Raw genomic sequence first — 60,112 nt, 5'->3', positions numbered from 1 at the left:
ATAATTTGCAAATAAATTCATTAAAAATCCTACAATGTGATTTTCTGGATTTTTTTTCTCTCAATTTGTCTGTCATAGTTGACGTGTACCTATGATGAAAATGACAGGCCTCTCTCATCTTTTTAAGTGGGAGAACTTGCACAATTGGTGGCTGACTAAATACTTTTTTTCCCCACTGTATAGACAGGCGTGTGTCTGAATACTTATGTAAATAAGGTATTTCTGTTTTTAATTTTTAATAAATTTGCAAACACTTCTAAAAACCTGTTTACGTTTCATTATTATGGGGTATTGTGTGTAGATTGCTGAGAATTTTTATTTATTTAATCAATTTTAGAATAAGGCTGTAACGTAACAAAATGTGGAAAAAGTCAAGGGGTCTGAATACTTTCCGAAGGCACTGTTTAACACAACCACTCAATGACTGAAAGAATACCATAGGCTACACCAAGACAGAAACAAGAGTTATAGAAACATTTACAATGTTTATTAAAGTACAACACAGGGGCATCTGAATGTCCTCAAATAAAGAGGATTGTAATTAGCACTGGGCTCTCACAGCAAGCAGTGAAATATCTCTCATTAGCTAGGTTTCCATCCAATTGGTGGCAGATTTTCATGCGAATATTAAAAAATCCACAAAAACAATATGCGCATTTTCCCACCAGAGAATTGACTTGTTGCAGATAAAAGGCTGTGCGTGATGACGTAGTACACATAATACCTTTTGCGGTTAAATTCCCACGTACCGAATAAAAATACAAGTTAAATGGGTTTCCATTACATTTTCAACTCTACTGATGGTTTTCTCACAAAAAATGTTGCGTTATATAGTGAGTGTGTCCACTTTATGCACGCTGTTGGCTAGAGCTCACATATAGCCTACATGATGACATTTTTATTTGTCAAATGGCAGCCAAGCATCTGATCACGTCACCAGAATAAGAGCCTCTATATTTATTGGAAAGGAGCATCAAGCACATCACCTTGCACTTTCACCACCCTGTGAAGTTCATCATAATTTATTTAATGTGTAGCCTAATAAACTACATGCTTTCCCGATGAGTCGTTGTGGGAGGACCACACAACATGTAATCGTGTGACTCCCAAGTTTACTTCGATATGATGGTTATTATATCAATATTTGAGCATAAAAACGTTTTCACCGACATTTCTCGCATAATTAATTTTACATACACAAAAAGATCCAACCTTGTCTAGCGTATTTTGTTTTGTTGACATTTGGAACGTTTACAGAAACATTTCCGTTTCCGTCAGGCATGTCATGACATGTTTTATCCAACATGTACTTTACTCGCATGAAAAGGTTGGATGGACACCTGGTTTATGAGTGAATGTGAATGATTCTCGGTTGATTTAGTCTGCTAAATGGCATATATTATTATTATTATATTATTGATTTAATAAAATTGAATGACACACCAAATGCTCCGTCCCTACATGGTTAGCCCAAACAAGAACGTTTCAGGATCGTTAGCGAGTTGTAAGCCTGTGGAAGATTGTAGTATGTGGATCATGAAAAGAGTGCTGGGATTCAATCTAGAAAGATGCTGTTTCACATTTCCATCTTGATATGCTGTATACACAGTTGTTTCTGCTCGACATGATTCGCCGTGGCTTTATGGTGTTTCATTTGAAAGCTTTAAAACAGAAAATTTATATTATAAGGGGATTGAAAAAACTGAACTATTATCAAGTATGATGACATTTGGCCAAAAAGGCTGAATACGTACGATTCTTTACATTATCAGTATTGAACAGGTAATTCTTAAATTAGAACAACTATTACTCACCAATTGAAAGTCATCAACATAAGAATATTTCTGTTCGTTATAGATATTTTTTTTCGTCATGCATGTCAGCACAATCCAATCACAAACAACAGTCACCTTCAAAGAGTAGAAACTTGCAATTAATATAAATAAACAATCGTATGCAACTGACCATGTTCTAGTGATACCATATATAAACCCTTTATAAAGGATAACATTTTACCCATTAAACATACATATACAGTTACCGTAACGACAACACCTACAGCATGCGATAGAAGTACTATACTTACCAAGCCAAGGAGGGCAAGACCAGCACCAAGATTCAGCAGTGTTGGCACTATGTTAAATTTTCCAGCCTGAAGCAGAGACATTTAACCAGTTTAACTAGAACACCAGGATTTTATAACTATAAGGCCATTTCATTCATTATTTTATGACATTAAAATAACCATATCATAGTTCAAAAGGGCTTAGATTGTTTCTGTGAGAGCTCACCTGACCAAAAACCATTACATCGAAGCGTATTCCGAATCCTTTGATTAATGTTCTTGTCTCTTCATTGTTACCGTTTTTGTAATATTTGGCAAATCTGTGGGAAAAGAAAAGCAAAGAGTGTTGCCAAAAATCGTCTTAAAAAACAAATGAACATCAATATTTTCTATTTACACTACCTATGGTTGTAATAATTTGGGGTCCAACAAATGTGTTACTCAGAGATAAATCGATCTATCGATGTGGTTGTAGTCTAAAAACAAAAGTTCAACACCTATACCTGAAGTTGTATCCAGGCGCCACATTGTTCACTGGGTCCTTGTTGTCCAGGCGACGGAAGGTGTACCTAGGCACACACCAGCTGCTTGGCATGTCCAGATCACATTCCCAACGGATTTGGACACCCATAACCCCACCCTAGACAAAGACAATCAACGTAGATACGGAGTACACAGTTTACATGGATTTTACAAATGAAAACCAGCTGAGACATAAGATGCTATGATGCATGTTAGATTACTCTACATGCATCATAATGCCACAAGACATATCATGACATTTTGACTAATATAAACTGAGTATACCAAACATTAGGTACACCTTCCTAATACTGAGTTGCAACCCCCCCCTTTTGCCCTCAGAACATTTTACATTTTAGTCATTTAGCAGACGCTCTTATCCAGAGCGACTTACAGGAGCAATTAGGGTTAAGTGCCTTGCTCAAGGGCACGTCGACAGATGTTTCACCTAGTCGGCTTGGGGATTAGAACCAGCGACTTTTCGGTTACTGGCACAACGCTCTTAACCACCAAGCTACCTGCCGCCTCAATTCGTCAGGGCATGGACTCTACAAGGTGTCGAAAGCGTTCCACAGGGATGTTGGCCCATGTTGACTCCAATGCTTCCCACAGTTGTGCCAAGTTGGCTGGATGTCCTTTGGGTGGTGGACCATTCTTGATACACATGGGAAACTGTTGAGTGTATAAAACCCAGCAGTGTTGCAGGTTTTTATACAAACTGGTGCGCCTGGCACCTACCACCATACCCCATTCAAAGGCACTTAAATATTTTGTTCACCCTATGAAATGGCACACATATACAATCCATGTATCAATTGTCTCAAGGCTTAAAAATCCTTCTTTAACCTGTCTCCTTCCCTTCATCTACACTGACTGAAGTGGATTTAACAAGTGACATCAAATAAGGGATCATAACTTTCAACTGGATTCACCTGGTCAAACCTACCCTAACCAGAAACCGTGGATAGATGGCAGCATTCGCGCAAATCTGAAAGCGCGAACCACCGCATTCAACCATGGGAAGGTGACTGGGAATATGGCAGAATACAAACAGTGTAGCTACTCACTCCGCAAGGCTATTAAACTGGCAAAACATCAGTATAGAGACAAAGTGGAGTCGAAATTCAACGGCTCAGACACGAGACGTATGTGGCAGGGTCTACAGACAATCACGGACTACAAAAGGAAAACCAGCCACGTCGCCGACACCGACGTCTCGCTTCCAGACAAGCTAAACACTTTCTTCGGCCGCTTTGAGGATAACACAGTGCCACTGACGAGGCCCACTACCAAGGACTGTGGCCTCTCCTTCTCCATGGCCGACATGATTAAGACATTTAAGCATGTTAACCCCCACAAGGCTGCCGGCCCAGACGGCATCCCTAGCCTCGTCCTCAGCTGGCTGGTGTGTTTATGGACATATTCAATCTCTCCCTTTCCCAGTCTGCTGTTCCCACATGGTTCAAGATGGCCACCATTGTTCCTGTACCCAAGAAAGCAAAGGTAACTGAACTAAATGACTATCGCCCTGTAGCACTCACCTCTGTCATCATGAAGTGCTTTGAGAGACTAGTCAAGGATCATATCACCTCTACCTTACCTGTCACCCTAGACCCACTTCAATTTGCTTACCGCCCCAATAGATCCACAGACGATGCAATCGCCATCACACTGCACACTGCCCTATCCCATCTGGACAAGAGAAATACCTACAGTTGAAGTCAGAGGTTTACATACACTTAGGTTGGAGTCATTAAAACTTGTTTTTCAACCACTCCACAAATGTCTTGTTAACAAACTATAGTTTTGGCAAGTCGGTTAGGACATCTACTTTGTGCATGACACAAGTAATCTTTCCAACAATTGTTTACAGACAGATTGTTTCACTTATAATTCACTGTATCACAATTCCAGTGGGTCAGAAGTTTACATACACTAAGTTGACTGTGCCTTTAAACAGCTTGGAGAATTCCAGAAAATGATGTCATGGCTTTATAAGCTTCTGATAGGCTAATTGACATATTTTGAGTCAATTGGAGATGTACCTGTGGATGTATTTCAAGGCTTACTTTCAAACTCAGTGCCTCTTTGCTTGACATCATGGGGTAAATCAAAAGAAATCAGCCAAGACCTCAGAAAAATAATTGTAGACCTCCACAAGTCTGGTTCATCCTTGGGAGCAATTTCCAAACGCCTGAAGGTACCACGTTCATCTGTACAAACAATAGCACGCAAGTATAAACACCATGGGACCATGCAGCCGTCATACCGCTCAGGAAGGAGACGTGTTCTGTCTCTTAGAGATTAACGTACTTTGGTGCGAAAAGTGCAAATCAATCCCAGAAAAACAGCAAAGGACCTTGTGAAGATGCTGGAGGAAACAGGTACAATAGTATCTATATCCACAGTAAAACGAGTCCTATATCGACATAACCTGAAAGGCCACTCAGCAAGGAAGAAGCCACTGCTCCAAAACCGCCATAAAAAAGCCAGACTACGGTTTGCAACTGCACATGGGGAAAAATATCGTACTTTTTGGAGAAATGTCCTCTGGTCTGATGAAACAAAAATAGAACTGTTTGGCCATAATGACCATCGTTATGTTTGGAGGAAAAAGGGGGACGCTTGCAAGCTGAAGAACACCATCCCAGCCGTGAAGCACGGGGGTGGCAGCATCATGCTGTGGGGGTGCTTTGCTGCAGGAGGGACTGGTACACTTCACAAAATAGATGGCATCATGAGGAAGGAAAATTATGTGGATATATTGAAGCAACATCAAGACATCAGTCAGGAAGTTAAAGCTTGGTCGCAAATGGGTCTTCCAAATGGACAATGACCCCAAGCATACTTCCAAAGTTGTGGCAAAATGCCTTAAGGACAACAAAGTCAAGGTATTGGAGTGGCCATCACAAAGCCCTGACCTCAATCCTACAGAAAATGTGTGGGCAGAACTGAAAAAGCGTGTGAGAGCAAGAAGACCTACAAACCTGACTCAGTTACACCAGCTCTGTCAGGAGGAATGGGCCAAAATTCACCCAACTTATTGTGGGAAGCTTGTGGTTAAACAATTTAAAGGCAATGCTACCAAATACTAATTGAGTGTATGTAAACTTCTGACCCACTGGGAATGTGATGAAAGAAATAAAAGCTGAAATAAATCATTCTCCCTAGTATTATTCTGACATTTCACATTCTTAAAATAAAGTGGTGATCCTAACTGACATAAGACAGGGAATCTTTACTAGGATTAAATGTCAGGAATTGCAGAAAAACTGAGTTTAAATGTATTTGGTTAAGGTGTATGTAAACTTCCGAATTCAACTGTATGTAAGAATGCTGTTCATTGACTATAGCTCAGCATTCAACACCATAGTACCCTCCAAGCTCATCATTAAGCTCGAGGCCCTGGGTCTGAACCCCGCCCTGTGCAACTGGGTCCTGGACTTCCTGACGGGCCACCCCCAGGTGGTGAAGGTAGGAAACAACATCTCCACTTTGCTGATCCTCAACACTGGGGCCCCACAAGGGTGCATTCTCAGCCCCATCCTGTACTCCCTGTTCACCCATGACTGCGTGGCCAAGCACACCTCAAACTCAATCATCAAGTTTGCAGACAACACAACAGTAGTAGGCTTGATTACCAACAATGAAGAGACCGCCTACAAGCAGGAGGTGAGGGCTCTGGGAGTGTGGTGCCAGGAAAATAACCTCTCACTCAACATCAACAAAACAAAGGAGATGATTGTGGACTTCAGGAAACAGCAGAGGGTGCACCCCCCTATCCACAACGACAGGACCGCAGTGGAGAAGGTGGAAAGCTTCATGTTCCTTGGCGTACACATCACCGACAAACTGAAATGGTCCACCCACGCAGACAGTGTGGTGAAGAAGGCGCAACAGAGCCTCTTCAACCTCAGGAGGCTGAAGAAAGTCGGCTTAGCACCTAAAAACCTCACAAACCTTTCCAGATGCACAATTGAGAGCATCCTGTCAGGCTGCTGTATCACCGCCTGGTACGGCAACTGCACCGCCCGCAACCGCAGGGCTCTCCAGAGGGTGTTGCGGTCTGCCGAACGCATTACCGGGGGCAAACTACCCGCCCTCCAGGACAACTACAGCACCCGATGTCACAGGAAGGCCAAAAATATCATCAAGGACATCAACCACCCGAGCCACTGCCTGTTCACCCCGCTATCATCCAGAAGGCGAGGTCCGTACAGGTGCATCAAAGCTGGGACCGAGAGAATGAAAAACAGCTTCTATCTCAAGGCCATCAGACTGTTAAATAGCCATCACTAGCACATTAGAGGCTGCTGCTGCCTATTGAAATCACTGGCCACTTTAAGAAATGGAACACTAGTCACTTTAATAATGTTTACATATCTTGCACTACTCATCTCATATGTATATACTGCATTCTATTCTATAATATTCTACTGTATTTTAGTCCATGCCACTCTGTCATTGCTTGTCCATATATGTATATATTCTTAAATCCCATTCCTTACTAGTTTTGTGTGTATTGGGTATATGTTGTGAAATTGTTAGATATTACTTGTTAGATATTACTGCACTGTCGGAGCTAGAAGCACAAGCATTTCGCTACATCCGCTATAACATCTACTAAACACGTGTATGTGACAAATACAATTTGATTTGATTATATTTGATCATGGAAAGAGCAGGTGTTCTTAATGTTTTGTATACTCAGTGTAGCCTTTAGGGTAGTTCGCAGAAAAATATTCTGGTTAACCCTCATCCAATCAAGAGAATAAGGTCATGACATATCAGTATCTAAATCGACATATGACCTGATAGGTGTGGGTGTAAGCTAACACTTGTACTGTACATGTTATGGGAAGCAATTTTTTAGGCTGGAAGACAGTAAGTAACAATGTTCTTAATGTTTTGTATACTCAGTGTACATCCCCAACTTACCAAATGCTAAGTAATTATGGAGTTTTAAAAAAAACACGCAGGCACTTACATGGACAGTAATTTGGGAGTTTTTAAAAACATGCAGGCACTTACATGGACAGCCATGGTCTGAAAGTCCTCATTGGCCTCTGTGACCATGTCTTTGAGTCTGAAGATCGGACAGTCTGGGTCAGTGATGCGATTGAATACACATTGTTCCAAGTAGGTCTTGTTGACATAGGGCAAGATATTCCTTCTGTAGAACAGACAAAAATATCATAGTTATAGTGTTACATGCAGTCGCTCTGACTGCAATTCCATTGTTTATCACTGGATGGCCCAATGCAGCAAATCTTGGTATCGCTTTATTTGGATAGTCCATCTGTAGATCCTCTACAGACTCAGTAACATTTCAACTACACTATATACAGTGGGGGAAAAAAGTATTTAGCCAGCCACCAATTGTGCAAGTTCTCCCACTTAAAAAGATGAGAGAGGCCTGTAATTTTCAACATAGGTACACGTCAACTATGACAGACAAATTTTGGAAAAAAAATCCAGAAAATCACATTGTAGGATTTTTTATGGCTCCTCTGTCCTCCACTCGTTACCTGTATTAATGGCACCTGTTTGAACTTGTTATCAGTATAAAAGACACCTGTCCACAACCTCAAACAGTCACACTCCAAACTCCACTATGGCCAAGACCAAAGAGCTGTCAAAGGACACCAGAAACAAAATTGTAGACCTGCACCAGGCTAGGAAGACTGAATCTGCAATAGGTAAGCAGCTTGGTTTGAAGAAATCAACTGTGGGAGCAATTATTAGGAAATGGAAGACATACAAGACCACTAATAATCTCCCTCGATCTGGGGCTCCACGCAAGATCTCACCCCGTGGGGTCAAAATTATCACAAAAAAATCCCAGAACCACACGGTGGGACCTAGTGAATGACCTGCAGAGAGCTGGGACCAAAGTAACAAAGCCTACCATCAGTAACACACTACGCCGCCAGGGACTCAAATCCTGCAGTGACAGACGTGTCCCCCTGCTTAAGCCAGTACATGTCCAGGCCCGTCTGAAGTTTGCTAGAGTGCATTTGGATGATCCAGAAGAGGATTGGGAGAATGTCATATGGTCAGATGAAACCAAAATATAACTTTTTGGTAAAAACTCAACTCGTCGTGTTTGGAGGACAAAGAATGCTGAGTTGCATCCAAAGAACACCATACCTACTGTGAAGCATGGGGGTGGAAACATAATGCTTTGGGCTGTTTTTCTGCAAAGGGACCAGGACGACTGATCCGTGTAAAGCAGGGTTCTTCAATCCTGGTCCTGGAGGGCCGAAACACTTCTGTTTTTTATTTCTACCTGGTAGTTAATTGCACTCACCTGGTTTTCCCAGGTCTGAATTAGCCCCTGATTAGAAGGAGAGGATGAAAAACAGAGGTGTTTCGGCCCTCCAGGACCAGGATTGAAGAACCCTGGTGTAAAGGAAAGAATGAATGGGGCCATGTATCGTGAGATTTTGAGTGAAAACCTCCTTCCATCAGCAAGGGCATTGAAGATGAAACGTGGCTGGGTCTTTCAGCATGACAATGATCCCAAACACACCGCCCGGGCAACGAAGGAGTGGCTTCGTAAGAAGCATTTCAAGGTCCTGGAGTGGCCTAGCCAGTTTCCAGATCTCAACCCCATAGAACATCTTTGGAGGCAGTTGAAAGTCTGTGTTGCCCAGCGACAGCCCCAAAACATCACTGCTCTAGAGGAGATCTGCATGGAGGAATGGGCCAAAATACCAGCAACAGTGTGTGAAAACCTTGTGAAGACTTACAGAAAACGTTTGACCTGTGTCATTGCCAACAAAGGGTATATAACAAAGTATTGAGAAACTTTTGTTATTGACCAAATACTTATTTTCCACCATAATTTGCAAATAAATTCATTAAAAATCCTACAATGTGATTTTCTGGATTTCTTTCTTCTCATTTTGTCTGTCATAGTTGACGTGTACCTATGATGAAAATTACAGGCCTCTCTCATCTTTTTAAGTGGGAGAACTTGCACAATTGGTGGCTGACTAAATACTTTTTTCCCCACTGTATACACAAAAGTATGTGGACACCCCTTCAAATTAGTGGATTCAGCTATTTCAGCCACACCCGTTGCTGACAGGTGTATAAAATCGAGCACACAGCCATGCAATCTCCAATGACAAACATTGGCATTAGAATGGCCTTACTGAAGAGCTCAGTGACTTTCAACGTGGCACAGTCATAGGATGCCACCTTTCCAACAAGTCAGTTCGTCAAATGTCTGCCCTGCTAGAGCTGCCCCGGTCAACTGGAAGTGCTGTTATTGTGAAGTGGAAACGTCTAGGAGCAACAACGGCTCAGCCGCGATGTGGTAGGCCACACAAGCTCACAGAATGGGACCACCGAGTGCTGTCTGTCTGTTCTCGGTTGCAACACTCACTACCAAACTGCCTCTGGAAGTTCCAAGCTGCCTCTGGAAGAACTGTTCGTAGGGAGCTTCATAAAATAGGCTTCCATGGCCGAACAGCCACACACAAGCGCAAAGCCAAGCATCGGCTGGAGTAAAGCTCGCCGCCATTGGACTCTGGAGCAGTGGAAACACGTTCTCTGGAGTGATGAATCACGCTTCACCATCTGGCAGTCCGACGGACTAATCTGGGTTTGGAGGATGCCAGGAGAACGCTACCTGCCCCAATGCATAGTGCCAACTGTACAGTTTGGTGGAGGAGGAATAATGGTCTGGGGTTTTTCATGGTTCGGGCTAGGCCCCTTAGATCCAGTGAAGAGAAATCTCAACGCTACAGCATACAATGACATTCTAGACGATTCTGTGCTTCCAACTTTGTGGCAACAGTTTGGGGAAGGCACTTTCCTGTTTCAGCATGACAATGCCCCCGTGCACATAGCGAGGTCCATATAGAAATGGTTTGTCGAGATCGGTGTGGAAGAACTTGACTGGCCTGCGCAGAGCCCTGACCTCAACCCCTTCGAACACCTTTAGGATGAATTGGAACGACTGTGAGCCAGGCCTAATCACCCAACATCAGTGCCCGACCTCACTAATGCTCTTGTGGCTGAATGGAAGCAAGTCCCCGCAGCAATGTTCCAACATCTAGTGGAAAGCCTTCCCAGAAGAGTGGAGGCTGTTATAGCAGCAAAGGGGGGAGCAACTCTATATTAATGCCCATGATTTTGGAATGAGATGTTCGACAAGCAGGTGTCCACATACTTTTGGTCATGTAGTGTATCTACTAAAGCTAATCCTAACCCTTATCCTAACCCTAAACTTAACCCTCGCCCTTATTCTAAACCTAACCCTAACCTTAGCAAGCAGTTGCTTATCAACATATAGTATGATGGATTATCAAATCTTAAATATAATTTAGCTCCTAACATATTTATCAAGTCACAGAAATGTTAAAACTTGACTTACTTATTGAAGTTGAATTTGGGGTATCGGATGCTGTTCTTTATAAGCACTGTGAAGTTCTCAGCATCTGCCAACATTGGAGGACTAAAGAAAATTATATTGTGAAATTATTAAAACATTCTAGATGGATTATGTAAAATTAAAGCAAATGCAACCTTTTCCACCTTGGTACTCAATAGTTCTTACTTGGGAGGTTCCTTATCTAACTCCAGTGGGCACCAAGCCAGAACCTCACATGTCTTCTCCGCAGCTGAGTACTTCACACATTTCCCAGTCTGAACACCTGAGGGGAGATGGACACTTTTAAAGGAGAACGTTAGTGAAAAACAATCATGTGCCTCTCATTCTACAAGTAAGTGGCAGACTGTCTTTAAATATAATTGACACATTGAGAGCTTGGGACTATAAGGTTCTATCTGCAAAAATATGATTCTGAGATAATTGGCTTTACATTTTCAATGAGGTTTGAATCGTGTCAGCAATTTTTATATTGTATTCTTTTGAATTTAAAAACATGAATTGGGGTATTTAGAGTACTATATAGGTAGAGAACATTGAACAGAACAAGGCTATGTCAATATTTATTTTGTGAAAAAAATGCAGCTAGAACCTTCTACAGTGCCTTCAGAAAGTATTCACACCGCTTGACTTTTTCCACATTTTGTTGTGTTACAGACTGAATTTTAAATGGATTAAATTGAGATTTTGTGTCACAAGCCTACACACAATACCCCATAATGGCAAAGTGGAATTATGTTTTTAGAAATGTAATACAAAATGAAAAGCTGAAATGTCTTGAGTCAATAAGTATTCAACCCCTTTGTTATGGCAAGTCTAAGTAAGTTCAGGAGTAAAATTTGCTTAAAAAGTCATAATAAGTTGCAATAATAATATTTCACATGATTTTTGAAATACTTCCTCATCTCTGTACCCCACACATACAATTATCTGTAAGGTCTCTGAGTCGAGCAGTGAATTTCAAACACAGATTCAACCACAAAGACCAAGGAGGTTTTCCAATGCCTCCCAAAGAAGGGCATTGGAAGGTATTAATTACCCTTTGGATGGTGTATCAATAAAAAGATACAGGCATCCTTCCTAACTCAGTTGCCGGAGAGGATGGAAACCGCTCAGGGATTTCACCATGAGGCTAATGGTAAAACAGTTACAGAGTTTAATGGCTGTGATAGAAGAGAACTGCCACTAAAGTAAAACTGCAAAACATGTGGCAAAGAAATGAACTTTATGTCCTGAATACAAAGCATTATGTTTGGGGCAAATCCAACAACACATCACTTCACTGAGTACCACTCTTCATATTTTCAAGCATGGTGGTGGCTGCATCATGTTATGGGTATGCTTGTCATCGGCAAGGACTAGGGTTTTTTTAGGATTAAAAAGAAACGGAATAGAGCTTACTAAGCACAGGCAAAATCCTAGAGGAAAACCTGGTTCTGTCTGCTTTCTAACAGACACCGGGAGGCAAATTCACCTTCTGCAGGACAATAACCTAAAACAGTGTTTCCCAACCCTGGTCCTCGAGTACCCCCAACAGTACACATTTTTATTGTAACCCTGGACAAGCACACCTGATTCAACTTGTCAACTAATCATCAAGCCCTCAATGAGTTGAATGAGGTGTGTTTGTCAAGAGCTACAACGAAACTATGTACTGTTGGGGGTACTCGAGGACCAAGGTTGGGAGACACTGACCTAAAACACAAGACCAAATATACACTGGAGTTGCTTACCAAGACTACATTGAATGTCCCTGAGTGGCCTAGTTACAGTTAACTTAAATTGGCTTGAAAATCTATGGCAAGACTTGAAAATGGCTGTCTAGCAATGATCAACAACCAACTTGACAGAGTTTAAAGAATGTGTGCAAAGCTCTTAGAGAGACTTACCCAGAAAGACTCACAGTTGTAATCATTGCCAAAGGTGATTGTAACATGTATTGACTCAGAGGTGTGAATACTTATGTAAATTAGATATTTCTGTATCTAATTTTCAATAAATTGAAAAAAACTACTAAAACATGTTTTCACTTTGTCATTATTGTGTGTAGATGGGTGATCTTTTTTTTTATTTAATCAATTTTTAATTCAAGCTGTAACACAACAAAATGTGGAATAAGTCAAGGGGTATGAATACTTTCTGAAGGCGCAAGCTCTCGACATATGACATGGTACTGTAATGATTATGGAATGGTAATGCTCAGTTGGTAGAGCATGGTGCTTGCAATGCCAGGGTTGTGGGTTTGATTCCCACGGGGGACCAGTATGAAAAAAGTATGAAAATGTATGCACTCACTACTGTAAGTCGCTCTAGATAAGAGCGTCTGCTAAATGACTAAAATGTAATGCTACCATCCAGTGACAATACAATGCATTTTTATTTTACAGAAAGCATGATAATCTACATCTCAAACGTAGAACAAGGATTAGATCATAATGCATGATAACTCAGTTATAGAAATGATCAATGACGATTTCCTCAATGTCAAAATCTTAATATCCTTACCATTGCCTCGGGTATCACGTGAGCCAGCCTTGCAGTCCCTGTCTGAGGTGCAGTCAAAACCAGTTTTTGGGACCTGAACGCATCACAGCATGAGTGTAATTCTTTAAAGCTTAAAAATATATCAGACTTATATGCTATACAGAACTTCAGCCTCTGGGAGTGCCAAAAACGGGTCCCCTAAAAAGCATGTTTGCCTAAAACAGGTTTGTGTGATTTAATGAGATAAACAATATAATGCTAATAATACATTGCTTATGTATATAAATCATACAGCCAATTTTCAAAGCAAAATTTGACATAAACAATTAGCAACTACATTCTTATAGTGCATCTTTAACTTATCTATCATGCACATGACTCGAGGGCTGGACTTCATCCAATAGAAAGCAATAGTAATGGCGTCTCTTTGTAGGCACTAATGGAGGCTTACTCGTTGGCCAAAACCTATAGATTCTGACCGGTCAGATAGCGAACAACAATGACAATAAGCTGCTATGTGGGGAATCGTAGGTGGCTCGTTTCAGCTCGTTGTATCTTGTTATTAATACCATGTTTTGGTTTGAGGTGTTTTGACTTATGTCCAGACCCGGTGCCAGAACAAATCAGTTGGACGGGCATTTGATTTCCATAGGCAGGCCCGTTTTTTTCCCTCCTATGTGTGTAATAGTAAAGAGCGTAGGCAGCTCATGAGTTTTGGGAAGGTGGCGGAAGTGGTTGATGAGTTCGAATTAAGCAGCGCGTCGAGTAAATTTGGTGAAGACGAATGTTCTGAATGGACAACAGTAATATCGAAAACTAGAACAAAAAGGAAATTGTCTAAAATTGGAGTGGAGGATACGTGTGTAAATGATAATGAATCAGTTCTTGTTGGGATGCGGTTGTTGAGTAAGGATGTATATGTGGGAAACCCGTTTGAGGTGTCAAATGGTGAAGTATGCTCTTGGAAAAGTGGAGTCTGTCAGAGTGACCAGGAGCGGTCTTATTTTGATTCATTGTATTTCTGACGAGCAGAGGAAGATTGCAGTGGACCTCAAAAGAACCCGGACAACATAATTTTTGTGTTTTGAACTTCGGAGTAGAGCACCCGTCAAAGGAGTCATCTCAGGGGTGACGACGGATGTTCAGATTGAGTACCTGAAGAGAATTCCTGGTGTGGTTGGTGCCCGGCGTCTGACCCGCTGGGTGAATGAAAAAAAAAAAAAGAAAGTCTGTCGGTCCTGTTGTTTTTTGATAAAGAGCAAATACCTACGCATGTGAAGCTTGGTTATGTAAGATACGCCGTAAGAGTTTTTGTCCCCAAACCACTGCAGTGTAAGAATTGTAAAGGATTTGGCCATGTTTCAAGTGTGTGCAGACAAACATTATACTGAAGAACGGTGTGTAGAAGGACGCGGTGTTGCAATTGTGGTGGGGATCATGATCCTGAGTTCCTGGAGTGCCCTGTAAGGGTGAAGGAAATTGAGGTGGCAAAAGTTAGAGCCGTCAATCGAATCTCCTATGCGGAGGCGATCAAAATAATTGAGGAAATAAGTGATTCCAGTGAAGAGATGGTAGTGGATACACCACAGCCTGTAGTAAATGTTTGCTGCCAGAAAAAATATACCCTGTGTGTTAAAAAGGTGGATTTTGTTGCGTTCATTGCCACAGTTATAAACTGTACAGCACAAGTCTCAAAGAAGTCTAAGAAACTAGACATTATTGTGGCTGCGGCAGAAAGGTTTTTGGGACTCAAGGATTTTACATCGGAAGACTTGCAAGTAGTACTGGCACCAGACAACCCGCTGTTATGATGGCTTTTCATGGTGGTGGGAACAGGTTAAATTTAGTAGATAAGTGATTCTGGGCGCCGCACAGTCTGAATACCAAGGATTCCATTATGTCGAGGGAGATTACTGAGGTTTATCTTAGAATTATTGATGGACATGATATACTGACTTGGGGTACAAGGTAATAACATCAAAGAAGGGAGTGCCCACTGAGGGTTAACAGATGTTGTTGAAGAAACGTGTAACAGAAGGTATATAAACTGAGATATTTTCTTTGTTCAGTAGTTCGGAATGGCAAGAGGCAGAGCATGCTCCTTTTGTTAACGAACCACGGTACCTATTAAATATTTGAATGAACTCTCCATCTAAGTGTTAAATATCTTCTTGCATCATGAATTACTTGATACCCTAGAAACTCATAACACCCGCTCTCCCAGGTTCCCCTTGAGCCTGTGTAGGGATCAGATCTGTTTTATTAATAAATTTTTAACAGACAAGTTGTTTGATTTTGTATTTATTTATTTGTTTTTTGGTAGTTGAGTTTTTTGGGGAAATCCTGTTTCCATCCCGCATAGTAGGTGGCGGGATGCACATTAAATTGTGTAATCGCCATTATAAACTGGGTGGTTCGAGCCCTGAATGCTGATTGGCTGACCGCCGTGGTATATCAGACCGTATACCACAGGTATGACAAAACATGTATTTTTACTGCTCTAATTACTTTGGTAACCAGTTTATAATAGCAATAAGGCACCTCAGGGGTTTGTGGTATATTGGCCATATACCACACCGCCTCATGCCTTATTGCTATTATAAACTGGAAGAAGAAGAAGCTCATGAGTTTCAAGTTTGGGGAAGCTTACAATTTATCCTACCATTTCTACCGATCTGTTTTCCAGTTATGAATATTTATATAAGCATTTATATATTTCTGTGGAACAGTTTCATTTAAATAATAACGTTTTTGTTTCTCAAAATCATTGTCACGTGGTTAATCATAAAAATCGGAAATAAAATTATAAAAATCTAAAAGTTAAAATTCAACTAAGGTGAGAGCACTAGCCTCTGCAATATGGACACATTGATCCACTGTGATCCATTGGGGGCTAAAGAAATGATAGCCTATAGGCCAATGCAGCATTAGGCCTATAACTTCCAACATCAACTAAGTAAAATACATAGGCCAAAAGCCTACAAATAAAAATAGTAGAACATATCCTGATTAAAATTCAGGTTCTTTCGATCACATTCATCTCTCTACTCCGCCTGTCTGCCTCCCTTTCTATCTGTCTTGACTTGAGCTATTGCTAGTGAAGTTCAACATTGTATCAAATTATCACAGGGTCTGGCCAGAAGCTGTCGCTAACGAACTTGCAACATTGTATCACTAGCCTATTCCGGGCCCTCAAAAGCTTCCTGCGCCAGTGAGCTCAGGACAGAAATATGTTTTTTTAATGACGTTTCCACTGGATATATGGGATCATCTGATCACAATGTTTTGCTCTTTCACACCGAGGCTTGGTGATTATCGAGGCCAGGAGTGTTGGAAATATTTTTAAAATACTGAGGAACTACAGTATCATTCGCAATGGATGTTAAAAAACAGACTTTGTTGACTTGTGTGAGGCGAAGACAAAATGCGCGGTATAAGTGGTGAGTTAAGACAATCAGAAATAAGACATTCCCAAATGGGCACTTTCCTACATATGCAATGCATTCTGGAGACTCACCATGTATTTGCCACACCCCCCTACCCTTCTTCTTGATGCAACATTTTAAATTATACTCAAGACACATTATCTTCACACATATTTTAAACGCTTTTCATTGACAGCCACAACTCAAATCAGCTAGACCTATTGCTACGCACACTACCCAAATAGCGGGCTTCCCAAACATACTTCCCAAACGATCCACAGCTATTTTTTTTTTAAATAAGCTAATGATACTCTGTGGCCAAGTCATGCTCCCTGGTGAAGTATTTTGGATGATTTTATTTAGACAGGAGTAATTATATATGTTTGGCAAAACATCAATTTACTTTAGGGCTATCCAGCATCCTGACAGTGCAATGTGCACCTGCCAACTTTCCTTTCCAATTTGCAAGAGGCTGAAATCAGAGATCTGTATATAATGACGACAAGCTCATGTCTCCACGGTTTGTCCCAAAGGAGGGAAGGAAGGCGACAAGCTTAGGTCTGCATATTATTTCCATAGAAACGCATTGAGCTTATTATGGACCGACTTTGGCGAGATTGAGCCCTCTCACTTTGTCTCTTCCTCTCTGCTGAAACTATATTACCGGAGAACGCATCCGAGCCAGTGAAACAGCGCCCCCCCTATATTTAGCCCATGTATTTGATGCTGTCTGGCCAGAAATAGTATGACATGCCATACTCTTTTGGTCCAGACAGCATCAGATACATGTTCTACACATACTAAGACAGAGAGGCGCTGTTTTCCTCGCTCGGGTGCTTTAATTGAGATTGATGCGTCTTTCTGTCAGCGCACGTCTTGGCCATCATCGACTCAGTGGGTTTTGTCCAACATGTCTCCGGACCTACTCATTGCCACAGTCATACCCTGGATGTAGTTTTGTCCCGTGGAATAAATCTTGTGGATCTAAAAGTTTTCCCTCATAATCCTGGACTATCGGACCACCATTTTATTACGTTTGCAATCGCAACAAATAATCTGCTCAGACCCCAACCAAGGATCATCAAAAGACGTGCTATAAATTCTCGGAAAACCCAAAGATTACTAGATGCCCTTTCAGACTCCCTCCACCTACCCAAGGACCTCGGAGTACAAAAATCGGTTAACCACCTAACTGAGGATCTAAATTTAACCTTGCGTAATAGCCTAGATGCAGTCGCAACCCTAAAAACTAAAAACATTTGTCACAAGAAATTAGCTCCCTGGTATAAAGAAAATACCCGAGAACTGAAGCAAGTTTCCAGAAAATTGGAACGGAAATGGCGCTCCACTAAACTGGAAGTATTCCGACTAGCTTGGAAAGACAGTACCGTGCAATATGGAAGAGCCCTCACTGCTGCTCGATCATCCTATTTTTCCAACGTAATTGAGGAGAATAAAAACAATACAACATTTACTTTTGATACTGTCACAAAGCTAATTAAAAAGCAGCATTCCCCAAGAGAGGATAGCTTTCACTTCAGCAGTGATGAATTCATTAACTTCTGCGACGAAAAGATCATGATCATTAGAAAGCAAATTACGGACTCTTCTTTGAATCTGCGTATTTCTCCAAAGCTCAGTTGTCCTGAGTCTGCACAGAACTGCCAGGACCTAGGATCAATGGAGACACTCAAGTTTTGTAATCCTGTATCTCTTGACACATTCATGAAAATAGTAATGGCCTCTAAACCTTCAAGCTGCATACTGGACCCTATTCCAACTAAACTACTGAAAGAGCTACTACCTGTGCTTGGCCCTCCTATGTTGAACATAAAAAATGGCTCCCTATCCACCGGATGTGTACCAAACTCACTAAAAGTGGCAGTAATAAAGCCTCTCTTGAAAAAGCCAAACCTTGACCCGGAAAATGTTAATGTGAATCTCCCATTCCTCTCAATTTTTTGGGAAAAAGCTTCTGAAGCTTCCTGAAGACAAATTATGTATACCAAATGCTTCAATCTGGTTTTAGGCCCCATCATATCACTGAGACTGCACTCGTGAAGGTGGTAAATTACCTTTTAAATGGCATCAGACCAAGGCTCTGCATCTGTCCTCGTGCTCCTAGACCTTAGTGCTGCTTTTGACACCATCGATCACCACATTCTTTTGTAGAGATTGGAAACCCTAATTGGTCTACACGGACAAGTTCTTGCCTGGTTTAGATCTTATCTGTCGGAAAGATGTCAGTTCGTCTCTGTGGATGGTTTGTCCTCTGACAAATTGATTGTACATTTCGGTGTTCCTCAAGGTTCTGTTTTAGGACCACTATTGTTTTCACTATATATTCTACCTCTTGGTGATGTCATTCAGAAACACAATGTCAACTTTCACTGCTATGCTGATGACACACAGCTGTACATTTGGTTGAAACATGGTGAAGCCCCAAAATTGCCTACCCTGGAAGCCTGTATTTCAGACATAAGGAAGTGGATGGCGGCAAATATTTTACTTTTCAACTCAGACAAAACAGACATGCTAGTTCTAGGTCCCAAGAAACAAATAGATCTGCTGTTTGATCTGAAAATTAATCTTGATGGTTGTACAGTCGTCTCAAATAAAACTTTGAAGGACCTCTGCGTTACTTTGGACCCTGATCCCTCTTTTGATGATCATATCAAGTGTATTTCAAGGATTTTTCCATATTCGTAACATTGTAAAAATCAGAAACTTTTTGTCCAAAAATTATGCAGAAAAACTCATCCATGCTTTTGTCACTTCTAAATTAGACTACTGCAATGCCCTACTCTCCAGCTACCAGGATAAAGCACTAAATAAACTTCAGTTAGTGCTAAACACTGCTGCTAGAATCTTGACTAGAACCAAAAGATTTGATCATATTACTCCAGTGCTAGCCTCTCTACACTGGCTTCCTGTTAAGGCTAGGGCTGCTAACCTACGAAGCATTACATGGGCTTGCGCCTACCTATCTCTCCGATTTGGTCCTGCCGTACATACCTACTTGTACGCTACGGTCACAAGATGCAGGCCTCCTTATTGTCCCTAGAATTTCTAAGCAAACAGCTGGAGGCAGGGCTTTCTCCTATAGAGCTCCATTTTTATGGAATGGTCTGCCGATCCATGTGAGAGACGCAGACTAAGTATTTCCTTTTTTTTTTACCCCTTTTTCTCCCCAATTTGTAGTTACAGTCTTGTCCCGTCGCTGCAACTCCTCTACGGACTCAGGAGAGGCGAAAGTTGAGAGCAATGCGTCCTCCGAAACACGACCTTACAAGCCGCACAGCTTCTTAACCCGGAAGCTAGCCGCACCAATGTGTCGGAGGAAACACTGTCCAGCTGGTGACCGAAGTCAGCCAAACCCTCCCCTAACCCGGACGACGCTGGGCCAGTTGTGCGCCTCCTTATGGGTCTCCTGGTCACGGCCGGCTGTGACACAGCCTGGGATCTAACCCAGGTCTGTAGTGACGCCTCAAGCACTGCGATGCAGTGCCTTAGACCACTGCCCCACTCCGGAGGCCGTTTTAGTCTTTACTGAAGACTAATCTCTTCAGTGTGTCCTATAATTGAGTGTAGTCTGGCCCAGGGGTGCGAAGGTGAACGGCAAGGCACTGGAGCGACGAACCGCCCTTGCTGTCTCTGCCTGTCCGGCTCCCCTCTCTCCACTGGGATTCTCTGCCTCTGACCCTATTACGGGGGCTGAGTCACTGGCTTACTAGTGCTCTTCTATGCCATCCCTAGGAGGGGTGCATCACTTGAGTGGGTTGAGTCACAGACATGATCTTCCTGTCCTGTTTTGCACCCCTTTCGGACTTGTGCGGTGGAGGAGATCTTCGTAATTCTCCTGTCTTATCTGGTGTCCTGTGTGAATTTAAGTATTCTACCTCTAATTCTCTCTCTCGCCCACTCCCTTCCCTCCCGGAGGACCTGAGCCCTAGGACCATGCATCAGGACTATCTGGCCTGATGACTCCTGGCTGTCCCCAGTCCACCTGGTCATGCTGCTGCTCCAGTTTCAACTGTTCTGCTTGCGGCTATAGAACCGTGACCTGTTCACCAGACGTGCTACCTTGTCCTGGACCTGCTGTTTTCGACTCTCTCTCTCTACCGCACCTGCTGTCTTTACCTCTGAATGCTCGGCTATGAAAAGCCAACTGACATTTACTCCTGAGGTACTGACCTGTTGCACCCTCTACAACCACTGATTATTATTTGACCCTGCATGTCATCTATGAACGTTTGAACATCTTGAAGAACAATCTGGCCTTATAGAATGGCGCCGGAGAAGATGGCTGCTGTTTTACAGCCCTCTAACCAATTGTACTATTATGTGTGTTTTTCCGCGTTATTTGTAGTTTATTCTGTACATAATGTTTCTGCCATCATCTCTTATAACCAAAAAGAGCTTCTGGATATCAGGACAGCGATTACTCACCTCGTATTGGACGAATAACTTTTCTTCAACAAGTCGGACGCGAAGGATATCCTACAGACACCCGACAAGGCCCAAATCCCCGTCATTCGCATGAGAAAGAGACGGAGATATCGTGGACGTAGGTCGGGGTGCCTTGTAAGAATCCGACGGCGAGCGAGTAAACTGCCTCTTCCATCAATCCTATTAGCCAATGTTCAATCATTTGAGAATAAATTGGATGACCTAAGATTACGGTTATCCTACCAACGGGACGTTAAAAACTGTAATATCTTATGTTTCACCGAGTCTTGGCTGAACGACAACATGGACAACATACAGCAAGCGGGCTATACGCTACATCGGCAGGATAGAACGGCTGACTCCGGTAAAACAAGGGGTGGCGGTCTGTGTATATTTGTAAACAACAGCTGGTGCACAAAATCAAATACTAAGGAAGTCTCAAGGTTTTGCTCGCCTGAGGTAGAGTATCTTATGATAAGCTGTAGACCACACTATTTACCAAGAGAGTTTATCTATATTTTTCATAGCTGTCTATTTACCACCACAAACCAATGCTGGCATTAAGATTGCACTGAATGAGCTGTATAAGGCCATACAGTGAGGGAAAAAAGTATTTGATCCCCTGCTGATTTTGTATGTTTGCCCACTGACAAAGAAATGATCCGTCTATAATTTTAATGGTAGGTTTATTTGAACAGTGAGAGACAGAATAACAACAAAAAAATCCAGAAAAACACATGTAAAAAATGTTATAAATTGATTTGCATTTTAATGAGGGAAATAAGTATTTGACCCCTCTGCAAAACATGACTTAGTACTTGGTGGCAAAACCCTTGTTGGCAATCACAGAGGTCAGACGTTTCTTGTAGTTGGCCACCAGGTTTGCACACATCTCAGGAGGGATTTTGTCCCACTCCTCTTTGCAGATCTTCTCCAAGTCATTAAGGTTTCGAGGCTGATGTTTGGCAACTCGAACCATCAGCTCCCTCCACAGATTTTCTATGGGATTAAGATCTGGAGACTGGCTAGGCCACTCCAGGACCTTAATGTGCTTCTTCTTGAGCCACTCCTTTGTTGCCTTGGCCGTGTGTTTTGGGTCATTGTCATGCTGGAATACTATTACAGACTACAAAGGGAAGCACAGCCGCGAGCTGCCCAGTGACACAAGACTTCCAGACGAGCTAAACCACTTCTATGCTCGCTTCGAGGCAAGCAACACTGAAGCATGCATGAGAGCACCAGCTGTTCCGGATGACTGTGATCACGTTCTCCGTAGCCAATTTGAGTAAGACTTTTAAGCAGGTCAACATTCACAAGGCCGCAGGGCCAGATGGATTACCAGGACGTGTACTCCGAGCATGTGCTGACCAACTGGCAAGTGTCTTCACTGACATTTTCAACATGTCCCTGACTGAGTCTGTAATACCAACATGTTTCAAGCATACCACCATAGTCCCCGTGCCCAAGGACACTAAGATAACCTGCCTAAATGACTACCGACCCGTAGCACTGACGTCTGTAGCCATGAAGTGCTTTGAAAGGCTGGTCATGGCTCACATCAACAGCATTATCCCAGAAACCCTAGACCCACTCCAATTTGCATACCGCCCCAACAGATCCACAGATGATGCAATCTCTATTGCACTCCACACTGCCCTTTCCCACCTGGACAAGAGGAACACCTATGTGAGAATGCTATTCATTGACTACAGCTCAGCATTCAACACCATAGTGCCCTCAAAGCTCATCACTAAGCTAAGGATCCTGGGACTAAACACCTCCCTCTGCAACTGGATCCTGGACTTCCTGACGGGCCGCACCCACGTGGTAAGGGTAGGTAACAACACATCTGCCACACTGATCCTCAACATGGGGGCCCCTCAGGGGTGCGTGCTCAGTTCCCTCCTGTACTCTCTGTTCACCCATGACTGCATGGCCAGGCACGACTCCAACACCATCATTAAGTTTGCCGACGACACGTGGTAGGCCTGATCACCGACAACGATGAGACAGCCTATAGGGAGGAGGTCAGAGACCTGGCCGTGTGGTGCCAGGATAACAACCTCTCCCTCAACGTGACCAAGACAAAGGAGATGATTGTGGACTACAGGAAAAAAAAGAGGACTGAGCACGCCCCCATTCTGCTCAGTCCTCTTTTTTTTTTCCTGTAGTCCACAGGTTGAGAGCAGTGGAACAGGTTGAGAGCTTCAAGTTCCTTGGTGTCCACATCACCAACAAACTATAATGGTCCAAACACACCAAGACAGTCGTGAAGAGGGCACGACAAAGCCTATTCCCCCTCAGGAGACTGAAAAGATTTGGCATGGGTCCTCAGATCCTCAAAAAATTATACAGCTGCACCATCGAGAGCATCCTGACTGGTTGCATCACCGCCTGGGTATGGCAACTGCTCGGCCTCCGACCGCAAGGCACTACAGAGGGTAGTGCGTACGGCCCAGTACATAACTGGGGCCAAGCTTCCTGCCATCCAGGACCACTATACCAGGCGGTGTCAGAGGAAGGCCCTCAAAATTGTCAAAGACTCCAGCCACCCTAGTCATAGACTGTTCTCTCTGCTACCGCACGGCAAGCGGTACCGGAGTGCCAAGTCTAGGACCAAAAGACTTCTCAACAGCTTCTATCCCCAAGCCATAAGACTCCTGAACAGCTAATCATGGCTACCCGGACTATTTGCACTGCCCCCCCCACCCCCACCCCATCTTTTTACGCTGCTGCTACTCTGTTCATTATTTATGCATAGTTACTTTAACTCTACCCACATGTACATATTACTTCAACTACCTCAACTAGCCGGTGCCTCCGCACATTGACTCTGCACCGGTACCACCCTGTATATATAGCCTCCCTACTGTTATTTTATTTTACTTCTGCTCTTTTTTTTCTCAACACTTTTTTGTTGTTGTTTTATTTTACTTTATTTTATTAAAAAATAAATGCACTGTTGGTTAAAGGCTTTAAGTAAGCATTTCACTGTAATGTCTGCACCTGTTGTATTCGGTGCATGTGGCCAATACATTTTGATTTGATTTGATTTGATTTAAATGGCCATGTACTCATATAATCTCCACCCGGCACAGCCAGAAGAGGACTGGCCACCCCTCAGAGCCTGGTTCCTCTCTAGGTTTCTTCCTAGGTTTCTGCCTTTCTAGGGAGTTTTTCCTAGCCACTGTGCTTCTACATCTGCATTCTACATCTGCAGGACGGGCATGGAAGTACGGTATGGTGGGCGGGCCCACCATACCGCCAGCCCTGGTTATGTCTATGCTAATATGGCTAAAATGTCACTGTGAAATTTTAAGCATTTAGATAATCAAAACAAGCACAAAGCACATAAAGGCTTCATAATTCATAAAGGTCATGTTAACTGACTGATATTATCTCATAGAACAAAACATGTAAGATCTACTAAGCCTGTGTTAACATCAGACCTAATTTTCGCCATTTATACCAAAACCCTATTCTTTCCCCATTAATTTCTCCCATAAGATTGGCCAATGAACCAGAGGTAGAAAATGATAACACATTCAGTTTTCTAGGACTACAAGCTGTCCAGCTCTATTACAAGACAATAAAACAATAGTGAGTAATGACTAGCTGCTATGAAATCCTTAAGGAATGCATACTGTGAGCCAAATAGAGCCTTTCGGTTATCCAAGTCACTCAAACATTTTGGCTTCAGCCATTGTCCTTGAAAATATCCATTCCGGCTGCACACAGGCACAGGCACTCTGAGACATTCTCACTTCCGCAAAGTCATTGTACAACTTATCCTAGATGTTGTAATAAAATGGAAGCTTTAGATCAAAATGTAGAAAGTAGAAAGTTAGAGCCTTTTCCATGAACATTAACGTATATTTGATCAAATGGGATGTCAGGTGGATGGGATATTCAGTATGTTGTCTTACCTCTGGACAGTGCGACTGAGTTTGGTTCAGAGTGATGAGCAGGTTCGTCAACACAAAGAATGTGCTCTCCTCCTGCCACAAGCCAAAAAACTCAAATTACTTCTCTCAAACATACAATCATCAATGGGCACTGCATCTCAGTGCTTGAGGCGTCACTACAGACCCCCTGGTTCGATTCCAGGCTGTATCACAACCGGCCGTGATTGGGAGTCCCATAGGGCGGCGCACAATTGGCCCAGCGTCGTCCGGGTTTGGCCGGTGTAGGCCATCATTGTAAATAAGAATTTGTTCTTAACTGACTTGCCTAGTTAAATAAAGGTACAAATAAATAAATAAAAAATTCACATGGCTTTTGTTTGAAATAAAGTTACTAGGACACAGTTGTTTCATCTCTAACACACATTCCATGTTTTAGTCAGAGCAGCGGTATCCTACTCCCAATTGATTTTCTAATTTCTTTGTGTACAAGGTCACCCCCACTGGCCCAAAAGCCTAAATGTGCACAAAGCAAAAGTGAAACATGCAGGAACCATAAAGCACCACTGTGCCAGTGAAGTTGAGGGCACACCCACCATGATGGATGTCAGTCAGCCTGACATCAGGTGACTGGGAGAAGTAAAGGGGTACTTGTATTTAGTGGTGGTGATTACAATATATCAGGCCTATACCTCATCTTCTATACGTCTGGGTGATACCTGTGGTGGGATGACATAGTCTGCCACATCCCAGATTTGCAGGCCCAGGTCGGAAGTGTTGGTCAGGGCGATGCCCTTCACCTTGGTCGTGACAGAGCTGAGGACTGCATCTGTCTCCTGGTAGCCTTTGTTCACCACACAGACATACCTGCATAGGTGTGCAAGAGGGCATGCAAAGCAGTGGTCAATGTATTATGGGCTTACCTTTATGCCCAGGTCCATGGGGCTTAAAAGTATAATATGGGGTGAATCACAAGAGAAATCATTGTATATTTTTTACATAAAATACATATGAAAATAAGTGAAGTATTGCCAAAAAATCTTGTGACAGCTGTGGCTATGATGGCAGTGTAGGAAGGGGGTACTGACGAAACCACTTTGTTTGATTAGTAAACATAAGTCAATATGAAATTGTTAGAATGTCATGTGGTAGCATACCATTAGTCTTTATGCGCACTTACCCGATCACATATGCAATCACTAAAGCCTGCGTGATTCTGTTGACGGTTCCAACCTTGAAGCTCCGAATTACAAGAATTTTCGGCGTTGAATATTCGAAAAAACATTGACAGATGGACGCACAACATCCCCTCTCTTTCATCATGTTTGCTGCCTCCGAAAAAGCGGATTCAAAACGCTATTTTGTATCGTTAGAAAGAACGAGATAACCCGACCATTTTAAGGATATCTTCCACTGAATGTCACGCGTTTTCGAAAAAAACTAACCTGCAGTTTAACTTTCACGGTCCGTGCTATCCGGGATCCTTGGGACGTCCCTACCACCCCACCCCCTAGTGAAGTTGACATTTAAAAGGGTTAAGGTTAGGGTTAGGTAAGGGTTATGGTTATGGTTATGGTTATGGTTATGGCTAGGGTAAGGGTAAGGGCTTAAGGTTAAAGTTAGGGTTTAGTGTAGGGAAGTCCCAAGGATCCCGGATAGCACTAACCGAACTTTCACTCCCACTGTAATTTCCCTGTCTTCCGCATTCGTTTGGATTGAAGCGGTTCCGTTTCATTTCCCAATAATGAAACAAGCTACTTTGAGCTGACGCATAATTTTTCATATTTAGACCTACCATCTAGTATGGCAAATGTCAAATGAGTTCACAGAGCAGTAAAAGCAAAGAGAGTTCATAAGGTTTTTTATCCTCTCTAGTAAAAGTCTGACCTTTGGTACCCTTTGCCAAACTGTTGGTGGCGGTGGCAGCTGCACCACTTTGGTTTTAGAAGTGGGGGGGACATAACCTGGTGGGGGGACTGGGGGTCCTCCCCCCAAATATTTTGGGCCATCTAAAGCTCATTTTCTGCATTTTTACACAATCCATCTCCATTTAGAACAAAAAGTAAGCAAAAATGCCTACAGTCATCAAGCTAGGTAGGAGATTATTATTAAATATGTTTAAGTGGTTAATAAGACTGAACTAGATCAAAGGTAATTCAATAATACATAATAATATAATATAATATGCCATTTAGCAGACGCTTTTATCCAAAGCGACTTACAGTCATGCGTGCATACATTTTTTTTTTGTGTGTGTATGGGTGGTCATATTGTGTTGCACCTTTAACCAATAGCCTAACAAATGAACAACTCTTGAAAAAATAAAAATACTTTTGATTGTCTTTATTAAGACATCTTCTATATCAAATTTCAGCCAGACCGACCAGCCAGCCCGAGCCGCCTGCACGCCCGACCCCCACCAGTCCAGTCAATAACTCAACTCTCTCCCAACACAATTTCCTTTCCAGTTCACACCTTTAATTTTTTTTATTCCTAAGGGAAAGGTTTGGAAACAAAAAATTTAACAAAAAATCCCACATACACCTCAAATATACAGTGGGGGAAAAAAGTATTTAGTCAGCCACCAATTGTGCAAGTTCTCCCACTTAAAAAGATGAGAGAGGCCTGTAATTTTCATCATAGGTACACGTCAACTATGACAGACAAAATGAGGAAAAAAAATCCAGAAAATCACATTGTGCGATTGAATACACATTGTTCCAAGTAGGTCTTGTTGACGTAGGGCAAGATATTCCTTCTGTAGAACAGACAAAAATATCATAGTTATAGTGTTACATGCAGTCGCTCTGACTGCAATTCCATTGTTTATCACTGGATGGCCCAATGCAGCAAATCTTGGTATCGCTTTATTTGGATAGTCCATCTGTAGATCCTCTACAGACTATCAGTAACATTTCAACTACACTATATACAGTGGGGGGGGAAAGTATTTAGTCAGCCACCAATTGTGCAAGTTCTCCCACTTAAAAAGATGAGAGAGGCCTGTAATTTTCATCATAGGTACACGTCAACTATGACAGACAAATTGAGATTTTTTTTCTCCAGAAAATCACATTGTAGGATTTTTTATGAATTTATTTGCAAATTATGGTGGAAAATAAGTATTTGGTCACCTACAAACAAGCAAGATTTCTGGCTCTCACAGACCTGTAACTTCTTCTTTAAGAGGCCCCTCTGTCCTCCACTCGTTACCTGTATTAATGGCACCTGTTTGAACTTGTTATCAGTATAAAATACACCTGTCCACAACCTCAAACAGTCACACTCCAAACTCCACTATGGCCAAGACCAAAGAGCTGTCAAAGGACACCAGAAACAAAATTGTAGACCTGCACCAGGCTGGGAAGACTGAATCTGCAATAGGTAAGCAGCTTGGTTTGAAGAAATCAACTGTGGGAGCAATTATTAGGAAATGGAAGACATACAAGACCACTGATAATCTCCCTCGATCTGGGGCTCCACGCAAGATCTCACCCCGTGGGGTCAAAATGATCACAAGAACGGTGAGCAAAAATCCCAGAACCACACGGGGGGACCTAGTGAATGACCTGCAGAGAGCTGGGACCAAAGTAACAAAGCCTACCATCAGTAACACACTACGCCGCCAGGGACTCAAATCCTGCAGAGCCAGACGTGTCCCCCTGCTTAAGCCAGTACATGTCCAGGCCCGTCTGAAGTTTGCTAGAGTGCATTTGGATGATCCAGAAGAGGATTGGGAGAATGTCATATGGTCAGATGAAACCAAAATATAACTTTTTGGTAAAAACTCAACTCGTCGTGTTTGGAGGACAAAGAATGCTGAGTTGCATCCAAAGAACACCATACCTACTGTGAAGCATGGGGGTGGAAACATCATGCTTTGGGGCTGTTTTTCTGCAAAGGGACCAGGATGACTGATCCGTGTAAAGGAAAGAATGAATGGGGCCATGTATCGTGAGATTTTGAGTGAAAACCTCCTTCCATCAGCAAGGGCATTGAAGATGAAACGTGGCTGGGTCTTTCAGCATGACAATGATCCCAAACACACCGCCCGGGCAACGAAGGAGTGGCTTCGTAAGAAGCATTTCAAGGTCCTGGAGTGGCCTAGCCAGTCTCCAGATCTCAACCCCATAGAAAATCTTTGGAGGGAGTTGAAAGTCCGTGTTGCCCAGCGACAGCCCCAAAACATCACTGCTCTAGAGGAGATCTGCATGGAGGAATGGGCCAAAATACCAGCAACAGTGTGTGAAAACTTACAGAAAACATTTGACCTGTGTCATTGCCAACAAAGGGTATATAACAAAGTATTGAGAAACTTTTGTTATTGACCAAATACTTATTTTCCACCATAATTTGCAAATAAATTCATTAATAATCCTATTTTTTTCTCATTTTGTCTGTCATAGTTGATGTGTACCTATGATGAAAATTACAGGCCTCTCTCATCTTTTTAAGTGGGAGAACTTGCACAATTGGTGGCTGACTAAATACTTGTTTTCCCCACTGTACATTAACACAAAGAAACAGCAAATTCTCCATATAATTAATCTCATAATAGTACTGTAGAGCTCTTTTTAACAGCACACAATATAGCTGGGTCGCCCCGTCCTGTCCCTAGGACTCCACCACCCTGCAGCACCCCAACACAACACACCCCACTCAGCTTTAGAATCTTAGTGAAACATTCAATATTGGTTTTGGGTGTGTTAGGCCAAGGCCAGAGCGACAACCCAAAGGACGGCAGACCCCCAGGGCCAGGACTGTGCAGCCCAGCCGCTGGGGATTGCCTAAAAGGGTATCTCCCCTGAAGAGGGCATGTTTTCAATACAGACTCCTTTAGTTGTACTGTATTCCATATAAGGCAACCAGACCTTATGAAAGTTGCCCAGTATACCTTTAATCTTGTAGTAAATTAAATCTAGTGATACATAACTTGACATTGTGGGAGGAAAACCAACCTTCCAATTAATGGCAATGCATTTCTTAGCCGCTATAAATGCTTGGTTACACAGTTTCTTCAGATAACAGTCTCCAGTATCAACTTTTCCAAGCAAACAAAAACAGGGAGAAGGGATAATCTGTAGACATGCTGAGATAAAAGAACATACTCTTTGCCAGAATTCAGCCAGCCTTCACAAGACCATAACATATGCAAATATGTCACCTTTTACACCTCCAGCAGAGGAATGACATTTCTGAGTGCATGTAATTCAGTTTCACTGGCATATAGTACATTCTATGGATGGCTTTAAACTGCAGTAATTTATTTATGGGATGATATGAACATGACTGGGCATTCAAACATATCTGTATGCATTCATCATCATCAATAGCTTCTACTAGGTCTTCCTCACATTTTTGATTTACATGTTTTGTGTCATCAGGAAAAGCCTCTATCAACCCTTGATACAGTTTGGAAATCAACTTTGGAGGTCGCCCGAGCCTCTCGCTAGCACAGCAGGTGGGAGGCTGGGGCTGCCCTGTGTGCTAACTAGCTAGCTTGCTAGTTAGCGACACCGTGGGCTAGCTTGCTAGTTAGCTAGCTAGCACACGGTGTCGCCCCCGCCTGCTGTATACCGGAGAAAACTGTGCCCGACAGGCAGGGGCGAAGGGACACCATCTACCAGTGTCGCCCCCGCCTACCGCTACACAGCAGGCGAGAGATACCTTAATAGAAAATGACTCAAGTAAAAGTGGCAGTGGCGTCAGTTCAATTTTGATTTGAGAGCACTAGTTCCGCTCACATTGGCACATGGTTACAGTACATCTGTATTGTTCAGTGCGCTCAGGCTGTTACAACGTTTATGAACTCGATGGCCAAAAGAGCAGCACGGTAACTTGTAACGATGTTTTGTACACATAATTGTCAACACATACATTTTTCTGTCATTACTGTCCCTGTCGCAGAATGCTTCCATATGGCAGCATGTGATAATATACTGTAGCCTAGTTATTTAATCCACCACTTGATTAAACCGAGTCCCAGATCTATAGGCTACATTTTTCGAAAAGGTATTATTCAGCATACATTTTGGTAGGGTGACCTGATTTGTCTAACTGTATAATCAACATTATTGTGCCCAAACCGATTGTGAACCCAAATGTGTAACTGATTCTAGAGGGGGGGACAATACATTGAAAGATAATATGAGTTGGGTGTAGGGGCAGATTTAGGCTATGTCGTATTTTCTTCAGGAGATTTTATTACCTGTTTAATTTATTTGGTCTTCACAATAGCTGATGTAAGTCATTAGGACAATTTCCATAACCTACAATGGGCTACAATATAAACTAATCAATGTGCTTATCTCAGCAAGAACAATACTGTTATTTTCCATACTTGTATTTCACTTCTTATCAATTTTGCCTGTGTAATAATGCTATTTGATATCCGATATGCCATCTTGTTTCTTTGAAAATAAATGTAAACAATTAATTAAAAAAGTTCAATGAGGACTATGCATTTTTCTAAGCATTTATGGACAGTGTTGAAAGTAGGCTAAATCATGAAAATAGGCTATATTTAAATGCTCCTTGCATCAAATATCCTGTATTGTAATTTTAGTATTATGCACAAGCTGCTAGGCAAAAACGGAAGGTATAAATCACAGGAGGCTGCTGAGGGGAGAACGGCTCATAATAATGGCCAGAACGGAGCAAATGGAATGGCATCAAACAGCCGACTTCAAATGAAAATGTATGCACTCACTAACTGTAAGTCGCTCTGGATAAGAGCGTCTGCTAAATGACTAAAATGTACATGTAAATGGAAACACATGGAAACCATGCGTTTGATGTATTTGATACCATTCCACTGATTCCAATCCAGCCATTACCGCGAGCCTCATTAAGGTGCAACCAACCTCCTGTGGTATAAATGCAAATGATCTTGCCTATGTAGAGTAAGATGATGGGTTTTGCAAATCAGCCTCAACCACCTGAAGATTGATATTCATTACATTTTTCTTGAATGTGGGGTAATTTATAGAAATCAAATGTCACATGAACATATTCAAACCCCCAGTATTAGGGAAATATAGATCAGCGGTTGGCGGCCAAGGATTTTCTATGGTCCTATTTTAAAGGAATGGTTCACCTAAATTAAATATATATTTACATGTTGGTTTCTTATGGACAAAGAGACTGCAATCCATCCTATGGTTAGCCAATAGCTACTGCCACCAACCGTTAATATGAGCGTTTTCTAACCAAAAAAACCCAGACCCCCGATTAGGGGTGGAATAATGACATTCACAATAGGAAATCTCACTCCAAGCAATCTTCAAAAGTTGGCAGCCCTGCAAGTAGAATACATAAGAAATAACTAATATTGATAACCATCTAGATGTCACCTTGATACATACAGTCTACTACTCAATGGGGAGGGCATGAATGCTCTTTGCTCTCACTTGACAAGCACAACTGTCCAGCAATGGCATAGGAAGTAGCTACCTAGTGTAGCAATATTGATGTTACTCATATTGATGTTACACAGGAAATGGAAACCAGTTGGGACTTACTGTAGGAATGTGCGGGTTGACAACATGCCTAGTAAAGTTTGCTTAACTATATGTCTTTGTCTGTCGTGACTACAACGCAAAGCATATTGAAACATGGTGACAGCGCTACACAAAAGATCCTGGATCTCATCGATGTAAAGGAAGAATACATTCCAGGCGGCAGTTTGGGCTAGTCATCGCGCCGAACGTTAACGTTAGTGATAAAGAAATGTGTGAGTAAGATATGACTAAAATGTCACACCCTCAGTTAAACTAATAATGTATGACTAATTAGTAGACTAGAGCTTAGAGAATTAATCAAATGTGTTTATATCCCAGCAATAGAGTATAGACTGGTTCCCAAAACACACAGGGAAAGGGGAGTGAAAGGCTTGCAGGATATTGTGAGGATGAGATAACTGAAGTATGCAGCCTGCCCGAGCAAGTAGTTAGAAATGATAAGAACATGTGTGTATGTGTGTGCGTGTGACCTGATGGTCAGGAGAGCAGAGGAAAATCACATGAGCTGAACCCAGGTGTGTGCTTACAAGATGTGTACAGTGGAAAAATACAGCCCGCCTAGAGCGGGGTGGGATTTTTGTATGACGTGTGTGTATAAAAGAATTGTACAACCATTTTGTTGCAGAACGTTCTCATGAATAAAGCCTGATGATTGTATGCTGGGCTACTTGGTCTGATTATTAGAGATTTACAACCTCTGGGATACAGACTGAGTAATAAGTTCATTTTTGAAACATTGAGATAGAAATTCTCGTGACAGCTTGGTCCTTCGAGCCGGATCTCAACACCCGTTTTCTGTCGTCCCAGGGAACCCCAAAACCGTGCACGGGTGGATCTAGGATCCGTGGGACAAAGTCCTGACCTCTAAGATTGAGGGTCAATCCAGGCCGGCGGTGAACTGGTTCACGGCAGGAACGGTGACAAGATCCAACCAAATTGAGTCCCAGCTACAAGAATAAGGTCAGTAGTCTTTATTCATGGGTTTTGGGGGAAATTATCTGAACTTGCAATAACTGTTGTAATTCTTGTAAAGGACAGAGAATGATTACCAAAATCCTCAAGGAAGTCTCGCCATCGTGTTTTTAGACGCTTATCTAGAGAAAACCCAATGCGCCAGTATTCTAGATAAGTAGAAAATACGAGTGGTGTAGCAAGGGGTGGGGGGGTCCAAAATAGACTCCGGGTAGAGAGGCCATTACCAAACATAAACTAGCCTTGTGTTGAGACAATCAAGGATTGTCAAAAGTATACAAGAAGGGAGTAAACTTTAGCGTTTTTCAGATGTTTATCTGTTTTTCAGATGTTTATCTAGAGAAAACCACGCACGAGTATTCTAGATAAATTGAAGAACGGGGTGAAACTTCAGGGGAGGAGAGTGTGATAGTGAGACGGTCTGGGATCGTCAATAAATATCAAGTAAAGGGAATTTAAAATAGTATGTGTGAGAAATAGAATATTATAAGTCATAAACAACTATAGATTAGCAGTAACTCTATCCGTTCCATGAAACTGGAGCCGTAATTTGTTTTAGTATAAACTCCAAGTCATCAAACTGGAGCCGTAATTTGTCTTAGTACAAACTCCAAGTCATGGAACTGGAGCCGTAATTTGTCTTAGTACAAACTCCAAGTCATGGAACTGGAGCCGTAATTTGTCTAAGTACAAACTCCACGTCATGAAATTGGGGCTGTAATTTGTCTAAGTACAAACTCCAAGTGACCGATAGTGTTAACCAATAATCTTGTGTGAGACTTAATATTTGCTCAAAAGTCACATCTAAGAATACATTCCAAAGAAAGGGACTAAAATAGGTCGCGTGAGAAAGAATGGTTGTCCCATCCGTTTCATGTTCGTGCCGTGAAAGGAGTGGTTTCTTCTTTGTCTGAAAGCAATGGCTAGCTAGTATGCTAACTATTCTAGCTAACTAACTGGCTGAATAAGTTGACGACGGACTCGCTCAAGCTGTCGGGACTAACCCACAACGTTAGACACGGACACGAACGATCTGCTTGGCGTGTTGACACACTGGTGGTTTGTTTTGGCCGAGTATTGGTGCTAAACCGTGTTGTTGGAGTCCGGCATGCTAGCTGGCTGTGGCGTCTTATGACTAGGGTGCCTGGACGATTTTCACGGAAGAATACTGTACCTAGTTAGCTAGCTGAATAAACTAAGTTAGTCTATTCCTAGAAAACATTGAACCGCTGTAGTTTTACAACAATTATAGTTTCTGAGGTGGAAGTTGGGAGAGTTATATTTGGGTGTTGTGGTGAGGGAGGCCCCGCTCTCTCCTTTCCCAGATGTTTAGTTCATTTCATTCCGATCTCCTTTGCATTATTGTAGCCATTTTCTGCAGCCTGTCAACTATGCCTCTGTCTATCCCTGTTCTCTCCTCTCCGCACAGGCTATACAAACGCCTCACACCGTGTGGCTGCTGCCTCTCTAACCTGGTGGTCCCTGCACGCACCACCCACGTGGAGTTCCAGGTCTCAGGCAGCCTCTGGAACTGCCGTTCTGCTGCCAACAAGGCAGAGTTAATCTCAGCCTACGTTACCCTCCAGTCCCTCGACTTCTTGGCGCTGACGGAAACATGGATTACCACTGAAAACACTGCTACTCCTACTGCTCTCTCCTCGTCTGACCATGTGTTCTCGCATACCCCGAGAGCATCTGGTCAGCGGGGTGTTGGCACAGGAATCCTCATCTCTCCCAAATGGACATTCTCTATTTTTCCCCTGACCCATCTGTCTATCTCCTCATTTGAATTCCATGCTGTCACTGTCACTAGCCCATTTAAGCTTAATATCCTTGTCATCTATCGCCCTCCAGGTTCCCTTGGAGAGTTCATCAATGAGCTTGACGCCTTGATAAGTTCCTTTCCTGAGGATGGCTCACCCCTCACAGTTCTGGGGGACTTCAACCTCCCCTACGTCTACCTTTGACTCATTTCTCTCTGCCTCCTTCTTTCCACTCCTCTCCTCTTTTGACCTCACCCTCTCACCATCCCCCCCTACTCACAAGGCAAGCAATACGCTTGACCTCATCTTTACTAGATGCTGTTCTTCTACTAATCTCACTGCAACTCCCCTCCATGTCTCCGACCACTACTTTGTATCCTTTTCTCTCTCGCTCTCCTCCAACACTACTCACTCTGCCCCTACTCAGATGGTAATGCGCCGTCGCAACCTTCGCTCTCTCTCTCCGCTACTCTCTCCTCTTCCATCCTATCATCTCTTCCCTCTGCTCAATCCTTCTCCCTCCAATCTCCTGATTCTGCCTCCTCAATCCTCCTCTCCTCCCCTTTCTGCATCCTTTGACTCTCTATGTCCCCTATCCTCCCGGCCGGCTCGGTCCTCCCCTCCAGCTCCGTGGCTTGATGACTCATTGCGAGCTCACAGAACAGGGCTCCGGGCAGCCGAGCGGAAATGGAGGAAAACTAGACTCCCTGTGGACCTGGCATCTTTTCACTCCCTCCTCTCTACATTTTCTTCATCTGTTTCTGCTGCTAAGGCCACTTTCTACCACTCTAAATTCCAAGCATCTGCCTCTAACCCTAGGAAGCTCTTTGCCACCTTCTCCTCCCTGCTGAATCCTCCTCCCCCTCCCCCCCTCCTCCCAGTCTGTGGATGACTTCGTCAACCCTTTTGAAAAGAAGGTTGACGACATCCGATCCTCGTTTGTTAAGTCAAATGACACTGCTGGTCCTGCTCACACTGCCCTACCCTATGCTTTGACTTCTTTCTCCCCTCTCTCTCCAGATAAAATCTTGCGACTTGTGACGGCCGGCCGCCCAACAACCTGCCCGCTTGACCCTATCCCCTCCTCTCTTCTCCAGACCATCTCCGGTGACCTTCTCCCTTACCTCACCTCGCTGATGAACTCATCCTTGACCGCTGGCTATGTCCCTTCCGTCTTCAAGAGAGCGAGAGTTGCACCCCTTCTCAAAAAACCAACACTCGATCCCTCTGATGTCAACAACTACAGACCAGTATCCCTTCTTTCTTTTCTCTCCAAATCTATTGAGCGTGCCGTCTTTAGCTAACTCTCTTGCTATCTCTCTCAGAATGACCTTCTTGATCCAAACCAGTCAGGTTTCAAGACTGGTCATTCAACTGAGACTGCTCTTCTCTGTGTCACGGAGGCTCTCCGCACTGCTAAAGCTAACTCTCTCTCCTCTGCTCTTGTCCTTCTAGACCTGTCTGCTGCCTTTGATACTGTGAACCATCAGATCCTCCTCTCCACCCTCTCCGAGCTGGGCATCTCTGGCGCGGCTCACTCTTGGATTGCGTCCTACCTGACCGGTCGCTCCTACCAAGTGGCGTGGCGAGAAGCTGTCTCCGCACCACGTGCTCTCACCACTGGTGTCCCCCAGGGCTCAGTTCTGGGCCCTCTCCTATTCTCGCTATACACCAAGTCACTTGGCTCTGTCATATCCTCACATGGCCTCTCCTATCATTGCTACGCAGACGACACACAACTAATCTTCTCCTTTCCCCCTTCTGATAACCAGGTGGCGAATCGCATCTCTGCATGTCTGGCAGACATATCAGTATGGATGACGGATCACCACCTCAAGCTGAACCTTGGCAAGACGGAGCTGCTCTTCCTCCCGGGGAAGGACTGCCCGTTCCATGACCTCGCCATCACGGTTGACAATTCCGTTGTGTCCTCCTCCCAGAGTGCGAAGAGCCTTGGCGTGACCCTGGACAACACCCTGTCGTTCTCCGCTAACATCAAGGCGGTGACCCGATCCTGTAGGTTCATGCTCTACAACATTCTGAGAGTACGACCCTGCCTTACACAGGAAGCGGCACAGGTCCTAATCCAGGCAATTGTCATCCCCCGTCTGGATTACTGCAACTCGCTGTTGGCTGGGCTCCCTGCCTGTGCCATTAAACCCCTACAACTCATCCAGAATGCCGCAGCCCGTCTGGTGTTCAACCTTCCCAAGTTCTCTCACGTCACCCCGCTCCTCCGCACACTACACTGGCTTCCAGTTGAAGCTCGCATCTGCTACAAGACCATGGTGCTTGCCTACGGAGCTGTGAGGGTATCGGCACCTCCGTACCTTCAGGCTCTGATCAGTCCCTACACCCAAACGAGGGCATTACGTTCATCCACCTCTGGCCTGCTGGCTCCCCTACCTCTGCTGAAGCACAGTTCCCGCTCAGCCCAGTCAAAACTGTTCGCTGCTCTGGCACCCCAATGGTGGAAAAAGCTCCCTCACGACGCCAGGACAGCGGAGTCACTCACCACCTTCCGGAGACATTTGAAACCCCACCTCTTTAAGGAACACCTGGGATAGGATAAAGTAATCCTTCTAACCCCCCCTTACCCAACCCCCCCCAAAAAAAAATAATAATAATAATAATAATAATAATAATAATTGTAAAGTGGTTATCCCACTGGCTATAAGGTGAATGCACCAATTTGTAAGTCGCTCTGGATAAGAGCGTCTGCTAAATGACGTAAATGTAATGAAACTGGGGTCTTAAAACACTCTGAGTTACGGGTTGAATAATTTAAATGGTTAATTACAAAAGTTGATCATAACATTTGCTCAAAAGTCACATCTAATAATAAGTCCAAAGGAGAATAATTCTTGAGTGAATTATTACAAGATTTATGAAGTCCAGGGATTTTTGAGGGACGTCTGGACGCAGATAAACTCGAATCCATGCTTAAACAGATGCATAAGGTGTGTAAAGGGAGAAGAGATAGAGAGCGAGTGGAAGGGCTAGATACAGCCAAGGTGTGGCTCTCCGAAGCACGGAGGAGAGAAGAGGGTGAGAGACAGAAAAAGGAAGCAGTAAGAGAGAGAGAGAAGTTTAAGACAGAACCCACAGCTCCCGCTGTAGAAAGGTCTAGATCAAGACTATACTCCTCCCTGGCAGATCAGGCCTGCAGGGGAAATCCAGACAATGAGGTGGTGGTGGTGAGGGGAAGGATGCCACAGCAGGCTGCCGTTTTGGAGTTTCCACCCCCTTACCAGACCAAGGGGAAGCTGAGGGAGGTTGAGGATAAGGCAAAGGAAGATAGTACAGTTGAGGTTCTAAGGAAATTTTTGGAACAACAGCAGCAACCCAATTGGTCATTGAAGAAATTAGAAAGAGAGAGAGTGAGACGGAAAGAGAAGGCTAAGAAAGTAACTAGAGTACTAGGGTACAATAGGGGGGTCAAGGGACCGAAGGGTGGAAGACCCAGTTCCCTGAGGAGACTTGAACCCCACAACAAAAGTCCAGTTAGGAGCTGAGCTCAGGAGGGAGTCAGTATGAGTCAGGAGATGAGAGAGTAGGAGGGGGCCAGTACCCAATGATAGCCTTACCTAATTTATTGGCAGGGAATGAAGGGGCCCCAGCAACCGAGCTGTAGAAGGAATGACCCACCCCAAAACAGGAATAGTAAGGTTTGGGCTGCCGTTAGAGGGCAGTGGGTTTCAGTGGATGCCCAGAGGGCACTTTTGCCATGGGCCGATCACAGAGAGTATGTTGGGAAAATAACTGAATTGTGTAATAGCCTCAGAGAACATTACCACCGTCATCCTCTTGTTTACACATGTGTGTAAACAAGAGGATAGTGAAACTGTCAGCCAGTACTTAGAGAGGCTTAAAGATGTGTTTAATGCAAACAGTGGCATACCCGAGCCAGACCAGAGACAGGGGAATGATACGCCCTACCATCAGCAATTAAAAATATAGCGTTCCTCAGTGGAATGAGACCAGAGATAAGCAGGACCATTAAAAATACTTTGATAGGGTGGAGAACGGCACAGCAACACTGATTGAGGTTAAAAGGTATGCAGTTTACCAAGAGCAGATTGCGAGAGAAAAGAGGAGCAAGAGAGACCTTAAGGGAGTGCCAACTCTCGGGGAGATAGTAGGCCAGAACAAAGGGACAGTGTCCTGGAAATCACAGTCTGTGTTTTGTTTTTTTGTCAGTTCTGCTGGGAAGTAGATTCTAGTGAGGAAGAGACTGAGGAGCCCACTGATCCAAGTTGTGAGGTGTTTGAATTGGCTACTATTGACCTAGCACTTCAACAGGAACAAAAACCTTATTTGACATTGACAGTAATGGGTAAGAAAATTACATTCCTATGTGATACAGGGGCTTACAGGACAGCAATCTGTTCAGCAGACAAACCAGAGAGAGTGAGGATTGACGGGGAGAAAATAATAGTGTGATCTGCCTCTGGTCATCAATTTATTGAAAGGTTATCAGACCCAATAACCCTAAAACATGACCAATCAGGAGGAGAGGCAACCATACCCGTCCTGATATCTAAGCTGTGTCCAGTAAATTTACTAGGACGTGATGTAATGACTAAATTGAATGTGGCCGTCATTTCCACTGAGAGAGGAATGAAAGCACACATAGTCAGAGACAATATGGTGGTCTGTGGGGAAGGGGAACCATGTTATTGGTATAGTCAAGACTTGTTATGGGGGGGAATAACTGCTATTCCCAGAACCTTAATGGAATTTGCTGATGATGTGGTACCAGGCCGCACTAAAATGTCCCCTGATGACCTACATTGTACTCTCTGGTATAACCAACACCCAGGTCCAGATTCAATCTATGAAGAAGCACTATTTAAAACCACAGAAAGAACTGTAGCACTAAAATGGTTTCACTATGACAACACCCACGCAGCAGTGGAAGTGGAACTAGGGCCCCAAAGTCAGAGACTGTTAAGAGAGAAATGGAATCCACATGTGTCCCTAGCAAAGGAGCCAGCAGAGGACTGGAAAGACATGGGCCAGTGGGTATCCAGGGGTAAGAGGATCACTGATTGGGTCAACATTGTGAATGGAGATCGGCACAGCACATCCACGGATAGGTATCGTCGGAAATTGAATTGGAGAGCCAATTCAATTCCCGTGGTACATTTAAATGAGGGTAGAGATTGTAGAGGATTTCCTGTGTGAAAAAAGTAATAGAAATTGGGTGGTGAGAAATGTTTACATTTACATTTACATTTACGTCATTTAGCAGACGCTCTTATCTCTTATCTAGAGCGACTTTGCATTGTTTAAGCAAGAATGGTATTAAATTCATGCTTTCTAGTTATGTGTATGCAAATATGTTATTCGTTTTTGGTGGTGTGTGGATAGAATTTACTAATGCCAGGATTTAGTAAACGAAGCAGAGGACAATGTGAAGCGGATGTCTGAATAGTTTGTTTATACAACAGTGAGTTATGCAGACAGTTGACGTTGAACAATGGGAGATCGTTTTTACTATTAGGCTGATGGCGTAGTAAACATTTTTCGTAGATTCTGGATTTATTAAACAATAGGTTTATATTTTAATAAATTAATGCAACAGGTTTAAATCAGTAGATTACCGGAAGGTGGTTATGGGCTTGTTATTTATCAGTTTAGTGAATTTAATGAAACATGGAGTTATCCGATGTGTTCTGAGGGGGAGTTTTTTTCCAGGATGGACGGAAATCCCCTACAGTATATGTTAAGGGACAGTAGGAGACAACGTATCAAACATTTTTAAAAATAGATGCCTGGAATAAAATATCACTGCTTACTTATACGAAGTAAGGGATTATATTGGTAAATGAGTGAAATATGACATTAAGAAGGGTGACAGGAACAATATACGGGGAAACAGATATTTCCTATGTTCTTGATTACATTTTGCATTTTGGCCATTTGGCAGACGCTCTTATCCGGAGCGACTTGCAGTTAGTGAGTAACCAAGGTAGAGAGAGCACCCCAGGGGGAATATCCCCTGGCAAAATAAACTTAGAGAAAGTTTTTGGGAGACCATATAGAATGCCCGAGTTAGGTAGACTAGAACAGGCAGACATAGAGGCAGAAGACACATTGGCATAACATATGAGGAGACTGTTCGTTAACCAAACCCGTATGTCAAAGATTTTGTGCCCCACAGGAGAACTAAAGGAGAAGGTAACCCACTCTATCCAAACAGGTCACTGGGTGTGGATCCAATCCTTAAAGAAGAAAGACTGGAAGCAGCCCCGTTGGGAAGGTCCATATCAGGTCCTGTTGGTGACGGCCTTCGCTGTAAGAATCGCCGAAAGATCCACCTGGGTGCATGTCACACACTGCAAAAAGGTAAACCCAGCTACACCTGACGAACAAACACAGAGTTAGGAGTAAGAACCGATCACCACTAGGGCTCGGGGGTTGGCTCCTTAACGAAGATTCCCCTACCCTGTCTGATCATCCCTGTGTGAGTTCGATAGAAGGTAAAGCAATGGGTTGGCCTCTGGCGTCTGACATGTTCGCAGGGTGAGGGTGGGGATCCGCCAGAAGTCTCCTGACGGTAGGTAGCTGTCTGATTGTGGGGGCCATACTCCTAGCACACTCAAACCCGCCCGACCAGCCAGAAGTGGTAGTTAATCTAACTCAAGTCAGTAAGGACAGGCCAGAGGAAGGTAAGAGCAGGCAGAGAAGGCAGCTTGACGTAGGGAAAGGGGAAGTACTAGTGACTGTAGGAAAGGACATCACCTTTGAGGTCTTTGCGGACCAGTTGGGGAGTTGGGGACTACTGGCTGGTAATATTGTAGGGGACGGTAGGTATATATGTATGTCACCATGTACATCCTGGGATCATGTAGTTGCTCATACCGAGAGGTGGGGATATGTGAATCTCCATACACAGTACAAGAACAGGTGGAGTATCGTGAAAGTAGGGAATTACCAGAGATGGCAGTGCGACCCATACAAGGGTAAGTACTGTCTGAAAGTCTGAATCACGCTAAAACAGGTAAAGGCTACTGACGAAGGTTTGTGGTACATTGGATTTGACCGCAAATGCTGTGAAGATCCATTAGTGGCTTTCCGGGTAGAGATCAACCCAGCGGATGTTACAGTCCTGACCAGTGAAATATCTCCTTCAACTGAAGTGAGCGAGACTGGGGCTGTGGTGAAGATAGTGCAAACTATAGATCTGAAGGAAGTAGTGGAGGTGGAAACTGGGTATAGGGATCCGAACCTATGGTTGGAATGGATACAGTATACCGCAATAACTATGTCCCAAGAGGACTGTTACGCCTGTGGGACAGCTAAACCTAGATTGACCACTACTCCGTTCCCCTTGACGGGCCTTAGCTCTCCGTCAGGTTTATCTTGCATGGTTAAATTGTTCAAGTCACCTGGGAAAGTGGTGAAGGAGTCGTGTATTGACTTGCACTATCTGTATCCCCCGGCAATGAAGTTCCCCTGACCTAGATTACCTCCGTTTGAAGTCTCAGGGGAATCTTATTATTGTTTTTCTAGGACTGACAAGATAGGATACGGGGTAGGCATCTTAGCTCCTGCTCCCACACTGAGAATGTCACAACTAAAGAGACCATGACCAATCTCTCCTCTTTGTTGTAGCCAGAGGATTTTAGGAACCAAAATCAGGCCCGTGCCGACATCTGGTGGTTGTGTGGTGGTAACAGATTATGGCCTAATCTACATGCGAATTGGACCGGAACCTGTGTGTTGGCCCAGCTGGTAATGCCTTTCACTCTCATTGTTAAGGATACAGGTATCCTGTGTGTGTTTTTGTGTTTTTCCTCTCCTTCTGCCCTAATCACAGGTGTCCTTTATGTTCCTGATTGGTGGTCGTTGGGGTGTCCCACCTGTCCGACATCCGTTTGTCTGCTGATTGCTGAGGTGGACCAATCAGTGGACATTCCTCTGTATTGCACCACCTGTTTCTGGTTTCCCACTTACACCTCCCATTGTTTTAAAAACCAGTCAATTGTGTTTGTTGAAAGAGACTATTTTCCGTATGTGAGTATGGATATTGTGGTGTCCTGTGTTTTGTGTACTCACTCATTTGCTGGTTACTCTGTTTGGTAACTTGTTGTGTGTCACGGTTTCGGCCGAGGCTGCTCCTCCTCCTGGTTCGGGCAGGCTTTGGCGGTCGTCGTCTCCGGAGTACTAGCTGCCACCCATCTATGTTTCATGTTCGTTTGGTTTGGTCTTGATGTTGTACACCTGTGTCTAGTTAGTCCTCGTTAGTGTTCTATTTAGTTCTCGTTGTGTGTGTCTGTGTTTATGTGTTATTGATTCGCTGTCGTGTTTGTGCGCTACTGTTGCCTTGTGCATTTCGTATTTTTCCTCCTCTGTGTTAGGAGGTTATTCACGCACTGTTTTGTGCGCCTTTTGGTTTTCGCCTGTGTGCGGACTTTCTCGCCTCCGGGCGTTTGACTCGTGAATTTGAGTGTGCTGTTCACTAAAGTCTATTGGACTTATCTTTCTGCGTCCTGCATCTGATTCCTGCACCACACCCACCTACAGCACCCACTGACAGAATAACACACCATAATGGAATCAGCAGGATCGGCTGTGACACCTGTGTCGCTCGAGGAGCATATCCATTGGCAGGAGGGCCAGATAAGACAACTGGAGACCGCTCTACAGGACGTGATCAACACCCTGCACCGATGGGAAGCCAGCAGGGTACCCACACCTCCACCTACCCTGTCCACCCCATCGGCCGGTCCACCAGCCCCAGGTCCGGAACCCAGGAGGATTCGGCTCTCGCTCCCGAGGGCGTATGACGGAACAGCTGCCGGGTGTCAGGGGTTCCTCCTGCAGGTGGAGCTCTACCTGGCCACTGTACACCCGGTGCCCTCGGGACACGAGAGCGTTTCCGCCCTCATCTCCTGTCTCTCGGGAAAGGCGTTGGAGTGGGCTAACGCTGAGTGGAGGAAGATGGACGCCAACACCATCTCCTACGCCGAGTTCTCCCGCCGCTTCAAGGCCGTGTTTGACCATCCACCTGAGGGCAAAGCGGCGGGGAGCGGCTAGTCCACTTGAGACAGGGGAGGAGGAGCGCACAGGCGTTTGCTTTGGAGTACCGGACTCTAGCGGCGGATGCAGGGTGGAATGAACGGGCTCTCATTGACCATTTTCGGTGTAGCCTCCGGGAGGACGTTCAACGAGAGTTGGCCTGCAGGGATACCCATCAGACTTTCGACCAGTTGGTTGATATGTCCATCCGTTTAGACACCCTGCTGGCCACCCATGGATGTTCCGAGGGGGGTCCGTCCATTCCGCCCTCCGGCACCTCCGAGCCGAGCCCTATGGAGCTCGGGGGTGCCGGCGCTAGAGAACGGAGTAGGAGGAGCCCGAGGGGGCCTGTCTCCTGCACCAAGTGCGGTCGTGGAGGGCACACTGCGGCCAGGTGCTGGGGAGGGTTCTCCGGGGGAGAAGACGACAGGCCACGCACTGGGGGGGCCTCCCAGGTGAGTAGACGCCCCACCTACCCAGAGCTTTCTGTTGCGCACTTTTGTATACCTGTTGGTTTTCCACAGGTTGCACCTCATTCCCAGCATAAGGCGCTAGTAGATTCAGGCGCAGCTGGGAATTTTGTTGATCGAAAGTTTTGTTTAGAGATAGGGATCCCTCTCCTACCCGTTGACAAACCTTTTCCCGTTCATGCCTTAGATAGCCGTCCGTTGGGGTCGGGGTTGATCAGGGAAGTCACAGCGCCACTTAGGATGTGTGCGCAGGGGGGTCATGAAGAGACTATACAGCTGTATCTGATCGACTCTCCTGCGTACCCATTGGTGCTGGGGATTCCCTGGTTAAGCACCCATAACCCTGCTATTTTGTGGCAACAGAGGGCTCTCGATGGGTGGTCTGCTCAGTGTGAGGGGCGATGTCTGGGTGTTTCCGTGGGGGCGACTTCGGTGGAAAGTCCAAACCAAGTGCCCGCATTGCACATTCCGCCTGAATATGGGGATTTAGCTCTTGTGTTTAGCAAAACTAGGGCGACGCAGTTGCCTCCCCATAGACAGGGGGATTGTGCGAGGCAGGAGCAGCGCTCCCACGGAGCCATGTGTATCCTTTGTCTCAAGAGGAGAGAAAAGCTATGGAGACCTACATAGCCGAATCTTTGAGACAGGGATACATTCGGCCTTCCACTTCCCCCGCCTCTTCGAGTTTCTTTTTTGTGAAAAAGAAAGATGGAGGGTTGCGCCCGTGCATTGATTACCGTGGTCTCAATCAGATTACTGTGAAATACAGTTATCCACTCCCTCTGATTGCGACCATGACGGAGTCATTGCATGGGGCGCGGTTTTTCACAAAATTGGATCTCAGGAGCGCGTATAACTTGGTGCGCATTAGGGAGGGCGATGAATGGAAAACAGCGTTTAGTACCACGTCAGGTCATTTCGAATATCTTGTCATGCCATATGGGTTGATGAATGCTCCATCAGTCTTTCAATCCTTCGTAGATGACATTTTCCGGGATATGCAGGGACAAGGGGTGGTCGTGTACATTGATGATATTCTGGTGTACTCGTCTACCCGAGCCGAGCATGTAACCCTGGTGCGACGTGTATTGAGGAGGCTGTTGGAGCACGACCTATATGTCAAGGCAGAGAAATGTCTGTTTTTCCAGGAATCGGTCTCCTTTTTGGGTTATCGGTTGTCTTTTGTCAGGGGTGAGTATGGAGGTGGATCGTGTGTCCGCTGTGCGTAATTGGCAAACTCCAACCACTGTAAAAGAGGTGCAGCAGTTCTTGGGCTTTGCGAATTACTACCGGAGGTTTATCCGGGGTTTCGGACAGGTGGCAGCTCCCATCACGTCCCTTCTGAAAGGGGGTCCGGTGCGCCTGGACTAAAGAGCAAATTAAACAAGAGTACTCTGATGTATTCCAGGGAGATGTATGCTTACCCGGCAAACTAAAGCTGGAGGTGGTTGAGCGAGTGGAGCCCGTCCAGCTGCCAAAGAGAAGAGTGCCAGTGGCACTATATAAACCACAAAGAGGAGCTCAGTGGTCTAGAGAAAAGAAGGATGATAAAAGCAGTTGAAAAAAGCACAGATTGGATTAGCAGCCTGTTCGTAGTGAAGAAACCATCTGGAAAAAAAGAGTGTGCATTGATCCGAAACCTCTCAACAAGGCGCTCAAGAGGAGCCATTACCAACTTCCCACTATTGATGATGTGTTGCCAGATCTGAACAGAGCACGTGTTCTCTGTTTGTGATGTAAAAAATGGATTTTGGCATGTGGAACTGGAGGAGGAATCCTGCTATCTCACCACGTTCTCTACTCACATGGGACGCTACAGGTGGCTGCGCATGCCAATGGGAATCAGTCCAGCCCCGGAGATCTTTCAGAGGAAGTTGAACCAGGCAATGGAAGGTCTTCCAGGAGTCAAAATCATTGCAGATTACATCCTGATTGTGGGAGAGGGAGACAACGATGAAGCGGCGACTCTGGACCACGACAAAAACCTGAAAATGCTCCTGGACAGATGCAGGAAGCTCAATATCAAGCTGAATCCGGAGAAGCTGCAGCTCAGGCTGAAGGAAGTTGTAACGATCCCGGCAGTCTGAGTCGGGTCCTGTCTGTGTACTAGTTTTTCTGCTCGTGATCTCCAGTTTCCCGAGGGTTCTGGAACGCTCCCTGCCTGGTTGCCGGGCAACGTTGCTAGGCGGGAGCTCTCTTGATTTCCGCACCTGCATCCCATCAGCAATCTGCACACCTGGTCCTGATCATCACCCTTCTTAGGCTCTGGCCTAACATCCATTCCCTGCCGGATCGTTAGCCATGAACAGTATGTTTATCAGCGGATCAGTCTTAGAGCTTAGAGCATTAGTTTTGTTGTTTTGCACCTTGTTTGCTTGTTGTATGCTTACCTCCGTTTTGTTCTCCCTGCAGTCACTCGTCCGGAACCTTCACCCAACCTCTGCCTGATGGTCGGCGGCTGCCGAGCCATCATTGGACCAACTACTGCACCCTCAACAACTCATCCACGCCGCCCGCTCTGTTCCCTGGATTATTCAGCAGCACTCGTGGATCAGTTAAATAAACACTCACCTTTGACACCACTTACCTTGTCCTGGTCTGCTTCTGGGTTCTGGCTTAGTAAACCGTGACAGAACGATCCGGCCAGTAATGAACCCAGCGGACCTGGACTCTGTTCGCCATGCCATTACCCATCAGGAGAAGATGTTGGGCCATCATAGCACGGTACTACAGGAGATCGCGTTGTCAGTTCGGAACCTTTCTACCGGTCTGACGGAGGTCCAGAACCAGCGCAAGTTTCCGGTGGAGGATCCACTACCGGTTTCACCCATCTCGCCTGCCGCTTCTGGAGCTGTGCCCTTCCGTGAGCCCAAGGTTCCGACGCCGGATAAATATGAGGGGGAGCTGGGAAGATGCCGTTCCTTCCTTATGCAGTGTGGATTAGTGTTCGATCTACAGCCCTACTCTTATGCCACAGACAAAGCTAGGATAGCCTTTGTGATTGAGTTGCTGCGTGGTCGAGCGCTGGAGTGGGCTTCAGCCGTTTGGGAACGACAGGATCCCTGCATGGCTTCATACCAGGGGTTCACGGCCGAGATGAGGAAGCTCTTCGACCATTCCGTCCGAGGGAGGGACGCAGCTAGGCGCCTGTTTTCGCTTCGCCAAGGAACTCGCAGCGTGGCCGACTTCGTGATCGAGTTCAAGACGTTGGCTGTGGAGAGTGGGTGGAATGAGGAGTCTCTGCAAGCGGCCTTTTACCAGGGTCTGTCGGAGCAGCTCAAGGATGAGTTGATCTCCTATCCGGAGCCTAGTGACCTGGACAGCTTGGTAGCCTTGTCTATTCGGGTGGATAATCGAGTCCGAGAGCGAAGGAGGGAGAAGCAATGGGTCCCGGTCCAACCGATCAGCTTCTCAGGTTCCAGTCGGGTCGGGGATTGGACCAGAATACGTCGATCATCGTCCACCACACAGGATTAGTGGAGAGGTCCTGTCTCCCGATTCTGAACCCATGCAAGTGGGGCGGCACGGGTTAACCAAGGAGGAGCGCCAACACAGACGTAGGGACTAACTGTTGCCTCTACTGTGGTGGTTCGGGACATTACCTCGCCACTGGTTCCCGGCGGTCGTCAAACTGCGCGGCTCGCTAAAGTTGGGAGGACTTTTAGCGAGCCAGTTTCGACCTCTCAATACCTCTGTCAGACCCCGTTTCCCGGCTACCCTTATGAACAGGAATCAGAGCTTAGCGATTAACGCTTTATCGATTCAGGTGCCGATGGAAGCTTTCTTGATGCCGAGTTGGTGGAACAGCTGGGGCTTTCCAAGGAGCAATTGCCGGAAGCCATTGAAGCTACCACTCTGGACGGCAGTAGTCTGGCACGTATCACGATGAGGACTGAACCGGTTAAGATGCTGTTGTCGGGGAATCATTCTGAGATGATTTCATTCTTCATTCTGTCGTCTTCCCATGTTCCTCTGGTCCTTGGATACCCCTGGCTGAAGGAACACAATCCCACGTTCGATTGGGTGACGGGCAAGGTAACGAGTTGGAGCCTTGATTGTCATGCTAACTGTCTCAAGACTGCCTGTTCCCATTCGGTTCCCAGTCAGGTGATTGAGGCTAAACCCCCAGATTTGTCCCTGGTTCCCGAGACATATCACGATTTGGGGGAAGTGTTCAGTAAGCAGAAGGCTCTGTCACTCCCTCCCCACCGACCATATGATTGTGCCATCAACCTGTTCCCTGGAGCTGTCTACCCCAAGGGAAGGTTATACAGTATCTCCCGACCTGAACGTGAGGCTTTGGAGACCTACATCAAGGAGTCCCTAGCTGCTGGTCTCGTTCGTCCCTCGTCATCACCCCTGGGGGCAGGATTCTTCTTTGTGGGTAAGAAGGATGGCTCTCTTCGACCGTGTATTGATTATCGGGGGTTGAATGACATCACGGTCAAGAACAAGTATCCCCTGCCCTTGATGAGTTCTGCCTTCGACTCCTTACAGGGTGCTACGGTGTTCACCAAGCTAGACCTACGCAATGCGTATCACATGGTCCGGATCAGAGAGGGGGACGAGTGGTTGACGGGTTTCAATACACCGATGGGTCACTTCGAGTATCAGGTGATGCCGTTTGGACTGACCAATGCTCCAGCGGTATTCCAGAGTATGGTGAACGACGTCCTGAGAGATATGATCGGTCTCTTTGTGTTTGTTTACCTGGATGACATTCTGATCTTCTCGAAGGAACCTTCCGACCACGTCCAGCATGTCCGGCAGGTTCTGCAGCGATTGTTGGAGAATCGCCTGTTCGTGAAGGCCGAGAAGTGCGAGTTTCACGCCCACACGACATCCTTTCTCGGGTACATCATCTCCAGGGGAGAGATTAGGATGGACCAGGAGAAGGTTAGAGCGGTTCTGGAATGGGCCCAGCCCGGTGCGAGATTGCAGCTCCAGAGATTTTTGGGGTTTGCGAATTTCTACCGCAGATTCATCCGGGATTACAGCCGTGTGGCCGCTCCGTTAACTGCCTTGACTTCCAGTATCAGGACCTTCAAGTGGAATCCGGAGGCGGATCGAGCGTTTCTGGATTTGAAGAGGCGATTCACCAACGCACCGATTCTCTCTCAACCGGACACGGCCCGTCAGTTCGTCGTTGAAGTGGACGCCGCGTCTGATGTGGGAGTTGGCGCCATCCTGTCGCAGCGATGCTCCACGGACAGTAAACTCCATCCCTGCGCCTACTACTCTCGTCGCCTTTCGCCTGCGGAGAGGAATTACGATGTGGGTAACCGGGAGCTTCTCGCGGTGAAACTTGCCTTGGAGGAGTGGCGCCACTGGTTGGAGGGGCGGAGCAACCGTTTATTGTCTGGACTGACCACAAGAATCTTGCTTACGTGCAATCGGCTAGACGTCTCAACTCCCGTCAGGCCAGGTGGGCGTTGTTTTTCGGACGATTCAATTTTTCCCTGACGTTCCGACCTGGATCTAAGAACGGCAAGGCGGACGCCTTGTCCCGGATGTTCTCCAAGACGGAAGAGAGTGGGTCCAAGACCGAGACAATTCTCCCCCGGAACTGCGTCGTGGGAGCAGTTATGTGGAAGATTGAGGAGGAGGTGATGGCGGCCCTTCGGACGCAGCCCGGTCCCGGTAGCAGTCCACCCGGTCGGTTGTTTGTGCCTGAGTCGGTTCGTCCTGCTGTCCTCAAATGGTCCCACGCCAGCAAGATGGCTTGTCACCCTGGCGTGGCTCGGACGATGGCGTTTCTTCGCAGACGTTTTTGGTGGCCTGCCATGGCCGAGGATACTCGGGGTTTTGTTGCTGCCTGTCCAGTGTGTGCGCAGAATAAGAGTACCAATCGGCCCAGCTCTGGACTACTTCACCCCCTTCCTATTCCCCGGCGACCATGGTCGCATCTGGCCCTGGACTTTGTCACTGGGTTGCCCGCTTCTGAGGGGAACACGGTCGTTCTGACTATCGTGGACAGATTCAGCAAGTTCGCCCACTTTGTGCCAATTGCCAAGCTTCCCTCTGCCTCGGAGACGTCCGAGATCCTGGTTAGGGAGGTTTTCAGGGTCCACGGTTTGCCCAGTGATATCGTTTCCGACCGTGGCCCTCAGTTTACCTCTGCTGTCTGGAAGTCCTTCTGTTTGGCCATTGGAGCTACAGTCAGTCTCACATCTGGTTTTCACCCCCCAATCTAATGGTCAGGCGGAGAGAGCCAACCAGAAGATGGAATCCACGCTACGCTGCCTGGTCTCTTCCAACCCCACCTCCTGGGTCTCTCAGTTGCCTTGGGTTGAGTATGCCCACAATACTCTCCCTACATCTGCCACTGGGATGTCTCCCTTCCAGTGCCTGTATGGCTACCAACCTCCCTTGTTCCCTTCTCAGGAGAAGGAGCTCTCAGTGCCTTCTGTTCAGGCCCATATTCAGTCGTTGCCACCGGACCTGGCATCGGGCCAGAAAGGCACTCCTTAGAGTTTCGGACCGGTATCAGCTCCAGGCGAATCGTCGCCGGATCCCCGCTCCCACCTATACCATCGGAGATAGGGTCTGGTTGGCCACACGGGATCTTCCTTTACGGACTGAGTCTAGGAAGTTGTTACCGAAGTTCATTGGTCCGTTTGTGGTGGAGAGGGTGATCAATCCGGTGGCAGTTCGACTCAAACTACCGAGGACGCTCAGAGTCCATCCCACCTTTCATGTCTCCTGCCTCAAGCCTGTTTTCCTCAGTCCTCTGTTGCCTCCTCCGCCTCCTCCTCCTCCTCCTCGGATGATCGGAGGTGGTCCTGCCCTACACGGTGCGACGCATCATGGATTCCAGACGGCGGGGCCGGGGTTTCCAGTATCTCGTGGACTGGGAGGGGTATGGTCCTGAAGAGAGGAGTTGGATTCCGCGGCGACAGATCCTAGATGCTGACCTCATTCGTGACTTCTACCGCCTCCATCCTGGCGCTCCGGGAGTCCGCCCGGTGGCGTTCAGTCGGAGGGGGGGTACTGTAACGATCCCGGCAGTCTGAGTCGGGTCCTGTCTGTGTACTAGTTTTTCTGCTCGTGATCTCCAGTTTCCCGAGGGTTCTGGAACGCTCCCTGCCTGGTTGCCGGGCAACGTTGCTAGGCGGGAGCTCTCTTGATTTCCGCACCTGCATCCCATCAGCAATCTGCACACCTGGTCCTGATCATCACCCTTCTTAGGCTCTGGCCTAACATCCATTCCCCTGCCGGATCGTTAGCCATGAACAGTATGTTTATCAGCGGATCAGTCTTAGAGCTTAGAGCATTAGTTTTGTTGTTTTGCACCTTGTTTGCTTGTTGTATGCTTACCTCCGTTTTGTTCTCCCTGCAGTCACTCGTCCGGAACCTTCACCCAACCTCTGCCTGATGGTCGGCGGCTGCCGAGCCATCATTGGACCAACTACTGCACCCTCAACAACTCATCCACGCCGCCCGCTCTGTTCCCTGGATTATTCAGCAGCACTCGTGGATCAGTTAAATAAACACTCACCTTTGACACCACTTACCTTGTCCTGGTCTGCTTCTGGGTTCTGGCTTAGTAAACCGTGACAGAAGTGCCCTACATTGGCCACCTGCTTACATCAGAGGGGTTGAAAGTGGACCCAGGAAAAGTGACAGCCATCAGACAGATGCCTAGGCCTACAGATGTGCAGGGGGTGCAGCGCTTCCTGGGCATGGTAAACTACCTAGCCAAGTTCTGCAGCCACGCCACGGAGCTCTGCGAGCCACTGCGACAGCTAACACAGAAGGACTCACTGTGGGAGTGGTCAGAGAGACATGAGCGGGCTTTCAATAAAATCAGGGATACCATTGCACAGACCCCTGTGCTGAAATACTACAACCCAACAGAGCAGCTTGTACTACAGTGTGATGCTTCAGAGAGTGGGTTAGGAGCAGCCTTGATGCAGGGAGGACAGTGAAAGGTTAAAACTTTTGGTAAAAACAGCTTTTAGAACATTAGAATAATAAAGAATGGATATAAACGCGTGGTACTAACAGGGAATGTCTGAAATTCCATCGAGAATTTTTTGTTTTGTTATTATGTTTCACTTTTATTATGTTACATGGTGCATAGTGGCTGAATAACAGATCAAGCTTGATTATTTCACAGAGGACCAGCTTCATTTGAATTCCACTGCACTGTCATTGGAGCATTCAGAAGAACAATATCAAGATCTTGGGCTTGAAGACCTGCATCTTGCTGCCGTCCATATTCTTGACCATTTCCTTGGACGTGAGAATCCACTGGTGGGCCTCATTGAACAGTTCTTCCCGATCGCCGCCTGAACCCTGTCTCGCCAGGCACTCAACTTAGGTGTCCCCTCAACACATCCAAGCCAGAACTGACAGGCTGTGGGATACCAGAAAGCAGAAATACACTAAGGCCCACAACATAACATAATGTATTACAACAAAATGTATTGTTGTAAGGTTGGTGAAGATTCATACTTGTTTCATATATCAATAATTGCTATAGTTAACACTTGTGGAAACAAGCAGCTCCCAACCAAAGAATCTAAGACAGATTCAGTCATTGACTTGGACATTTCATTGTACTTGGTCTAATCCACTACAGTGAAGTAGGAAGAGATAAGAGCTGCAAAACACTCACCTGCATGATCTGAACAATGGCCACCATGTCGGCCAATGAGATCTGCTCTCCTGTGATAAAGGGCTTGACCTCAAGGAACTTTTCTTCAGTGAGTTTCAGAGAGCCCTCCAGGTCCTCCAGGGCTCCATCCATCTTGTCCTTGGGGACCTCCACACCCATGATATTTTGTATCAACAGCTAAAACACAAAGACAGCCTTTTGTCAATTAGAATTCAGAAATGTGATATTATGCCATGTAAAAACGAGAAGGCATGAGATCAGACAACCTCCTCTCTCAAAATCGAACAGAAAAAGATACTTGGACAATGAGGTACAAAACAGCTCTGTATCAAAAGAGTGGGATGTCAATGTTCTAATCTGTGAAACTCGAAGAGCCACATTCGATCACACCTGCTTGTCACGCTCTGGCTCCGGGACTTTGTATTTTGAGCCAGGGTGTGTTCGTTTTGGTTGTGTTTTTGTTTTGGTTGGGTGGTCATTGGTTTTGTGTTTCCCTTATTTGGTCAATGACTCCCAATCGGAGGTAACGAGTGTCAGCTGTCGGCTCGTTATCTCTGATTGGGAGCCATATTTAAACTGTCTGTGTTCACCTTGTGTTTGTGGGATTTTGTTCGTGTGGTTTCATGTTGTACCATAGACGTCACGTTTTCGTTGTTTTGTTCGTGTGTACGTTTAAATAATAAATATGTTCGCTCGTAACGCTGCGCCTTGGTCCTCTCTCATCAACGAGCGTGACAGAAAATCCCACCAAGACCAGACCAAGCAGCGTGTCCAAGAGCCATCGCTAATAGATCTCCGTGGCAGCTTCGATTGGGTCAAGCCCATGGAGGAGCTGAGTGAAGAGGGTTGGAGACAGAGGAGCGAGAGATGGGAGAGAATGTTGGAGGCCTGGAGAGACCCCCAGAAATTTTTTAGGGGGGGGCTCACGACGTCGGGGCAGCAGGAGGCCGCGATGGAGCGGTCCAGCGGGGTTGCAGAGGAGGCCGCCAGGTTACGGGGGCCACTGGTAGAAGAGGGGATGGTAGGTGTAGAGGCACGGCGAGAGGTACTGGCGTGTGTTGCCAGTCCGGTCCGGCCCGTTCCAGATCCCGGTGTAGAGCCAGTGGTGTGTGTCCCCAGTACGGTCCGGCCTATTCCTGCTCCCCGCACCAAACCTACGGTGTGCGTCGACAGCCCAGCCCGGTCTGTTCCTGCGCTCCGCACCGAGTCTGTGGTGCGCGTCGCCAGCCCAGCCCGGCACGTTCCTGCGCTCCGCACCGAGTCTGAGGTGCGCTTCGCCAGCCCAGCCCGGCCTCTTCCTGCTCCACGCACCAGACCTGCGGTGTGCGTCGCCAGCCCAGCCCGGCCTGTCCCTGCTCCACGCACAAAGCCTACGGTGTGCGTCGTCAGCCCGACCCGGCCTGTTCCTGCCACTCGCACCAAACCAGGGGTGCGAGTCGTCAGCCTGGTCCAGCCCGTTCCTGCTACTCGCACCAAACCAGGGAAGCGAGTCGTCGGCCTGGTCCAGCCCGTTCCTGCTACTCGCACCAAGCCAAGGGTGCGAGTCGTCAGCCTGGTCCGGTCTGTTCCTGCTACTCGCACCAAGCCAAGGGTGCGAGTCGTCAGCCTGGTCCGGTCTGTTCCGGCTACTCGCACCAAGCCAAGGGTGCGAGTCGTCAGCCCGGTCCAGCCCATTCCTGCTACTCGCACCAAGCCAGGGGTGCGAGGCGTCAGCCTGGTGAGGTCCGTTCCGGCTCCACGCACCAAGCCTAGGGTGCGTATCGTCAGCCAGGTCCGGTCCGTTCCTGCCTCACGCGCTAAGCCAGGGGTGCGCGTCGTCAGTCCTGATCCAGCCAGCTGGGTCAGATCGGATCGGGGCCGTTATGCGGGGATTGAAGTAGGGTGGTGGTCAAGCCCGGAGCCGGAGCCGCCTCCGAGGAGCAACACCCACCCAGCCCTCCCCTATTTGGGGTTTTGAGGCGCGGTCGCAGTCCGCGCCTTTAGGGGGGGGGTACTGTCACGCTCTGGCTCCGGGACTTTGTATTTTGAGCCAGGGTGTGTTCGTTTTGGTTGTGTTTTTGTTTTGGTTGGGTGGTCATTGGTTTTGTGTTTCCCTTATTTGGTCAATGACTCCCAATCGGAGGTAACGAGTGTCAGCTGTCGGCTCGTTATCTCTGATTGGGAGCCATATTTAAACTGTCTGTGTTCACCTTGTGTTTGTGGGATTTTGTTTGTGTGGTTTTATGTTGTACCATAGACGTCACGTTTTCGTTGTTTTGTTCGTGTGTACGTTTAAATAATAAATATGTTCGCTCGTAACGCTGCGCCTTGGTCCTCTCTCATCAACGAGCGTGACACTGCTTTGGCAATGTGTACGCTGCAGTCTAACCACTGCCCGCGCACACACATCTAACATTGAAAACTGGAATAATAATACCATTCTTATTACCTGAATCAACTTGGTGCATGACTATTTAACCACAGGAAAAAGGTATGTTTAAGCTACTGCTACCCGGGTTGACTGAATGAAGTCCAAAGTTCTTCATCGAAGTACAATGTGAAAGCAATTCTAAATTTGATCTTGTAGTAGCGTCAGCTACCCTGATCCAATACATATTGGAGTCCCAACAGCAGTCCCAACATCTTACCACTGCTACACCTGGCTATCACCGCAGCCTTGCTTGCAGCGAAACGGTTCATTCAGCCTCATTTACTGCCTTTTAAAAACCATAGCTGATATGGCTGACTTGCTTAAACAAATGTGGTTTCTACTGACAATTGAGATGTACAAACTATGGAATAAGGGGATGACAAGCGGATAAGAGGCAATTCGTAATTTCGATTAAGACATTAATGAGTGAGCTAGGACAGACGTAGTCAATTTAACTATTTGTTCAGCACTTTTGAAATGTACAGCGACAGAATTCAGAACATGGGCCGTTCTTACAGTATTCTCCCTGTACACCAAGTCAGAACCGTGGGGTAAATAAAGGGGGCATATAAGCAGACAATGAAAGCTCATACAATATTCGATGATTACATTACAAACAGGTTATAGGCTACATGTGCACCACCAAGTCAGAACAGTAGGCGAAATTAAGAGGGGAAAATAGACCAAATTATTAGGGTGAGGCACAAGTTAACAGTTGTTTTGAGCATGGCAGAAGTCATGCTGGATTGACAGCATGGCCAATGTTGAATGTTTATCATTTTAAGCTTGGAAAAGAGACCCTTAAACCCATAAATGGGACCACACACCCACTCCACTGAATAGCAGGCTAGTGATTGCTTTGCAATGCTTGCAGTTAGCCACTGATTCCTTCCAAACCACTCATTGTTGAATTTGCGATTTCCAACTTGTTGTGTAATGTTTATGTTCAATGACCGATGAGCACCAATATGTTTTACCTATAATTTCTCTTCATTATTTCTCTTCATATGACAAGGATTAAAAAGGATTTGCCAGTAGATTGTCGATTTGATTCATGATGATGACTGCTAGCTAAGATTTCTTAAGTATGTTGTTGACATGATCAGTCCAATCAAAGCTACTGTAGATATAACGTGATTTGACATAATGTTACCTGTGGCCAATGCTCTACCCTTAGATTTGGCAGTGACGAAGTGTCCTCATGAGTGACAGAACACTGAGCCAATCACGGCGCAACTAGAGAACATTACCAACCCCTACACTCCATATTTTACGCTGGCTGCCCCACCACCACAGAAAGCACTGAGCTAGGCTGAAACCTGCATTTTGGAGCTGGCTTACTCAAGAAAGCAAAAAAGAGATCATGTTTGTATGGAGGGTTTATTAACTCAATGATTTTATATATATATTTTTTACGTTGTTTGCAAACTGGTATGTGACACGTGTTAATGCCAAAATAACATGCAAAAAAGGCAACCCAATTTTTTTTTACAAATGTGGGGCTCAAAACAGTTGGGGCTCTGCCCCACTTGCCCTGAATGATGGGTCGCCACTGCGTATTCCCATGTGCTGCCAGGACAGGTATTCATTGACACAGGCTCGCTTCTGCAGATCGGCTGGATATCAGTGGTCTGCGGTCTTGTGCTTCTCTGCCAGGTACTTCATGATGTCAATGCTAAAGAGGTGATTGACCAGTTTGTCATTTAAATTCTTGGCCTGGCCACTGTATTGCAATTGTTACTAAAATCAGAATGGGGATTTGTTTAGCTACTCTAGGGATCACCAAGGATTTGTTAAGTAGTCTTATTACATTGCCTCATCAGATACGGTGGAGATGATTGATCTCTCAACTGAACTCCCCACTTTTCATCCCCACTTTTCAGCCAAACTGAAGTCTCCATCTTGGATTGCAGGAGCTATCCTCATCATGTTGATCTTTCCAAAATCTTCTCCATACTGCTCTCCTGCAATTTAGCGAATCACAACACACAGAAACATGATACTTCTGTAATAAGCCATCTATGTGTGTCGTATTCAGGGCATTAGGCTTGAAGATGTGTGTAAATGAGAGAGAGAAAATGGAGACAGAATCCCGGAGAGCCATATATAAACATGGGGGAAAGCAAACATCAACAAATCACACCATTGTGGATAAAATGAGGAACAAAGAAATGCAACAATGGGCTACACCACCGAAATTGTCCAGTGTTGCGCCCAATGGTTAGGCCTACACCTCTGAAAAAATCACTGGGGTGCAAGCCAAGGGAGAGCCTACTACTACTGTACAGCCTACCTGCGTGCAGGCGAGACTATAATAATAATAATAATAATAATAATAATAATAACTAGTAGCCTACCCTGCCTGACTTCAACTTCCACCTGAAGTTGTCAGTTGGAAGTTCAAGGAATGACACATCTTCTCTAGCCTACTTCTGTAAATAGGTTTTGTAATTATTAAGCTTTAGATAACCTTCCATTATACACACAAAATGATTAGGCTCACCAGTTTGGTAGGCTAAAATAATACTTATAGCATCCAGGTGAATTAGGACGCAGTTATAATGCATTGTAAGAATTACACTTTTTGTCTTTATATGTCTTTATAATCAATTTTATGCAAAGAACAAAATGGGTCCAGACTCGCTAAAAGAACAGCCCCTAAAAGAAAGGTTTAGCCTACAATGTAGCGAGTCCCTCCACGATAAAAAAACAGAAATACCTTGTTTACATAAGTATTCAGACCCTTTGCTATGAGACTCGAAATTGAGCTCAGGTGCATCTTGTTTCCATTGATCATCCTTGAGATGTTTCTACAACTTGATTGGAGTCCACCTGTGGTCAATTCAATTGATTGGACATGAGTTGGAAAGGCACACACCTGTCTATATAAGGTCCCACAGTTGACAGTGCATGTCAGAGCAAAAACCAAGCCATCAGGTCGAAGGAATTATCCGTAGAGCTCAGAGACAGGATTGTGTCGAGGCACAGATCTGGGGAAGGGTACCAAAAAATTTCTGCAGCATTGAAGGTCCCCAAGAACACAGTGGCCTCCATCATTCTTAAATGGAAGAAGTTTGGAACCACCAAGTCTCTTCCTAGAGCTGGTCGCCCGGCCAAACTGAGCAATCTGGGGAGAAGGGCCTTGGTCAGGGAGGTGACCAAGGACCGGATGGTCACTATGACAGAGCTCCAGAGTTCCTCTGTGGAGATGGCAGAACCTTCCAGAAGGACAACCAACTCTGCAGCACTCCGCCAATCAGGCCTTTATGCTAGAGTGGCCAGACGGAAGCCACTCCTCAGTAAAAGGCACGTGACAGCCTGCTTGGAGTTTGCCAAAAGGCACCTAAAGACTCCCAGACCATGGGAAACAATATTTTCTGGTCTGATGAAATCAAGATTGAACTCTTTGGCCTGAATGCCAAGTGTCACCTCTGGAGGAAACCTGGCACCATCCCTACGGTGAAGCATGGTTGTGGCAGCATCATGCTGTGGGGGTGTTTTTCAGCGGCAGGGACTGGGAGACTAGTCAGGATCGAGGGAAAGATGAACGGAGCAAAGTACAGAGAGATCCTTGATGAAAACCTGCTCCAGAGTGCTCAGGACCTCAGACTGGGGCGAAAGTTCACCTTCCAACAGGACAACGACCTTAAGCACACAGCCAATACAATGACGATACCGCCTACAGGGAGGAGGTGAGGGCTCTGAGAGTGTGGTGCCAGGAAAATAACCTCTCACTCAACATCAACAAAACAAAGGAGATGATCGTGGACTTCAGGAAACAGCAGAGGGTGCACCCCCCTATCCGCATCGACGGGACCGCAGTGGAGAAGGTGGAAAGCTTCAAGTTCCTTGGCGTACAAATCACTGACAAACTGAAATGGTCCACCCACGCAGACAGTGTAGTGAAGAAGGCGCAACAGAGCCTCTTCAACCTCAGGAGGCTGAAGAAAGTTGGCTTATCACCTAAAACCCTCACAAACTTTTACAGATGCACAATTGAGAGCATCCTGTCGGGCTGTATCACCGCCTGGTACGGCAACTGCACCGCCCACAACCGCAGGGCACTCCAGAGGGTGGTGCGG

The 60,112-nt window shown here is 45.5% G+C and overlaps 1 protein-coding gene and 1 pseudogene across 2 annotated transcripts; both read right to left on the bottom strand.

The window, feature by feature from the left end:
• Positions 1–1,589: 1,589 nt before the first annotated feature.
• On the bottom strand, positions 1,590–26,754 carry p2rx4a (purinergic receptor P2X, ligand-gated ion channel, 4a). 2 transcript variants are annotated; one of them, XM_041897573.2, is made up of 12 exons: positions 26,429–26,753; positions 25,968–26,115; positions 25,273–25,344; positions 13,494–13,566; positions 11,157–11,253; positions 10,974–11,054; positions 7,619–7,760; positions 2,569–2,705; positions 2,292–2,385; positions 2,087–2,152; positions 1,815–1,910; positions 1,590–1,661 (listed from the first exon to the last, which is right to left on the bottom strand). In XM_041897573.2, exons 1-12 carry the CDS (start codon positions 26,569–26,571, stop codon positions 1,641–1,643), a joined length of 1,170 nt encoding a protein of 389 aa, XP_041753507.1. In that variant the 5' UTR covers positions 26,572–26,753; the 3' UTR covers positions 1,590–1,640. The 2 variants fall into 2 exon arrangements, with proteins under 2 accessions (XP_041753507.1, XP_041753508.1); XM_041897574.2 differs by lacking the exon at positions 25,273–25,344 and having other exon boundaries at positions 26,429–26,754.
• Positions 26,755–53,163: 26,409 nt separating this feature from the next.
• Positions 53,164–53,779, bottom strand: LOC121583115 (annotated as a pseudogene).
• Positions 53,780–60,112: the final 6,333 nt, after the last annotated feature.

Source organism: Coregonus clupeaformis, chromosome 15 (assembly GCF_020615455.1).
Source record: "Coregonus clupeaformis isolate EN_2021a chromosome 15, ASM2061545v1, whole genome shotgun sequence".
Taxonomy (NCBI): Eukaryota; Metazoa; Chordata; class Actinopteri; order Salmoniformes; family Salmonidae; genus Coregonus; species Coregonus clupeaformis.
Note: the sequence above shows the minus strand (reverse complement) of the source record. Positions and strands in the feature narration are given on the sequence as shown.

Coding starts and splice junctions, on each gene's coding strand:
- p2rx4a (XM_041897573.2), bottom strand. CDS start 26,571: ATGATGAAAGAGAGGGGATGTTGTGCGTCCATCTGTCAATGTTTTTTC. Junction 26,116..26,428: donor GTGATTGCATATGTGATCGG/GTAAGTGCGCAT, acceptor ACACCTATGCAG/GTATGTCTGTGTGGTGAACA. Junction 11,055..11,156: donor TTAGATAAGGAACCTCCCAA/GTAAGAACTATT, acceptor AATTTTCTTTAG/TCCTCCAATGTTGGCAGATG.